Source organism: Homo sapiens, chromosome 7 (assembly GCF_000001405.40).
Source record: "Homo sapiens chromosome 7, GRCh38.p14 Primary Assembly".
Classification (NCBI taxonomy): Eukaryota; Metazoa; Chordata; class Mammalia; order Primates; family Hominidae; genus Homo; species Homo sapiens.
The window spans coordinates 58,382,954-58,455,042 of NC_000007.14; the positions used below are offsets into that span (position 1 = coordinate 58,382,954).

At 39.0% G+C, this 72,089-nt stretch overlaps 1 annotated feature.

Moving 5' to 3' along the window:
• Positions 1–72,089: part of a centromere (Linear centromere model derived predominantly from reads generated in PMID: 17803354. This region does not represent an actual centromere sequence, as long-range ordering of repeats and unmapped WGS contigs is not provided by the model. For details of model production, see http://arxiv.org/abs/1307.0035.) that runs on past both edges of the window.

Consider the following 72,089-nt stretch of genomic DNA (forward strand, 5'->3'; position numbering starts at 1 on the left):
CTCTTTTTGCGGAATTTGCAAGTGGAGATTTCTAGCCATTTGATGCCAACAGTAGAAAGGGAAATATCTTCAAATAAAAACCAGACAGAATCATTCTCAGAAAATTCTTTGTGATGTGTGCGTTCAACTCACATAGTTTAACCTTTCTTTTCATAGAGCAGTTTGGAAACACTCTGTTTGTAAAGTCTGCAAGTGGATATATGGACCGCATTGAGGCCTTCGTTGGAAACGGGATTTCTTCATTTCATGCTAGACAGAAGAATTCTCAGTAACTTCTTTGTGCTGTGTGTATTCAACTCACAGGAGTGGAACGTCCCTTTGCACAGAGCAGATTTGAAACACTCTTTGTGGAATTTGCAAGTGGAGATTTCAAGCGATTTGATGCCAACAGTAGAAAAGGAAATATCTTCAAATAAAAACTAGACAGAATCATTTAGAAACTACTTTGTGATGTGTGCCTTCAACTCACAGAGTTTAACCTTTCTTTTCTTAGAGCAGTTTAGAAACACTCTGCTTGTTATGTCTGCAAGTGGATATTTGGACCTCTTTGAGGCCTTCGTTGCAAACGGGGTTTCTTCCTTTAATGCTAGACTAAGAAGAGTTCTCAGTAACTTTTTTGTGTTGTGTGTATTCAACTCACAGAGTTGAACCTTGCTTTAGAGAGAGCAGATTTGAAACACTCTTGCTGTGGCATTTTCAGGTGGAGATTTCAAGCGATTTGAGGACAATTACAGAAAAGGAAATATCTTCGTATAACAACCAGACAGAATCATTCTCAGAAAGTGCTTTGTGATGTGTGCGTTCAACTCACAGAGTTTAACCTTTCTTTTCATAGAGGAGTTTGGAAACACACTGTTTGTAAAGTCTGCAATTGGATATATGGACCTGTTTGAGGCCTTCGTTGGAAACGGGATTTCTTCATTGAATGCTAGACGGAAGAATTCTCAGTAAATTCTTTGTGTTGTGTGCATTCAACTCACAGAGTGGAACATCCCTTTAGACAGAGCAGATTTGAAACACTCTTTTTGCGGAATTTGCAAGTGGAGATTTCTAGCCATTTGATGCCAACAGTAGAAAGGGAAATATCTTCCAATAAAAACCAGACAGAATCATTCTCAGAAAATTCTTTGTGATGTGTGCGTTCAACTCACATAGTTTAACCTTTCTTTTCATAGAGCAGTTTGGAAACACTCTGTTTGTAAAGTCTGCAAGTGGATATATGGACCGCATTGAGGCCTTCGTTGGAAACGGGATTTCTTCATTTCATGCTAGACAGAAGAATTCTCAGTAACTTATTTGTGCTGTGTGTATTCAACTCACAGAGTGGAACGTCCCTTTGCACAGAGCAGATTTGAAACACTCTTTTTGTGGAATTTGCAAGTGGAGATTTCAAGCGATTTGATGCCAACAGTAGAAAAGGAAATATCTTCAAATAAAAACTAGACAGAATCATTCTCAGAAACTACTTTGTGATGTGTGCCTTCAACTCACAGAGTTTAACCTTTCTTTTCTTAGAGCAGTTTAGAAACACTCTGCTTGTTATGTCTGCAAGTGGATACTTGGACCTCTTTGAGGCCTTCGTTGCAAACGGGGTTTCTTCCTTTAATGCTAGACTAAGAAGAGTTCTCAGTAACTTTTTTGTGTTGTGTGTATTCAACTCACAGAGCTGAACCTTGCTTTAGAGAGAGCAGATTTGAAACACTCTTGCTGTGGCATTTTCAGGTGGAGATTTCAAGCGATTTGAGGACAATTGCAGAAAAGGAAATATCTTCGTATAACAACCAGACAGAATCATTCTCAGAAAGTGCTTTGTGATGTGTGCGTTCCACTCACAGAGTTTAACCTTTCTTTTCATAGAGGAGTTTGGAAACACACTGTTTGTAAAGTCTGCAAGTGGATATATGGACCTCTTTGAGGCCTTCGTTGGAAACGGGATTTCTTCATTGAATGCTAGACGGAAGAATTCTCAGTAAATTCTTTGTGTTGTGTGCATTCAACTCACAGAGTGGAACGTCCCTTTAGACAGAGCAGATTTGAAACACTCTTTTTGCGGAATTTGCAAGTGGAGATTTCTAGCCATTTGATGCCAACAGTAGAAAGGGAAATATCTTCAAATAAAAACCAGACAGAATCATTCTCAGAAAATTCTTTGTGATGTGTGCGTTCAACTCACATAGTTTAACCTTTCTTTTCATAGAGCAGTTTGGAAACACTCTGTTTGTAAAGTCTGCAAGTGGATATATGGACCGCATTGAGGCCTTCGTTGGAAACGGGATTTCTTCATTTCATGCTAGACAGAAGAATTCTCAGTAACTTCTTTGTGCTGTGTGTATTCAACTCACAGAGTGGAACGTCCCTTTACACAGAGCAGATTTGAAACACTCTTTTTGTGGAGTTTGCAAGTGGAGATTTCAAGCGATTTGATGCCAACAGTAGAAAAGGAAATATCTTCAAATAAAAACTAGACAGAATCATTCTCAGAAACTACTTTGTGATGTGTGCCTTCAACTCACAGAGTTTAACCTTTCTTTTCTTAGAGCAGTTTAGAAACACTCTGCTTGTTATGTCTGCAAGTGGATATTTGGACCTCTTTGAGGCCTTCGTTGCAAACGGGGTTTCTTCCTTTCATGCTAGACTAAGAAGAGTTCTCAGTAACTTTTTTGTGTTGTGTGTATTCAACTCACAGAGTTGAACCTTGCTTTAGAGAGAGCAGATTTGAAACACTCTTGCTGTGGCATTTTCAGGTGGAGATTTCAAGCGATTTGAGGACAATTGCAGAAAAGGAAATATCTTCGTATAATAACCAGACAGAATCATTCTCAGAAAGTGCTTTGTGATGTGTGCGTTCAACTCACAGAGTTTAACCTTTCTTTTCAGAGAGGAGTTTGGAAACACACTGTTTGTAAAGTCTGCAAGTGGATATATGGACCTGTTTGAGGCCTTCGTTGGAAACGGGATTTCTTCATTGAATGCTAGACGGAAGAATTCTCAGTAAATTCTTTGTGTTGTGTGCATTCAACTCACAGAGTGGAACGTCCCTTTAGACAGAGCAGATTTGAAACACTCTTTTTGCGGAATTTGCAAGTGGAGATTTCTAGCCATTTGATGCCAACAGTAGAAAGGGAAATATCTTCAAATAAAAACCAGACAGAATCATTCTCAGAAAATTCTTTGTGATGTGTGCGTTCAACTCACATAGTTTAACATTTCTTTTCATAGAGCAGTTTGGAAACACTCTGTTTGTAAAGTCTGCAAGTGGATATATGGACCGCATTGAGGCCTTCGTTGGAAACGGGATTTCTTCATTTCATGCTAGACAGAAGAATTCTCAGTAACTTCTTTGTGCTGTGTGTATTCAACTCACAGAGTGGAACGTCCCTTTACACAGAGCAGATTTGAAACACTCTTTTTGTTGAATTTGCAAGTGGAGATTTCAAGCGATTTGATGCCAACAGTAGAAAAGGAAATATCTTCAAATAAAAACTAGACAGAATCATTCTCAGAAACTACTTTGTGATGTGTGCCTTCAACTCACAGAGTTTAACCTTTCTTTTCTTAGAGCAGTTTAGAAACACTCTGCTTGTTATGTCTGCAAGTGGATATTTGGACCTCTTTGAGGCCTTCGTTGCAAACGGGGTTTCTTCCTTTAATGCTAGACTAAGAAGAGTTCTCAGTAACTTTTTTGTGTTGTGTGTATTCAACTCACAGAGTTGAACCTTGCTTTAGAGAGAGCAGATTTGAAACACTCTTGCTGTGGCATTTTCAGGTGGAGATTTCAAGCGATTTGAGGACAATTACAGAAAAGGAAATATCTTCGTATAACAACCAGACAGAATCATTCTCAGAAAGTGCTTTGTGATGTGTGCGTTCAACTCACAGAGTTTAACCTTTCTTTTCATAGAGGAGTTTGGAAACACACTGTTTGTAAAGTCTGCAATTGGATATATGGACCTGTTTGAGGCCTTCGTTGGAAACGGGATTTCTTCATTGAATGCTAGACGGAAGAATTCTCAGTAAATTCTTTGTGTTGTGTGCATTCAACTCACAGAGTGGAACGTCCCTTTAGACAGAGCAGATTTGAAACACTCTTTTTGCGGAATTTGCAAGTGGAGATTTCTAGCCATTTGATGCCAACAGTAGAAAGGGAAATATCTTCAAATAAAAACCAGACAGAATCATTCTCAGAAAATTCTTTGTGATGTGTGCGTTCAACTCACATAGTTTAACCTTTCTTTTCATAGAGCAGTTTGGAAACACTCTGTTTGTAAAGTCTGCAAGTGGATATATGGACCGCATTGAGGCCTTCGTTGGAAACGGGATTTCTTCATTTCATGCTAGACAGAAGAATTCTCAGTAACTTCTTTGTGCTGTGTGTATTCAACTCACAGAGTGGAACGTCCCTTTGCACAGAGCAGATTTTAAACACTCTTTTTGTGGAGTTTGCAAGTGGAGATTTCAAGCGATTTGATGCCAACAGTAGAAAAGGAAATATCTTCAAATAAAAACTAGACAGAATCATTCTCAGAAACTACTTTGTGATGTGTGCCTTCAACTCACAGAGTTTAACCTTTCTTTTCATAGAGCAGTTTAGAAACACTCTGCTTGTTATGTCTGCAAGTGGATATTTGGACCTCTTTGAGGCCTTCGTTGCAAACGGGGTTTCTTCCTTTCATGCTAGACTAAGAAGAGTTCTCAGTAACTTTTTTGTGTTGTGTGTATTCAACTCACAGAGTTGAACCTTGCTTTAGAGAGAGCAGATTTGAAACACTCTTGCTGTGGCATTTTCAGGTGGAGATTTCAAGCGATTTGAGGACAATTGCAGAAAAGGAAATATCTTCGTATAATAACCAGACAGAATCATTCTCAGAAAGTGCTTTGTGATGTGTGCGTTCCACTCACAGAGTTTAACCTTTCTTTTCATAGAGGAGTTTGGAAACACACTGTTTGTAAAGTCTGCAAGTGGATATATGGACCTGTTTGAGGCCTTCGTTGGAAACGGGATTTCTTCATTGAATGCTAGACGGAAGAATTCTCAGTAAATTCTTTGTGTTGTGTGCATTCAACTCACAGAGTGGAACGTCCCTTTAGACAGAGCAGATTTGAAACACTCTTTTTGCGGAATTTGCAAGTGGAGATTTCTAGCCATTTGATGCCAACAGTAGAAAGGGAAATATCTTCAAATAAAAACCAGACAGAATCATTCTCAGAAAATTCTTTGTGATGTGTGCGTTCAACTCACATAGTTTAACCTTTCTTTTCATAGAGCAGTTTGGAAACACTCTGTTTGTAAAGTCTGCAAGTGGATATATGGACCGCATTGAGGCCTTCGTTGGAAACGGGATTTCTTCATTTCATGCTAGACAGAAGAATTCTCAGTAACTTCTTTGTGCTGTGTGTATTCAACTCACAGAGTGGAACGTCCCTTTACACAGAGCAGATTTGAAACACTCTTTTTGTGGAATTTGCAAGTGGAGATTTCAAGCGATTTGATGCCAACAGTAGAAAAAGAAATATCTTCAAATAAAAACTAGACAGAATCATTCTCAGAAACTACTTTGTGATGTGTGCCTTCAACTCACAGAGTTTAACCTTTCTTTTCTTAGAGCAGTTTAGAAACACTCTGCTTGTTATGTCTGCAAGTGGATATTTGGACCTCTTTGAGGCCTTCGTTGCAAACGGGGTTTCTTCCTTTCATGCTAGACTAAGAAGAGTTCTCAGTAACTTTTTTGTGTTGTGTGTATTCAACTCACAGAGTTGAACCTTGCTTTAGAGAGAGCAGATTTGAAACACTCTTGCTGTGGCATTTTCAGGTGGAGATTTCAAGCGATTTGAGGACAATTGCAGAAAAGGAAATATCTTCGTATAATAACCAGACAGAATCATTCTCAGAAAGTGCTTTGTGATGTGTGCGTTCAACTCACAGAGTTTAACCTTTCTTTTCATAGAGGAGTTTGGAAACACACTGTTTGTAAAGTCTGCAATTGGATATATGGACCTGTTTGAGGCCTTCGTTGGAAACGGGATTTCTTCATTGAATGCTAGACAGAAGAATTCTCAGTAAATTCTTTGTGTTGTGTGCATTCAACTCACAGAGTGGAACGTCCCTTTAGACAGAGCAGATTTGAAACACTCTTTTTGCGGAATTTGCAAGTGGAGATTTCTAGCCATTTGATGCCAACAGTAGAAAGGGAAATATCTTCAAATAAAAACCAGACAGAATCATTCTCAGAAAATTCTTTGTGATGTGTGCGTTCAACTCACATAGTTTAACCTTTCTTTTCATAGAGCAGTTTGGAAACACTCTGTTTGTAAAGTCTGCAAGTGGATATATGGACCGCATTGAGGCCTTCGTTGGAAACGGGATTTCTTCATTTCATGCTAGACAGAAGAATTCTCAGTAACTTCTTTGTGCTGTGTGTATTCAACTCACAGAGTGGAACGTCCCTTTGCACAGAGCAGATTAGAAACACTCTTTTTGTGGAATTTGCAAGTGGAGATTTCAAGCGATTTGATGCCAACAGTAGAAAAGGAAATATCTTCAAATAAAAACTAGACAGAATCATTCTCAGAAACTACTTTGTGATGTGTGCCTTCAACTCACAGAGTTTAACCTTTCTTTTCTTAGAGCAGTTTAGAAACACTCTGCTTGTTATGTCTGCAAGTGGATATTTGGACCTCTTTGAGGCCTTCGTTGCAAACGGGGTTTCTTCCTTTAATGCTAGACTAAGAAGAGTTCTCAGTAACTTTTTTGTGTTGTGTGTATTCAACTCACAGAGTTGAACCTTGCTTTAGAGAGAGCAGATTTGAAACACTCTTGCTGTGGCATTTTCAGGTGGAGATTTCAAGCGATTTGAGGACAATTGCAGAAAAGGAAATATCTTCGTATAACAACCAGACAGAATCATTCACAGAAAGTGCTTTGTGATGTGTGCGTTCAACTCACAGAGTTTAACCTTTCTTTTCATAGAGGAGTTTGGAAACACACTGTTTGTAAAGTCTGCAATTGGATATATGGACCTGTTTGAGGCCTTCGTTGGAAACGGGATTTCTTCATTGAATGCTAGACGGAAGAATTCTCAGTAAATTCTTTGTGTTGTGTGCATTCAACTCACAGAGTGGAACGTCCCTTTAGACAGAGCAGATTTGAAACACTCTTTTTGCGGAATTTGCAAGTGGAGATTTCTAGCCATTTGATGCCAACAGTAGAAAGGGAAATATCTTCAAATAAAAACCAGACAGAATCATTCTCAGAAAATTCTTTGTGATGTGTGCGTTCAACTCACATAGTTTAACCTTTCTTTTCATAGAGCAGTTTGGAAACACTCTGTTTGTAAAGTCTGCAAGTGGATATATGGACCGCATTGAGGCCTTCGTTGGAAACGGGATTTCTTCATTTCATGCTAGACAGAAGAATTCTCAGTAACTTCTTTGTGCTGTGTGTATTCAACTCACAGAGTGGAACGTCCCTTTGCACAGAGCAGATTTGAAACACTCTTTTTGTGGAGTTTGCAAGTGGAGATTTCAAGCGATTTGATGCCAACAGTAGAAAAGGAAGTATCTTCAAATAAAAACTAGCACAGAAATCATTCTCAGAAACTACTTTGTGATGTGTGCCTTCAACTCACAGAGTTTAACCTTTCTTTTCTTAGAGCACTTTAGAAACACTCTGCTTGTTATGTCTGCAAGTGGATATTTGGACCTCTTTGAGGCCTTCGTTGCAAACGGGGTTTCTTCCTTTCATGCTAGACTAAGAAGAGTTCTCAGTAACTTTTTTGTGTTGTGTGTATTCAACTCACAGAGTTGAACCTTGCTTTAGAGAGAGCAGATTTGAAACACTCTTGCTGTGGCATTTTCAGGTGGAGATTTCAAGCGATTTGAGGACAATTGCAGAAAAGGAAATATCTTCGTATAATAACCAGACGGAATCATTCTCAGAAAGTGCTTTGTGATGTGTGCGTTCAACTCACAGAGTTTAACCTTTCTTTTCATAGAGGAGTTTGGAAACACACTGTTTGTAAAGTCTGCAAGTGGATATATGGACCTGTTTGAGGCCTTCGTTGGAAACGGGATTTCTTCATTGAATGCTAGACGGAAGAATTCTCAGTAAATTCTTTGTGTTGTGTGCATTCAACTCACAGAGTGGAACGTCCCTTTAGACAGAGCAGATTTGAAACACTCTTTTTGCGGAATTTGCAAGTGGAGATTTCTAGCCATTTGATGCCAACAGTAGAAAGGGAAATATCTTCAAATAAAAACCAGACAGAATCATTCTCAGAAAATTCTTTGTGATGTGTGCGTTCAAATCACATAGTTTAACCTTTCTTTTCATAGACCAGTTTGGAAACACTCTGTTTGTAAAGTCTGCAAGTGGATATATGGACCGCATTGAGGCCTTCGTTGGAAACGGGATTTCTCCATTTCATGCTAGACAGAAGAATTCTCAGTAACTTCTTTGTGCTGTGTGTATTCAACTCACAGAGTGGAACGTCCCTTTGCACAGAGCAGATTTGAAACACTCTTTTTGTGGAGTTTGCAAGTGGAGATTTCAAGCGATTTGATGCCAACAGTAGAAAAGGAAATATCTTCAAATAAAAACTAGACAGAATCATTCTCAGAAACTACTTTGTGATGTGTGCCTTCAACTCACAGAGTTTAACCTTTCTTTTCTTAGAGCAGTTTAGAAACACTCTGCTTGTTATGTCTGCAAGTGGATATTTGGACCTCTTTGAGGCCTTCGTTGCAAACGGGGTTTCTTCCTTTAATGCTAGACTAAGAAGAGTTCTCAGTAACTTTTTTGTGTTGTGTGTATTCAACTCACAGAGTTGAACCTTGCTTTAGAGAGAGCAGATTTGAAACACTCTTGCTGTGGAATTTTCAGGTGGAGATTTCAAGCGATTTGAGGACAATGGCAGAAAAGGAAATATCTTCGTATAATAACCAGACAGAATCATTCTCAGAAAGTGCTTTGTGATGTGTGCGTTCCACTCACAGAGTTTAACCTTTCTTTTCATAGAGGAGTTTGGAAACACACTGTTTGTAAACTCTGCAAGTGGATATATGGACCTGTTTGAGGCCTTCGTTGGAAACGGGTTTTCTTCATTGAATGCTAGACGGAAGAATTCTCAGTAAATTCTTTGTGTTGTGTGCATTCAACTCACAGAGTGGAACGTCCCTTTAGACAGAGCAGATTTGAAACACTCTTTTTGCGGAATTTGCAAGTGGAGATTTCTAGCCATTTGATGCCAACAGTAGAAAGGGAAATATCTTCAAATAAAAACCAGACAGAATCATTCTCAGAAAATTCTTTGTGATGTGTGCGTTCAACTCACATAGTTTAACCTTTCTTTTCATAGAGCAGTTTGGAAACACTCTGTTTGTAAAGTCTGCAAGTGGATATATGGACCGCATTGAGGCCTTCGTTGGAAACGGGATTTCTTCCTTTCATGCTAGACAGAAGAATTCTCAGTAACTTCTTTGTGCTGTGTGTATTCAACTCACAGAGTGGAACGTCCCTTTACACAGAGCAGATTTGAAACACTCTATTTGTGGAGTTTGCAAGTGGAGATTTCAAGCGATTTGATGCCAACAGTAGAAAAGGAAATATCTTCAAATAAAAACTAGACAGAATCATTCTCAGAAACTACTTTGTGATGTGTGCCTTCAACTCACAGAGTTTAACCTTTCTTTTCTTAGAGCAGTTTAGAAACACTCTGCTTGTTATGTCTGCAAGTGGATATTTGGACCTCTTTGAGGCCTTCGTTGCAAACGGGGTTTCTTCCTTTCATGCTAGACTAAGAAGAGTTCTCAGTAACTTTTTTGTGTTGTGTGTATTCAACTCACAGAGCTGAACCTTGCTTTAGAGAGAGCAGATTTGAAACACTCTTGCTGTGGCATTTTCAGGTGGAGATTTCAAGCGATTTGAGGACAATTGCAGAAAAGGAAATATCTTCGTATAACAACCAGACAGAATCATTCTCAGAAAGTGCTTTGTGATGTGTGCGTTCCACTCACAGAGTTTAACCTTTCTTTTCATAGAGGAGTTTGGAAACACACTGTTTGTAAACTCTGCAAGTGGATATATGGACCTGTTTGAGGCCTTCGTTGGAAACGGGATTTCTTCATTGAATGCTAGACGGAAGAATTCTCAGTAAATTCTTTGTGTTGTGTGCATTCAACTCACAGAGTGGAACGTCCCTTTAGACAGAGCAGATTTGAAACACTCTTTTTGCGGAATTTGCAAGTGGAGATTTCTAGCCATTTGATGCCAACAGTAGAAAGGGAAATATCTTCAAATAAAAACCAGACAGAATCATTCTCAGAAAATTCTTTGTGATGTGTGCGTTCAACTCACATAGTTTAACCTTTCTTTTCATAGAGCAGTTTGGAAACACTCTGTTTGTAAAGTCTGCAAGTGGATATATGGACCGCATTGAGGCCTTCGTTGGAAACGGGATTTCTTCATTTCATGCTAGACAGAAGAATTCTCAGTAACTTCTTTGTGCTGTGTGTATTCAACTCACAGAGTGGAACGTCCCTTTACACAGAGAAGATTTGAAACACTCTTTTTGTGGAGTTTGCAAGTGGAGATTTCAAGCGATTTGATGCCAACAGTAGAAAAGGAAATATCTTCAAATAAAAACTAGACAGAATCATTCTCAGAAACTACTTTGTGATGTGTGCCTTCAACTCACAGAGTTTAACCTTTCTTTTCTTAGAGCAGTTTAGAAACACTCTGCTTGTTATGTCTGCAAGTGGATATTTGGACCTCTTTGAGGCCTTCGTTGCAAACGGGGTTTCTTCCTTTAATGCTAGACTAAGAAGAGTTCTCAGTAACTTTTTTGTGTTGTGTGTATTCAACTCACAGAGTTGAACCTTGCTTTAGAGAGAGCAGATTTGAAACACTCTTGCTGTGGAATTTTCAGGTGGAGATTTCAAGCGATTTGAGGACAATGGCAGAAAAGGAAATATCCTTCGTATAATAACCAGACAGAATCATTCTCAGAAAGTGCTTTGTGATGTGTGCGTTCCACTCACAGAGTTTAACCTTTCTTTTCATAGAGGAGTTTGGAAACACACTGTTTGTAAAGTCTGCAAGTGGATATATGGACCTGTTTGAGGCCTTCGTTGGAAACGGGATTTCTTCATTGAATGCTAGACGGAAGAATTCTCAGTAAATACTTTGTGTTGTGTGCATTCAACTGACAGAGTGGAACGTCCCTTTAGACAGAGCAGATTTGAAACACTCTTTTTGCGGAATTTGCAAGTGGAGATTTCTAGCCATTTGATGCCAACAGTAGAAAGGGAAATATCTTCAAATAAAAACCAGACAGAATCATTCTCAGAAAATTCTTTGTGATGTGTGCGTTCAACTCACATAGTTTAACCTTTCTTTTCATAGAGCAGTTTGGAAACACTCTGTTTGTAAAGTCTGCAAGTGGATATATGGACCGCATTGAGGCCTTCGTTGGAAACGGGATTTCTTCATTTCATGCTAGACAGAAGAATTCTCAGTAACTTCTTTGTGCTGTGTGTATTCAACTCACAGAGTGGAACGTCCCTTTACACAGAGCAGATTTGAAACACTCTTTTTGTGGAGTTTGCAAGTGGAGATTTCAAGCGATTTGATGCCAACAGTAGAAAAGGAAATATCTTCAAATAAAAACTAGACAGAATCATTCTCAGAAACTACTTTGTGATGTGTGCCTTCAACTCACAGAGTTTAACCTTTCTTTTCTTAGAGCAGTTTAGAAACACTCTGCTTGTTATGTCTGCAAGTGGATATTTGGACCTCTTTGAGGCCTTCGTTGCAAACGGGGTTTCTTCCTTTCATGCTAGACTAAGAAGAGTTCTCAGTAACTTTTTTGTGTTGTGTGTATTCAACTCACAGAGTTGAACCTTGCTTTAGAGAGAGCAGATTTGAAACACTCTTGCTGTGGCATTTTCAGGTGGAGATTTCAAGCGATTTGAGGACAATTGCAGAAAAGGAAATATCTTCGTATAACAACCAGACAGAATCATTCTCAGAAAGTGCTTTGTGATGTGTGCGTTCAACTCACAGAGTTTAACCTTTCTTTTCATAGAGGAGTTTGGAAACACACTGTTTGTAAAGTCTGCAATTGGATATATGGACCTGTTTGAGGCCTTCGTTGGAAACGGGATTTCTTCATTGCATGCTAGACGGAAGAATTCTCAGTAAATTCTTTGTGTGGTGTGCATTCAACTCACAGAGTGGAACGTCCCTTTAGACAGAGCAGATTTGAAACACTCTTTTTGCGGAATTTGCAAGTGGAGATTTCTAGCCATTTGATGCCAACAGTAGAAAGGGAAATATCTTCAAATAAAAACCAGACAGAATCATTCTCAGAAAATTCTTTGTGATGTGTGCGTTCAACTCACATAGTTTAACCTTTCTTTTCATAGAGCAGTTTGGAAACACTCTGTTTGTAAAGTCTGCAAGTGGATATATGGACCGCATTGAGGCCTTCGTTGGAAACGGGATTTCTTCATTTCATGCTAGACAGAAGAATTCTCAATAACTTCTTTGTGCTGTGTGTATTCAACTCACAGAGTGGAACGTCCCTTTACACAGAGCAGATTTGAAACACTCTTTTTGTGGAGTTTGCAAGTGGAGATTTCAAGCGATTTGATGCCAACAGTAGAAAAGGAAATATCTTCAAATAAAAACTAGACAGAATCATTCTCAGAAACTACTTTGTGATGTGTGCCTTCAACTCACAGAGTTTAACCTTTCTTTTCTTAGAGCAGTTTAGAAACACTCTGCTTGTTATGTCTGCAAGTGGATATTTGGACCTCTTTGAGGCCTTCGTTGCAAACGGGGTTTCTTCCTTTCATGCTAGACTAAGAAGAGTTCTCAGTAACTTTTTTGTGTTGTGTGTATTCAACTCACAGAGTTGAACGTTGCTTTAGAGAGAGCAGATTTGAAACACTCTTGCTGTGGCATTTTCAGGTGGAGATTTCAAGCGATTTGAGGACAATTGCAGAAAAGGAAATATCTTCGTATAACAACCAGACAGAATCATTCTCAGAAAGTGCTTTGTGATGTGTGCGTTCCACTCACAGAGTTTAACCTTTCTTTTCATAGAGGAGTTTGGAAACACACTGTTTGTAAAGTCTGCAAGTGGATATATGGACCTGTTTGAGGCCTTCGTTGGAAACGGGATTTCTTCATTGAATGCTAGACGGAAGAATTCTCAGTAAATTCTTTGTGTTGTGTGCATTCAACTCACAGAGTGGAACGTCCCTTTAGACAGAGCAGATTTGAAACACTCTTTTTGCGGAATTTGCAAGTGGAGATTTCTAGCCATTTGATGCCAACAGTAGAAAGGGAAATATCTTCAAATAAAAACCAGACAGAATCATTCTCAGAAAATTCTTTGTGATGTGTGCATTCAACTCACATAGTTTAACCTTTCTTTTCTTAGAGCAGTTTAGAAACACTCTGCTTGTTATGTCTGCAAGTGGATATTTGGACCTCTTTGAGGCCTTCGTTGCAAACGGGGTTTCTTCCTTTCATGCTAGACTAAGAAGAGTTCTCAGTAACTTTTTTGTGTTGTGTGTATTCAACTCACAGAGTTGAACCATGCTTTAGAGAGAGCAGATTTGAAACACTCTTGCTGTGGCATTTTCAGGTGGAGATTTCAAGCGATTTGAGGACAATTGCAGAAAAGGAAATATCTTCGTATAACAACCAGACAGAATCATTCTCAGAAAGTGCTTTGTGATGTGTGGGTTCAACTCACAGAGTTTAACCTTTCTTTTCATAGAGGAGTTTGGAAACACACTGTTTGTAAAGTCTGCAATTGGATATATGGACCTGTTTGAGGCCTTCGTTGGAAACGGGATTTCTTCATTGACTGCTAGACAGAAGAATTCTCAGTAAATTCTTTGTGTTGTGTGCATTCAACTCACAGAGTGGAACGTCCCTTTAGACAGAGCAGATTTGAAACACTATTTTTGCGGAATTTGCAAGTGGAGATTTCTAGCCATTTGATGCCAACAGTAGAAAGGGAAATATCTTCAAATAAAAACCAGACAGAATCATTCTCAGAAAATTCTTTGTGATGTGTGCGTTCAACTCACATAGTTTAACCTTTCTTTTCATAGAGCAGTTTGGAAACACTCTGTTTGTAAAGTCTGCAAGTGGATATATGGACCGCATTGAGGCCTTCGTTGGAAACGGGATTTCTTCATTTCATGCTAGACAGAAGAATTCTCAGTAACTTCTTTGTGCTGTGTGTATTCAACTCACAGAGTGGAACGTCCCTTTGCACAGAGCAGATTTGAAACACTCTTTTTGTGGAGTTTGCAAGTGGAGATTTCAAGCGATTTGATGCCAACAGTAGAAAAGGAAATATCTTCAAATAAAAACTAGACAGAATCATTCTCAGAAACTACTTTGTGATGTGTGCCTTCAACTCACAGAGTTTAACCTTTCTTTTCTTAGAGCAGTTTAGAAACACTCTGCTTGTTATGTCTGCAAGTGGATATTTGGACCTCTTTGAGGCCTTCGTTGCAAACGGGGTTTCTTCCTTTCATGCTAGACTAAGAAGAGTTCTCAGTAACTTTTTTGTGTTGTGTGTATTCAACTCACAGAGTTGAACCTTGCTTTAGAGAGAGCAGATTTGAAACACTCTTGCTGTGGCATTTTCAGGTGGAGATTTCAAGCGTTTTGAGGACAATTGCAGAAAAGGAAATATCTTCGTATAATAACCAGACAGAATCATTCTCAGAAAGTGCTTTGTGATGTGTGCGTTCAACTCACAGAGTTTAACCTTTCTTTTCATAGAGGAGTTTGGAAACACACTGTTTGTAAAGTCTGCAATTGGATATATGGACCTGTTTGAGGCCTTCGTTGGAAACGGGATTTCTTCATTGAATGCTAGACGGAAGAATTCTCAGTAAATTCTTTGTGTTGTGTGCATTCAACTCACAGAGTGGAACGTCCCTTTAGACAGAGCAGATTTGAAACACTCTTTTTGCGGAATTTGCAAGTGGAGATTTCTAGCCATTTGATGCCAACAGTAGAAAGGGAAATATCTTCAAATAAAAACCAGACAGAATCATTCTCAGAAAATTCTTTGTGATGTGTGCGTTCAACTCACATAGTTTAACCTTTCTTTTCATAGAGCAGTTTGGAAACACTCTGTTTGTAAAGTCTGCAAGTGGATATATGGACCGCATTGAGGCCTTCGTTGGAAACGGGATTTCTTCATTTCATGCTAGACAGAAGAATTCTCAGTAACTTCTTTGTGCTGTGTGTATTCAACTCACAGAGGGGAACGTCCCTTTGCACAGAGCAGATTTGAAACACTCTTTTTGTGGAATTTGCAAGTGGAGATTTCAAGCGATTTGATGCCAACAGTAGAAAAGGAAATATCTTCAAATAAAAACTAGACAGAATCATTCTCAGAAACTACTTTGTGATGTGTGCCTTCAACTCACAGAGTTTAACCTTTCTTTTCTTAGAGCAGTTTAGAAACACTCTGCTTGTTATGTCTGCAAGTGGATATTTGGACCTCTTTGAGGCCTTCGTTGCAAACGGGGTTTCTTCCTTTCATGCTAGACTAAGAAGAGTTCTCAGTAACTTTTCTGTGTTGTGTGTATTCAACTCACAGAGTTGAACCTTGCTTTAGAGAGAGCAGATTTGAAACACTCTTGCTGTGACATTTTCAGGTGGAGATTTCAAGCGATTTGAGGACAATTGCAGAAAAGGAAATATCTTCGTATAACAACCAGACAGAATCATTCTCAGAAAGTGCTTTGTGATGTGTGCGTTCCACTCACAGAGTTTAACCTTTCTTTTCATAGAGGAGTTTGGAAACACACTGTTTGTAAAGTCTGCAATTGGATATATGGACCTGTTTGAGGCCTTCGTTGGAAACGGGATTTCTTCATTGAATGCTAGACGGAAGAATTCTCAGTAAATTCTTTGTGTTGTGTGCATTCAACTCACAGAGTGGAACGTCCCTTTAGACAGAGCAGATTTGAAACACTCTTTTTGCGGAATTTGCAAGTGGAGATTTCTAGCCATTTGATGCCAACAGTAGAAAGGGAAATATCTTCAAATAAAAACCAGACAGAATCATTCTCAGAAAATTCTTTGTGATGTGTGCGTTCAACTCACATAGTTTAACCTTTCCTTTCATGGAGCAGTTTGGAAACACTCTGTTTGTAAAGTCTGCAAGTGGATATATGGACCGCATTGAGGCCTTCGTTGGAAACGGGATTTCTTCATTTCATGCTAGACAGAAGAATTCTCAGTAACTTCTTTGTGCTGTGTGTATTCAACTCACAGAGTGGAACGTCCCTTTGCACAGAGCGGATTTGAAACACTCTTTTTGTGGAGTTTGCAAGTGAAGATTTCAAGCGATTTGATGCCAACAGTAGAAAAGGAAATATCTTCAAATAAAAACTAGACAGAATCATTCTCAAAAACTACTTTGTGATGTGTGCCTTCAACTCACAGAGTTTAACCTTTCTTTTCTTAGAGCAGTTTAGAAACACTCTGCTTGTTATGTCTGCAAGTGGATATTTGGACCTCTTTGAGGCCTTCGTTGCAAACGGGGTTTCTTCCTTTCATGCTAGACTAAGAAGAGTTCTCAGTAACTTTTTTGTGTTGTGTGTATTCAACTCACAGAGTTGAACCTTGCTTTAGAGAGAGCAGATTTGAAACACTCTTGCTGTGGCATTTTCAGGTGGAGATTTCAAGCGATTTGAGGACAATTGCAGAAAAGGAAATATCTTCGTATAATAACCAGACAGAATCATTCTCAGAAAGTGCTTTGTGATGTGTGCGTTCAACTCACAGAGTTTAACCTTTCTTTTCATAGAGGAGTTTGGAAACACACTGTTTGTAAAGACTGCAAGTGGATATATGGACCTGTTTGAGGCCTTCGTTGGAAACGGGATTTCTTCATTGAATGCTAGACGGAAGAATTCTCAGTAAATTCTTTGTGTTGTGTGCATTCAACTGACAGAGTGGAACGTCCCTTTAGACAGAGCAGATTTGAAACACTCTTTTTGCGGAATTTGCAAGTGGAGATTTCTAGCCATTTGATGCCAACAGTAGAAAGGGAAATATCTTCAAATAAAAACCAGACAGAATCATTCTCAGAAAATTCTTTGTGATGTGTGCGTTCAACTCACATAGTTTAACCTTTCTTTTCATAGAGCAGTTTGGAAACACTCTGTTTGTGAAGTCTGCAAGTGGATATATGGACCGCATTGAGGCCTTCGTTGGAAACGGGATTTCTTCATTTCATGCTAGACAGAAGAATTCTCAGTAACTTCTTTGTGCTGTGTGTACTCAACTCACAGAGTGGAACGTCCCTTTGCACAGAGCAGATTTGAAACACTCTTTTTGTGGAGTTTGCAAGTGGAGATTTCAAGCGATTTGATGCCAACAGTAGAAAAGGAAATATCTTCAAATAAAAACTAGACAGAATCATTCTCAGAAACTACTTTGTGATGTGTGCCTTCAACTCACAGAGTTTAACCTTTCTTTTCTTAGAGCAGTTTAGAAACACTCTGCTTGTTATGTCTGCAAGTGGATATTTGGACCTCTTTGAGGCCTTCGTTGCAAACGGGGTTTCTTCCTTTAATGCTAGACTAAGAAGAGTTCTCAGTAACTTTTTTGTGTTGTGTGTATTCAACTCACAGAGTTGAACCTTGCTTTAGAGAGAGCAGATTTGAAACACTCTCGCTGTGGAATTTTCAGGTGGAGATTTCAAGCGATTTGAGGACAATTGCAGAAAAGGAAATATCTTCGTATAATAACCAGACAGAATCATTCTCAGAAAGTGCTTTGTGATGTGTGCGTTCAACTCACAGAGTTTAACCTTTCTTTTCATAGAGGAGTTTGGAAACACACTGTTTGTAAAGTCTGCAATTGGATATATGGACCTGTTTGAGGCCTTCGTTGGAAACGGGATTTCTTCATTGAATGCTAGGCGGAAGAATTCTCAGTAAATTCTTTGTGTTGTGTGCATTCAACTCACAGAGTGGAACGTCCCTTTAGACAGAGCAGATTTGAAACACTCTTTTTGCGGAATTTGCAAGTGGAGATTTCTAGCCATTTGATGCCAACAGTAGAAAGGGAAATATCTTCAAATAAAAACCAGACAGAATCATTCTCAGAAAATTCTTTGTGATGTGTGCGTTCAACTCACATAGTTTAACCTTTCTTTTCATAGAGCAGTTTGGGAACACTCTGTTGGTAATGTCTGCAAGTGGATATATGGACCGCTTTGAGGCCTTCGTTGGAAACGGGATTTCTTCATTTCATGCTAGACAGAAGAATTCTCAGTAACTTCTTTGTGTTGTGTGTATTCAACTCACAGATTGGAACGTCCCTTTACACAGAGCAGATTTGAAACACTCTTTTTGTGGAATTTGCAAGTGGAGATTTCAAGCGATTTGATGCCAACAGTAGAAAAGGAAATATCTGCAAACAAAAACTAGACAGAATCATTCTCAGAAAGTGCTCTGTGATGTGTGCGTTCAACTCACAGAGTTTAACCTTTCTTTTCATAGAGGAGTTTCGAAACACACTGTTTGTAAAGTCTGCAAGTGGATATATGGACCTGTTTGAGGCCTTCGGTGGAAACGGGATTTTATCATATAATGCTAGACGGAAGAATTCTCAGTAAATTCTTTGTGTGGTGTGCATTCAACTCACAGAGTGGAACGTCCCTTTAGACAGAGCAGATTTGAAACACTCTTTTTGCGGAATTTGCAAGTGGAGATTTACTAGCCATTTGATGCCAACAGTAGAAAGGGAAATATCTTCAAATAAAAACCAGACAGAATCATTCTCAGAAAATTCTTTGTGATGTGTGCGTTCAACTCACATAGTTTAACCTTTCTTTTCATAGAGCAGTTTGGAAACACTCTGTTTGTAAAGTCTGCAAGTGGATATATGGACCGCATTGAGGCCTTCGTTGGAAACGGGATTTCTTCATTTCATGCTAGACAGAAGAATTCTCAGTAACTTCTTTGTGCTGTGTGTATTCAACTCACAGAGTGGAACGTCCCTTTGCACAGAGCAGATTTGAAACACTCTTTTTGTGGAGTTTGCAAGTGGAGATTTCAAGCGATTTGATGCCAACAGTAGAAAAGGAAATATCTTCAAATAAAAACTAGACAGAATCATTCTCAGAAACTACTTTGTGATGTGTGCCTTCAACTCACAGAGTTTAACCTTTCTTTTCTTAGAGCAGGTTAGAAACACTCTGCTTGTTATGTCTGCAAGTGGATATTTGGACCTCTTTGAGGCCTTCGTTGCATACGGGGTTTCTTCCTTTCATGCTAGACTAAGAAGAGTTCTCAGTAACTTTTTTGTGTTGTGTGTATTCAACTCACAGAGTTGAACCTTGCTTTAGAGAGAGCAGATTTGAAACACTCTTGCTGTGGCATTTTCAGGTGGAGATTTCAAGCGATTTGAGGACAATTGCAGAAAAGGAAATATCTTCGTATAATAACCAGACAGAATCATTCTCAGAAAGTGCTTTGTGATGTGTGCGTTCCACTCACAGAGTTTAACCTTTCTTTTCATAGAGGAGTTTGGAAACACACTGTTTGTAAACTCTGCAAGTGGATATATGGACCTGTTTGAGGCCTTCGTTGGAAACGGGATTTCTTCATTGAATGCTAGACGGAAGAATTCTCAGTAAATTCTTTGTGTTGTGTGCATTCAACTCACAGAGTGGAACGTCCCTTTAGACAGAGCAGATTTGAAACACTCTTTTTGCGGAATTTGCAAGTGGAGATTTCTAGCCATTTGATGCCAACAGTAGAAAGGGAAATATCTTCAAATAAAAACCAGACAGAATCATTCTCAGAAAATTCTTTGTGATGTGTGCGTTCAACTCACATAGTTTAACCTTTCTTTTCATAGAGCAGTTTGGAAACACTCTGTTTGTAAAGTCTGCAAGTGGATATATGGACCGCATTGAGGCCTTCGTTGGAAACGGGATTTCTTCATTTCATGCTAGACAGAAGAATTCTCAGTAACTTCCTTTGTGCTGTGTGTATTCAACTCACAGAGTGGAACGTCCCTTTACACAGAGCAGATTTGAAACACTCTTTTTGTGGAGTTTGCAAGTGGAGATTTCAAGCGATTTGATGCCAACAGTAGAAAAGGAAATATCTTCAAATAAAAACTAGACAGAATCATTCTCAGAAACTACTTTGTGATGTGTGCCTTCAACTCACAGAGTTTAACCTTTCTTTTCTTAGAGCAGTTTAGAAACACTCTGCTTGTTATGTCTGCAAGTGGATATTTGGACCTCTTTGAGGCCTTCGTTGCAAACGGGGTTTCTTCCTTTAATGCTAGACTAAGAAGAGTTCTCAGTAACTTTTTTGTGTTGTGTGTATTCAACTCACAGAGTTGAACCTTGCTTTAGAGAGAGCAGATTTGAAACACTCTTGCTGTGGCATTTTCAGGTGGAGATTTCAAGCGTTTTGAGGACAATTGCAGAAAAGGAAATATCTTCGTATAATAACCAGACAGAATCATTCTCAGAAAGTGCTTTGTGATGTGTGCGTTCCACTCACAGAGTTTAACCTTTCTTTTCATAGAGGAGTTTGGAAACACACTGTTTGTAAACTCTGCAAGTGGATATATGGACCTGTTTGAGGCCTTCGTTGGAAACGGGATTTCTTCATTGAATGCTAGACGGAAGAATTCTCAGTAAATTCTTTGTGTTGTGTGCATTCAACTCACAGAGTGGAACGTCCCTTTAGACAGAGCAGATTTGAAACACTCTTTTTGCGGAATTTGCAAGTGGAGATTTCTAGCCATTTGATGCCAACAGTAGAAAGGGAAATATCTTCAAATAAAAACCAGACAGAATCATTCTCAGAAAATTCTTTGTGATGTGTGCGTTCAACTCACATAGTTTAACCTTTCTTTTCATAGAGCAGTTTGGAAACACTCTGTTTGTAAAGTCTGCAAGTGGATATATGGACCGCATTGAGGCCTTCGTTGGAAACGGGATTTCTTCATTTCATGCTAGACAGAAGAATTCTCAGTAACTTCTTTGTGCTGTGTGTATTCAACTCACAGAGTGGAACGTCCCTTTACACAGAGCAGATTTGAAACACTCTTTTTGTGGAGTTTGCAAGTGGAGATTTCAAGCGATTTGATGCCAACAGTAGAAAAGGAAATATCTTCAAATAAAAACTAGACAGAATCATTCTCAGAAACTACTTTGTGATGTGTGCCTTCAACTCACAGAGTTTAACCTTTCTTTTCTTAGAGCAGTTTAGAAACACTCTGCTTGTTATGTCTGCAAGTGGATATTTGGACCTCTTTGAGGCCTTCGTTGCAAACGGGGTTTCTTCCTTTAATGCTAGACTAAGAAGAGTTCTCAGTAACTTTTTTGTGTTGTGTGTATTCAACTCACAGAGTTGAACCTTGCTTTAGAGAGAGCAGATTTGAAACACTCTCGCTGTGGAATTTTCAGGTGGAGATTTCAAGCGATTTGAGGACAATTGCAGAAAAGGAAATATCTTCGTATAATAACCAGACAGAATCATTCTCAGAAAGTGCTTTGTGATGTGTGCGTTCAACTCACAGAGTTTAACCTTTCTTTTCATAGAGGAGTTTGGAAACACACTGTTTGTAAAGTCTGCAATTGGATATATGGACCTGTTTGAGGCCTTCGTTGGAAACGGGATTTCTTCATTGAATGCTAGACGGAAGGATTCTCAGTAAATTCTTTGTGTTGTGTGCATTCAACTCACAGAGTGGAACGTCCCTTTAGACAGAGCAGATTTGAAACACTCTTTTTGCGGAATTTGCAAGTGGAGATTTCTAGCCATTTGATGCCAACAGTAGAAAGGGAAATATCTTCAAATAAAAACCAGACAGAATCATTCTCAGAAAATTCTTTGTGATGTGTGCGTTCAACTCACATAGTTTAACCTTTCTTTTCATAGAGCAGTTTGGAAACACTCTGTTTGTAAAGTCTGCAAGTGGATCTATGGACCGCATTGAGGCCTTCGTTGGAAACGGGATTTCTTCATTTCATGCTAGACAGAAGAATTCTCAGTAACTTCTTTGTGCTGTGTGTATTCAACTCACAGAGTGGAACGTCCCTTTGCACAGAGCAGATTTGAAACACTCTTTTTGTGGAGTTTGCAAGTGGAGATTTCAAGCGATTTGATGCCAACAGTAGAAAAGGAAATATCTTCAAATAAAAACTAGACAGAATCATTCTCAGAAACTACTTTGTGATGTGTGCCTTCAACTCACAGAGTTTAACCTTTCTTTTCTTAGAGCAGTTTAGAAACACTCTGCTTGTTATGTCTGCAAGTGGATATTTGGACCTCTTTGAGGCCTTCGTTGCAAACGGGGTTTCTTCCTTTAATGCTAGACTAAGAACAGTTCTCAGTAACTTTTTTGTGTTGTGTGTATTCAACTCACAGAGTTGAACCTTGCTTTAGAGAGAGCAGATTTGAAACACTCTCGCTGTGGAATTTTCAGGTGGAGATTTCAAGCGATTTGAGGACAATTGCAGAAAAGGAAATATCTTCGTATAATAACCAGACAGAATCATTCTCAGAAAGTGCTTTGTGATGTGTGCGTTCAACTCACAGAGTTTAACCTTTCTTTTCATAGAGGAGTTTGGAAACACACTGTTTGTAAAGTCTGCAATTGGATATATGGACCTGTTTGAGGCCTTCGTTGGAAACGGGATTTCTTCATTGAATGCTAGACGGAAGAATTCTCAGTAAATTCTTTGTGTTGTGTGCATTCAACTCACAGAGTGGAACGTCCCTTTAGACAGAGCAGATTTGAAACACTCTTTTTGCGGAATTTGCAAGTGGAGATTTCTAGCCATTTGATGCCAACAGTAGAAAGGGAAATATCTTCAAATAAAAACCAGACAGAATCATTCTCAGAAAATTCTTTGTGATGTGTGCGTTCAACTCACATAGTTTAACCTTTCTTTTCATAGAGCAGTTTGGAAACACTCTGTTTGTAAAGTCTGCAAGTGGATATATGGACCGCATTGAGGCTTTCGTTGGAAACGGGATTTCTTCATTTCATGCTAGACAGAAGAATTCTCAGTAACTTCTTTGTGCTGTGTGTATTCAACTCACAGAGTGGAACGTCCCTTTACACAGAGCAGATTTGAAACACTCTTTTTGTGGAGTTTGCAAGTGGAGATTTCAAGCGATTTGATGCCAACAGTAGAAAAGGAAATATCTTCAAATAAAAACTGGACAGAATCATTCTCAGAAACTACTTTGTGATGTGTGCCTTCAACTCACAGAGTTTAACCTTTCTTTTCTTAGAGCAGTTTAGAAACACTCTGCCTGTTATGTCTGCAAGTGGATATTTGGACCTCTTTGAGGCCTTCGTTGCAAACGGGATTTCTTCCTTTCATGCTAGACTAAGAAGAGTTCTCAGTAACTTTTTTGTGTTGTGTGTATTCAACTCACAGAGTTGAACCTTGCTTTAGAGAGAGCAGATTTGAAACACTCTTGCTGTGGCATTTTCAGGTGGAGATTTCAAGCGATTTGAGGACAATTGCAGAAAAGGAAATATCTTCGTATAACAACCAGACAGAATCATTCTCAGAAAGTGCTTTGTGATGTGTGCGTTCAACTCACAGAGTTTAACCTTTCTTTTCATAGAGGAGTTTGGAAACACACTGTTTGTAAAGTCTGCAAGTGGATATATGGACCTCTTTGAGGCCTTCGTTGGAAACGGGATTTCTTCATTGAATGCTAGACCGAAGAATTCTCAGTAAATTCTTTGTGTTGTGTGCATTCAACTCACAGAGTGGAACGTCCCTTTAGACAGAGCAGATTTGAAACACTCTTTTTGCGGAATTTGCAAGTGGAGATTTCTAGCCATTTGATGCCAACAGTAGAAAGGGAAATATCTTCAAATAAAAACCAGACAGAATCATTCTCAGAAAATTCTTTGTGATGTGTGCGTTCAACTCACATAGTTTAACCTTTCTTTTCATAGAGCAGTTTGGAAACACTCTGTTTGTAAAGTCTGCAAGTGGATATATGGACCGCATTGAGGCCTTCGTTGGAAACGGGATTTCTTCATTTCATGCTAGACAGAAGAATTCTCAGTAACTTCTTTGTGCTGTGTGTATTCAACTCACAGAGTGGAACGTCCCTTTGCACAGAGCAGATTTGAAACACTCTTTTTGTGGAGTTTGCAAGTGGAGATTTCAAGCGATTTGATGCCAACAGTAGAAAAGGAAATATCTTCAAATAAAAACTAGACAGAATCATTCTCAGAAACTACTTTGTGATGTGTGCCTTCAACTCACAGAGTTTAACCTTTCTTTTCTTAGAGCAGTTTAGAAACACTCTGCTTGTTATGTCTGCAAGTGGATATTTGGACCTCTTTGAGGCCTTCGTTGCAAACGGGGTTTCTTCCTTTAATGCTAGACTAAGAAGAGTTCTCAGCAACTTTTTTGTGTTGTGTGTATTCAACTCACAGAGTTGAACCTTGCTTTAGAGAGAGCAGATTTGAAACACTCTTGCTGTGGCATTTTCAGGTGGAGATTTCAAGCGATTTGAGGACAATTGCAGAAAAGGAAATATCTTCGTATAATAACCAGACAGAATCATTCTCAGAAAGTGCTTTGTGATGTGTGCGTTCAACTCACAGAGTTTAACCTTTCTTTTCATAGAGGAGTTTGGAAACACACTGTTTGTAAAGTCTGCAATTGGATATATGGACCTGTTTGAGGCCTTCGTTGGAAACGGGATTTCTTCATTGAATGCTAGACGGAAGAATTCTCAGTAAATTCTTTGTGTTGTGTGCATTCAACTCACAGAGTGGAACGTCCCTTTAGACAGAGCAGATTTGAAACACTCTTTTTGCGGAATTTGCAAGTGGAGATTTCTAGCCATTTGATGCCAACAGTAGAAAGGGAAATATCTTCAAATAAAAACCAGACAGAATCATTCTCAGAAAATTCTTTGTGATGTGTGCGTTCAACTCACATAGTTTAACCTTTCTTTTCATAGAGCAGTTTGGAAACACTCTGTTTGTAAAGTCTGCAAGTGGATATATGGACCGCATTGAGGCCTTCGTTGGAAAAGGGATTTCTTCATTTCATGCTAGACAGAAGAATTCTCAGTAACTTCTTTGTGCTGTGTGTATTCAACTCACAGAGTTGAACCTTGCTTTAGAGAGAGCAGATTTGAAACACTCTTGCTGTGGCATTTTCAGGTGGAGATTTCAAGCGATTTGAGGAAAATTGCAGAAAAGGAAATATCTTCGTATAATAACCAGACAGAATCATTCTCAGAAAGTGCTTTGTGATGTGTGCGTTCAACTCACAGAGTTTAACCTTTCTTTTCATAGAGGAGTTTGGAAACACACTGTTTGTAAAGTCTGCAAGTGGATATATGGACCTGTTAGAGGCTTTCGTTGGAAACGGGATTTCTTCATTGAATGCTAGACGGAAGAATTCTCAGTAAATTCTTTGTGTTGTGTGCATTCAACTCACAGAGTGGAACGTCCCTTTAGACAGAGCAGATTTGAAACACTCTTTTTGCGGAATTTGCAAGTGGAGATTTCTAGCCATTTGATGCCAACAGTAGAAAGGGAAATATCTTCAAATAAAAACCAGACAGAATCATTCTCAGAAAATTCTTTGTGATGTGTGCGTTCAACTCACATAGTTTAACCTTTCTTTTCATAGAGCAGTTTGGAAACACTCTGTTTGTAAAGTCTGCAAGTGGATATATGGACCGCATTGAGGCCTTCGTTGGAAACGGGATTTCTTCATTTCATGCTAGACAGAAGAATTCTCAGTAACTTCTTTGTGCTGTGTGTATTCAACTCACAGAGTGGAACGTCCCTTTGCACAGAGCAGATTTGAAACACTCTTTTTGTGGAATTTGCAAGTGGAGATTTCAAGCGATTTGATGCCAACAGTAGAAAAGGAAATATCTTCAAATAAAAACTAGACAGAATCATTCTCAGAAACTACTTTGTGATGTGTGCCTTCAACTCACAGAGTTTAACCTTTCTTTTCTTAGAGCAGTTTAGAAACACTCTGCTTGTTATGTCTGCAAGTGGATATTTGGACCTCTTTGAGGCCTTCGTTGCAAACGGGGTTTCTTCCTTTCATGCTAGACTAAGAAGAGTTCTCAGTAACTTTTTTGTGTTGTGTGTATTCAACTCACAGAGTTGAACCTTGCTTTAGAGAGAGCAGATTTGAAACACTCTTGCTGTGGCATTTTCAGGTGGAGATTTCAAGCGATTTGAGGACAATTGCAGAAAAGGAAATATCTTCGTATAATAACCAGACAGAATCATTCTCAGAAAGTGCTTTGTGATGTGTGCGTTCAACTCACAGAGTTTAACCTTTCTTTTCATAGAGGAGTTTGGAAACACACTGTTTGTAAAGTCTGCAATTGGATATATGGACCTGTTTGAGGCCTTCGTTGGAAACGGGATTTCTTCATTGAATGCTAGACGGAAGAATTCTCAGTAAATTCTTTGTGTTGTGTGCATTCAACTCACAGAGTGGAACGTCCCTTTAGACAGAGCAGATTTGAAACACTCTTTTTGCGGAATTTGCAAGTGGAGATTTCTAGCCATTTGATGCCAACAGTAGAAAGGGAAATATCTTCAAATAAAAACCAGACAGAATCATTCTCAGAAAATTCTTTGTGATGTGTGCGTTCAACTCACATAGTTTAACCTTTCTTTTCATAGAGCAGTTTGGAAACACTCTGTTTGTAAAGTCTGCAAGTGGATATATGGACCGCATTGAGGCCTTCGTTGGAAACGGGATTTCTTCATTTCATGCTAGACAGAAGAATTCTCAGTAACTTCTTTGTGCTGTGTGTATTGAACTCACAGAGTGGAACGTCCCTTTACACAGAGCAGATTTGAAACACTCTTTTTGTGGAGTTTGCAAGTGGAGATTTCAAGCGATTTGATGCCAACAGTAGAAAATGAAATATCTTCAAATAAAAACTAGACAGAATCATTCTCAGAAACTACTTTGTGATGTGTGCCTTCAACTCACAGAGTTTAACCTTTCTTTTCTTAGAGCAGTTTAGAAACACTCTGCTTGTTATGTCTGCAAGTGGATATTTGGACCTCTTTGAGGCCTTCGTTGCAAACAGGGTTTCTTCCTTTAATGCTAGACTAAGAAGAGTTCTCAGTAACTTTTTTGTGTTGTGTGTATTCAACTCACAGAGTTGAACCTTGCTTTAGAGAGAGCAGATTTGAAACACTCTTGCTGTGGCATTTTCAGGTGGAGATTTCAAGCGATTTGAGGACAATTGCAGAAAAGGAAATATCTTCGTATAATAACCAGACAGAATCATTCTCAGAAAGTGCTTTGTGATGTGTGCGTTCCACTCACAGAGTTTAACCTTTCTTTTCATAGAGGAGTTTGGAAACACACTGTTTGTAAAGTCTGCAAGTGGATATATGGACCTGTTTGAGGCCTTCGTTGGAAACGGGATTTCTTCATTGAATGCTAGACGGAAGAATTCTCAGTAAATTCTTTGTGTTGTGTGCATTCAACTCACAGAGTAGAACGTCCCTTTAGGCAGAGCAGATTTGAAACACTCTTTTTGCGGAATTTGCAAGTGGAGATTTCTAGCCATTTGATGCCAACAGTAGAAAGGGAAATATCTTCAAATAAAAACCAGACAGAATCATTCTCAGAAAATTCTTTGTGATGTGTGCGTTCAACTCACATAGTTTAACCTTTCTTTTCATAGAGCAGTTTGGAAACACTCTGTTTGTAAAGTCTGCAAGTGGATATATGGACCGCATTGAGGCCTTCGTTGGAAACGGGATTTCTTCATTTCATGCTAGACAGAAGAATTCTCAGTAACTTCTTTGTGCTGTGTGTATTCAACTCACAGAGTGGAACGTCCCTTTGCACAGAGCAGATTTGAAACACTCTTTTTGTGGAATTTGCAAGTGGAGATTTCAAGCGATTTGATGCCAACAGTAGAAAAGGAAATATCTTCAAATAAAAACTAGACAGAACCATTCTCAGAAACTACTTTGTGATGTGTGCCTTCAACTCACAGAGTTTAACCTTTCTTTTCTTAGAGCAGTTTAGAAACACTCTGCTTGTTATGTCTGCAACTGGATATTTGGACCTCTTTGAGGCCTTCGTTGCAAACGGGGTTTCTTCCTTTCATGCTAGACTAAGAAGAGTTCTCAGTAACTTTTTTGTGTTGTGTGTATTCAACTCACAGAGTTGAACCTTGCTTTAGAGAGAGCAGATTTGAAACACTCTTGCTGTGGCATTTTCAGGTGGAGATTTCAAGCGATTTGAGGACAATTGCAGAAAAGGAAATATCTTCGTATAACAACCAGACAGAATCATTCTCAGAAAGTGCTTTGTGATGTGTGCGTTCAACTCACAGAGTTTAACCTTTCTTTTCATAGAGGAGTTTGGAAACACACTGTTTGTAAAGTCTGCAATTGGATATATGGACCTGTTTGAGGCCTTCGTTGGAAACGGGATTTCTTCATTGAATGCTAGACGGAAGAATTCTCAGTAAATTCTTTGTGTGGTGTGCATTCAACTCACAGAGTGGAACGTCCCTTTAGACAGAGCAGATTTGAAACACTCTTTTTGCGGAATTTGCAAGTGGAGATTTCTAGCCATTTGATGCCAACAGTAGAAAGGGAAATATCTTCAAATAAAAACCAGACAGAATCATTCTCAGAAAATTCTTTGTGATGTGTGCGTTCAACTCACATAGTTTAACCTTTCTTTTCATAGAGCAGTTTGGAAACACTCTGTTTGTAAAGTCTGCAAGTGGATCTATGGACCGCATTGAGGCCTTCGTTGGAAACGGGATTTCTTCATTTCATGCTAGACAGAAGAATTCTCAGTAACTTCTTTGTGCTGTGTGTATTCAACTCACAGAGTGGAACGTCCCTTTGCACAGAGCAGATTTGAAACACTCTTTTTGTGGAATTTGCAAGTGGAGATTTCAAGCGATTTGATGCCAACAGTAGAAAAGGAAATATCTTCAAATAAAAACTAGACAGAATCATTCTCAGAAACTACTTTGTGATGTGTGCCTTCAACTCACAGAGTTTAACCTTTCTTTTCTTAGAGCAGTTTAGAAACACTCTGCTTGTTATGTCTGCAAGTGGATATTTGGACCTCTTTGAGGCCTTCGTTGCAAACGGGGTTTCTTCCTTTCATGCTAGACTAAGAAGAGTTCTCAGTAACTTTTTTGTGTTGTGTGTATTCAACTCACAGAGTTGAACCTTGCTTTAGAGAGAGCAGATTTGAAACACTCTTGCTGTGGCATTTTCAGGTGGAGATTTCAAGCGATTTGAGGACAATTGCAGAAAAGGAAATATCTTCGTATAATAACCAGACAGAATCATTCTCAGAAAGTGCTTTGTGATGTGTGCGTTCCACTCACAGAGTTTAACCTTTCTTTTCATAGAGGAGTTTGGAAACACACTGTTTGTAAAGTCTGCAAGTGGATATATGGACCTGTTTGAGGCCTTCGTTGGAAACGGGATTTCTTCATTGAATGCTAGACGGAAGAATTCTCAGTAAATTCTTTGTGTTGTGTGCATTCAACTCACAGAGTGGAACGTCCCTTTAGACAGAGCAGATTTGAAACACTCTTTTTGCGGAATTTGCAAGTGGAGATTTCTAGCCATTTGATGCCAACAGTAGAAAGGGAAATATCTTCAAATAAAAACCAGACAGAATCATTCTCAGAAAATTCTTTGTGATGTGTGCGTTCAACTCACATAGTATAACCTTTCTTTTCATAGAGCAGTTTGGAAACACTCTGTTTGTAAAGTCTGCAAGTGGATATATGGACCGCATTGAGGCCTTCGTTGGAAACGGGATTTCTTCATTTCATGCTAGACAGAAGAATTCTCAGTAACTTCTTTGTGCTGTGTGTATTCAACTCACAGAGTGGAACGTCCCTTTGCACAGAGCAGATTTGAAACACTCTTTTTGTGGAATTTGCAAGTGGAGATTTCAAGCGATTTGATGCCAACAGTAGAAAAGGAAATATCTTCAAATAAAAACTAGACAGAATCATTCTCAGAAACTACTTTGTGATGTGTGCCTTCAACTCACAGAGTTTAACCTTTCTTTTCTTAGAGCAGTTTAGAAACACTCTGCTTGTTATGTCTGCAAGTGGATATTTGGACCTCTTTGAGGCCTTCGTTGCAAACGGGGTTTCTTCCTTTCATGCTAGACTAAGAAGAGTTCTCAGTAACTTTTTTGTGTTGTGTGTATTCAACTCACAGAGTTGAACCTTGCTTTAGAGAGAGCAGATTTGAAACACTCTTGCTGTGGCATTTTCAGGTGGAGATTTCAAGCGATTTGAGGACAATTACAGAAAAGGAAATATCTTCGTATAACAACCAGACAGAATCATTCTCAGAAAGTGCTTTGTGATGTGTGCGTTCAACTCACAGAGTTTAACCTTTCTTTTCATAGAGGAGTTTGGAAACATACTGTTTGTAAAGTCTGCAATTGGATATATGGACCTGTTTGAGGCCTTCGTTGGAAACGGGATTTCTTCATTGAATGCTAGACGGAAGAATTCTCAGTAAATTCTTTGTGTTGTGTGCATTCAACTCACAGAGTGGAACATCCCTTTAGACAGAGCAGATTTGAAACACTCTTTTTGCGGAATTTGCAAGTGGAGATTTCTAGCCATTTGATGCCAACAGTAGAAAGGGAAATATCTTCAAATAAAAACCAGACAGAATCATTCTCAGAAAATTCTTTGTGATGTGTGCGTTCAACTCACATAGTTTAACCTTTCTTTTCATAGAGCAGTTTGGAAACACTCTGTTTGTAAAGTCTGCAAGTGGATATATGGACCGCATTGAGGCCTTCGTTGGAAACGGGATTTCTTCATTTCATGCTAGACAGAAGAATTCTCAGTAACTTCTTTGTGCTGTGTGTATTCAACTCACAGAGTGGAACGTCCCTTTGCACAGAGCAGATTTGAAACACTCTTTTTGTGGAGTTTGCAAGTGGAGATTTCAAGCGATTTGATGCCAACAGTAGAAAAGGAAATATCTTCAAATAAAAACTAGACAGAATCATTCTCAGAAACTACTTTGTGATGTGTGCCTTCAACTCACAGAGTTTAACCTTTCTTTTCTTAGAGCAGTTTAGAAACACTCTGCTTGTTATGTCTGCAAGTGGATATTTGGACCTCTTTGAGGCCTTCGTTGCAAACGGGGTTTCTTCCTTTCATGCTAGACTAAGAAGAGTTCTCAGTAACTTTTTTGTGTTGTGTGTATTCAACTCACAGAGCTGAACCTTGCTTTAGAGAGAGCAGATTTGAAACACTCTTGCTGTGGCATTTTCAGGTGGAGATTTCAAGCGATTTGAGGACAATTGCAGAAAAGGAAATATCTTCGTATAACAACCAGACAGAATCATTCTCAGAAAGTGCTTTGTGATGTGTGCGTTCAACTCACAGAGTTTAACCTTTCTTTTCATAGAGGAGTTTGGAAACACACTGTTTGTAAAGTCTGCAATTGGATATATGGACCTGTTTGAGGCCTTCGTTGGAAACGGGATTTCTTCATTGAATGCTAGACGGAAGAATTCTCAGTAAATACTTTGTGTTGTGTGCATTCAACTGACAGAGTGGAACGTCCCTTTAGACAGAGCAGATTTGAAACACTCTTTTTGCGGAATTTGCAAGTGGAGATTTCTAGCCATTTGATGCCAACAGTAGAAAGGGAAATATCTTCAAATAAAAACCAGACAGAATCATTCTCAGAAAATTCTTTGTGATGTGTGCGTTCAACTCACATAGTTTAACCTTTCTTTTCATAGAGCAGTTTGGAAACACTCTGTTTGTAAAGTCTGCAAGTGGATATATGGACCGCATTGAGGCCTTCGTTGGAAACGGGATTTCTTCATTTCATGCTAGACAGAAGAATTCTCAGTAACTTCTTTGTGCTGTGTGTATTCAACTCACAGAGTGGAACGTCCCTTTACACAGAGCAGATTTGAAACACTCTTTTTGTGGAGTTTGCAAGTGGAGATTTCAAGCGATTTGATGCCAACAGTAGAAAAGGAAATATCTTCAAATAAAAACTAGACAGAATCATTCTCAGAAACTACTTTGTGATGTGTGCCTTCAACTCACAGAGTTTAACCTTTCTTTTCTTAGAGCAGTTTAGAAACACTCTGCTTGTTATGTCTGCAAGTGGATATTTGGACCTCTTTGAGGCCTTCGTTGCAAACGGGGTTTCTTCCTTTCATGCTAGACTAAGAAGAGTTCTCAGTAACTTTTTTGTGTTGTGTGTATTCAACTCACAGAGTTGAACCTTGCTTTAGAGAGAGCAGATTTGAAACACTCTTGATGTGGCATTTTCAGGTGGAGATTTCAAGCGATTTGAGGACAATTGCAGAAAAGGAAATATCTTCGTATAATAACCAGACAGAATCATTCTCAGAAAGTGCTTTGTGATGTGTGCGTTCAACTCACAGAGTTTAACCTTTCTTTTCATAGAGGAGTTTGGAAACACACTGTTTGTAAAGTCTGCAATTGGATATATGGACCTGTTTGAGGCCTTCGTTGGAAACGGGATTTCTTTATTGAATGCTAGGCGGAAGAATTCTCAGTAAATTCTTTGTGTTGTGTGCATTCAACTCACAGAGTGGAACGTCCCTTTAGACAGAGCAGATTTGAAACACTCTTTTTGCGGAATTTGCAAGTGGAGATTTCTAGCCATTTGATGCCAACAGTAGAAAGGGAAATATCTTCAAATAAAAACCAGACAGAATCATTCTCAGAAAATTCTTTGTGATGTGTGCGTTCAACTCACATAGTTTAACCTTTCTTTTCATAGAGCAGTTTGGAAACACTCTGTTTGTAAAGTCTGCAAGTGGATCTATGGACCGCATTGAGGCCTTCGTTGGAAACGGGATTTCTTCATTTCATGCTAGACAGAAGAATTCTCAGTAACTTCTTTGTGCTGTGTGTATTCAACTCACAGAGTGGAACGTCCCTTTGCACAGAGCAGATTTGAAACACTCTTTTTGTGGAGTTTGCAAGTGGAGATTTCAAGCGATTTGATGCCAACAGTAGAAAACGAAGTATCTTCAAATAAAAACTAGACAGAATCATTCTCAGAAACTACTTTGTGATGTGTGCCTTCAACTCACAGAGTTTAACCTTTCTTTTCTTAGAGCAGCTTAGAAACACTCTGCTTGTTATGTCTGCAAGTTGATATTTGGACCTCTTTGAGGCCTTCGTTGCAAACGGGGTTTCTTCCTTTAATGCTAGACTAAGAAGAGTTCTCAGTAACTTTTTTGTGTTGTGTGTATTCAACTCACAGAGTTGAACCTTGCTTTAGAGAGAGCAGATTTGAAACACTCTTGCTGTGGCATTTTCAGGTGGAGATTTCAAGCGATTTGAGGACAATTGCAGAAAAGGAAATATCTTCGTATAATAACCAGACAGAATCATTCTCAGAAAGTGCTTTGTGATGTGTGCGTTCAACTCACAGAGTTTAACCTTTCTTTTCATAGAGGAGTTTGGAAACACACTGTTTGTAAAGTCTGCAATTGGATATATGGACCTGTTTGAGGCCTTCGTTGGAAACGGGATTTCTTCATTGAATGCTAGACGGAAGAATTCTCAGTAAATTCTTTGTGTTGTGTGCATTCAACTCACAGAGTGGAACGTCCCTTTAGACAGAGCAGATTTGAAACACTCTTTTTGCGGAATTTGCAAGTGGAGATTTCTAGCCATTTGATGTCAACAGTAGAAAGGGAAATATCTTCAAATAAAAACCAGACAGAATCATTCTCAGAAAATTCTTTGTGATGTGTGCGTTCAACTCACATAGTTTAACCTTTCTTTTCATAGAGCAGTTTGGAAACACTCTGTTTGTAAAGTCTGCAAGTGGATATATGGACCGCATTGAGGCCTTCGTTGGAAACGGGATTTCTTCATTTCATGCTAGACAGAAGAATTCTCAGTAACTTCTTTGTGCTGTGTGTATTCAACTCACAGAGTGGAACGTCCCTTTGCACAGAGCAGATTTGAAACACTCTTTTTGTGGAGTTTGCAAGTGGAGATTTCAAGCGATTTGATGCCAACAGTAGAAAAGGAAATATCTTCAAATAAAAACTAGACAGAATCATTCTCAGAAACTACTTTGTGATGTGTGCCTTCAACTCACAGAGTTTAACCTTTCTTTTCTTAGAGCAGTTTAGAAACACTCTGCTTGTTATGTCTGCAAGTGGATATTTGGACCTCTTTGAGGCCTTCGTTGCAAACGGGGTTTCTTCCTTTCATGCTAGACTAAGAAGAGTTCTCAGTAACTTTTTTGTGTTGTGTGTATTCAACTCACAGAGTTGAACCTTGCTTTAGAGAGAGCAGATTTGAAACACTCTTGCTGTGGCATTTTCAGGTGGAGATTTCAAGCGATTTGAGGACAATTGCAGAAAAGGAAATATCTTCGTATAATAACCAGACAGAATCATTCTCAGAAAGTGCTTTGTGATGTGTGCGTTCAACTCACAGAGTTTAACCTTTCTTTTCATAGAGGAGTTTGGAAACACACTGTTTGTAAAGTCTGCAATTGGATATATGGACCTGTTTGAGGCCTTCTTTGGAAACGGGATTTCTTCATTGAATGCTAGACGGAAGAATTCTCAGTAAATTCTTTGTGTTGTGTGCATTCAACTGACAGAGTGGAACGTCCCTTTAGACAGAGCAGATTTGAAACACTCTTTTTGCGGAATTTGCAAGTGGAGATTTCTAGCCATTTGATGCCAACAGTAGAAAGTGAAATATCTTCAAATAAAAACCAGACAGAATCATTCTCAGAAAATTCTTTGTGATGTGTGCGTTCAACTCACATAGTTTAACCTTTCTTTTCATAGAGCAGTTTGGAAACACTCTGTTTGTAAAGTCTGCAAGTGGATATATGGACCGCATTGAGGCCTTCGTTGGAAACGGGATTTCTTCATTTCATGCTAGACAGAAGAATTCTCAGTAACTTCTTTGTGCTGTGTGTATTCAACTCACAGAGTGGAACGTCCCTTTACACAGAGCAGATTTGAAACACTCTTTTTGTGGAGTTTGCAAGTGGAGATTTCAAGCGATTTGATGCCAACAGTAGAAAAGGAAATATCTTCAAATAAAAACTAGACAGAATCATTCTCAGAAACTATTTTGTGATGTGTGCCTTCAACTCACAGAGTTTAACCTTTCTTTTCATAGAGCAGTTTAGAAACACTCTGCTTGTTATGTCTGCAAGTGGATATTTGGACCTCTTTGAGGCCTTCGTTGCAAACGGGGTTTCTTCATTTCATTCTAGACTAAGAAGAGTTCTCAGTAACTTTTTTGTGTTGTGTGTATTCAACTCACAGAGTTGAACCTTGCTTTAGAGAGAGCAGATTTGAAACACTCTTGCTGTGGCATTTTCAGGTGGAGATTTCAAGCGATTTGAGGACAATTGCAGAAAAGGAAATATCTTCGTATAACAACCAGACAGAATCATTCTCAGAAAGTGCTTTGTGATGTGTGCGTTCAACTCACAGAGTTTAACCTTTCTTTTCATAGAGGAGTTTGGAAACACACTGTTTGTAAAGTCTGCAATTGGATATATGGACCTGTTTAAGGCCTTCGTTGGAAACGGGATTTCTTCATTGAATGCTAGACGGAAGAATTCTCAGTAAATTCTTTGTGTGGTGTGCATTCAACTCACAGAGTGGAACGTCCCTTTAGACAGAGCAGATTTGAAACACTCTTTTTGCGGAATTTGCAAGTGGAGATTTCTAGCCATTTGATGCCAACAGTAGAAAGGGAAATATCTTCAAATAAAAACCAGACAGAATCATTCTCAGAAAATTCTTTGTGATGTGTGCGTTCAACTCACATAGTTTAACCTTTCTTTTCATAGAGCAGTTTGGAAACACTCTGTTTGTAAAGTCTGCAAGTGGATATATGGACCGCATTGAGGCCTTCGTTGGAAACGGGATTTCTTCATTTCATGCTAGACAGAAGAATTCTCAGTAACTTCTTTGTGCTGTGTGTATTCAACTCACAGAGTGGAACGTCCCTTTGCACAGAGCAGATTTTAAACACTCTTTTTGTGGAGTTTGCAAGTGGAGATTTCAAGCGATTTGATGCCAACAGTAGAAAAGGAAATATCTTCAAATAAAAACTAGACAGAATCATTCTCAGAAACTACTTTGTGATGTGTGCCTTCAACTCACAGAGTTTAACCTTTCTTTTCTTAGAGCACTTTAGAAACACTCTGCTTGTTATGTCTGCAAGTGGATATTTGGACCTCTTTGAGGCCTTCGTTGCAAACGGGGTTTCTTCCTTTCATGCTAGACTAAGAAGAGTTCTCAGTAACTTTTTTGTGTTGTGTGTATTCAACTCACAGAGTTGAACCTTGCTTTAGAGAGAGCAGATTTGAAACACTCTTGCTGTGGCATTTTCAGGTGGAGATTTCAAGCGATTTGAGGACAATTGCAGAAAAGGAAATATCTTCGTATAATAACCAGACAGAATCATTCTCAGAAAGTGCTTTGTGATGTGTGCGTTCCACTCACAGAGTTTAACCTTTCTTTTCATAGAGGAGTTTGGAAACACACTGTTTGTAAAGTCTGCAAGTGGATATATGGACCTGTTTGAGGCCTTCGTTGGAAACGGGATTTCTTCATTGAATGCTAGACGGAAGAATTCTCAGTAAATTCTTTGTGTTGTGTGCATTCAACTCACAGAGTGGAACGTCCCTTTAGACAGAGCAGATTTGAAACACTCTTTTTGCGGAATTTGCAAGTGGAGATTTCTAGCCATTTGATGCCAACAGTAGAAAGGGAAATATCTTCAAATAAAAACCAGACAGAATCATTCTCAGAAAATTCTTTGTGATGTGTGCGTTCAACTCACATAGTTTAACCTTTCTTTTCATAGAGCAGTTTGGAAACACTCTGTTTGTAAAGTCTGCAAGTGGATATATGGACCGCATTGAGGCCTTCGTTGGAAACGGGATTTCTTCATTTCATGCTAGACAGAAGAATTCTCAGTAACTTCTTTGTGCTGTGTGTATTCAACTCACAGAGTGGAACGTCCCTTTGCACAGAGCAGATTTGAAACACTCTTTTTGTGGAGTTTGCAAGTGGAGATTTCAAGCGATTTGATGCCAACAGTAGAAAAGGAAATATCTTCAAATAAAAACTAGACAGAATCATTCTCAGAAACTACTTTGTGATGTGTGCCTTCAACTCACAGAGTTTAACCTTTCTTTTCTTAGAGCAGTTTAGAAACACTCTGCTTGTTATGTCTGCAAGTGGATATTTGGACCTCTTTGAGGCCTTCGTTGCAAACGGGGTTTCTTCCTTTCATGCTAGACTAAGAAGAGTTCTCAGTAACTTTTTTGTGTTGTGTGTATTCAACTCACAGAGTTGAACCTTGCTTTAGAGAGAGCAGATTTGAAACACTCTTGCTGTGGCATTTTCAGGTGGAGATTTCAAGCGATTTGAGGACAATTGCAGAAAAGGAAATATCTTCGTATAATAACCAGACAGAATCATTCTCAGAAAGTGCTTTGTGATGTGTGCGTTCCACTCACAGAGTTTAACCTTTCTTTTCATAGAGGAGTTTGGAAACACACTGTTTGTAAAGTCTGCAAGTGGATATATGGACCTGTTTGAGGCCTTCGTTGGAAACGGGATTTCTTCATTGAATGCTAGACGGAAGAATTCTCAGTAAATTCTTTGTGTTGTGTGCATTCAACTCACAGAGTGGAACGTCCCTTTAGACAGAGCAGATTTGAAACACTCTTTTTGCGGAATTTGCAAGTGGAGATTTCTAGCCATTTGATGCCAACAGTAGAAAGGGAAATATCTTCAAATAAAAACCAGACAGAATCATTCTCAGAAAATTCTTTGTGATGTGTGCGTTCAACTCACATAGTTTAACCTTTCTTTTCATAGAGCAGTTTGGAAACACTCTGTTTGTAAAGTCTGCAAGTGGATATATGGACCGCATTGAGGCCTTCGTTGGAAACGGGATTTCTTCATTTCATGCTAGACAGAAGAATTCTCAGTAACTTCTTTGTGCTGTGTGTATTCAACTCACAGAGTGGAACGTCCCTTTGCACAGAGCAGATTTGAAACACTCTTTTTGTGGAGTTTGCAAGTGGAGATTTCAAGCGATTTGATGCCAACAGTAGAAAAGGAAATATCTTCAAATAAAAACTAGACAGAATCATTCTCAGAAACTACTTTGTGATGTGTGCCTTCAACTCACAGAGTTTAACCTTTCTTTTCTTAGAGCAGTTTAGAAACACTCTGCTTGTTATGTCTGCAAGTGGATATTTGGACCTCTTTGAGGCCTTCGTTGCAAACGGGGTTTCTTCCTTTCATGCTAGACTAAGAAGAGTTCTCAGTAACTTTTTTGTGTTGTGTGTATTCAACTCACAGAGTTGAACCTTGCTTTAGAGAGAGCAGATTTGAAACACTCTTGCTGTGGCATTTTCAGGTGGAGATTTCAAGCGATTTGAGGACAATTGCAGAAAAGGAAATATCTTCGTATAACAACCAGACAGAATCATTCTCAGAAAGTGCTTTGTGATGTGTGCGTTCAACTCACAGAGTTTAACCTTTCTTTTCATAGAGGAGTTTGGAAACACACTGTTTGTAAAGTCTGCAATTGGATATATGGACCTGTTTGAGGCCTTCGTTGGAAACGGGATTTCTTCATTGAATGCTAGACGGAAGAATTCTCAGTAAATTCTTTGTGTTGTGTGCATTCAACTCACAGAGTGGAACGTCCCTTTAGACAGAGCAGATTTGAAACACTCTTTTTGCGGAATTTGCAAGTGGAGATTTCTAGCCATTTGATGCCAACAGTAGAAAGGGAAATATCTTCAAATAAAAACCAGACAGAAATCATTCTCAGAAAATTCTTTGTGATGTGTGCGTTCAACTCACATAGTTTAACCTTTCTTTTCATAGAGCAGTTTGGAAACACTCTGTTTGTAAAGTCTGCAAGTGGATATATGGACCGCATTGAGGCCTTCGTTGGAAACGGGATTTCTTCATTTCATACTAGACAGAAGAATTCTCAGTAACTTCTTTGTGCTGTGTGTATTCAACTCACAGAGTGGAACATCCCTTTGCACAGAGCAGATTTGAAACACTCTTTTTGTGGAGTTTGCAAGTGGAGATTTCAAGCGATTTGATGCCAACAGTAGAAAAGGAAATATCTTCAAATAAAAACTAGACAGAATCATTCTCAGAAACTACTTTGTGATGTGTGCCTTCAACTCACAGAGTTTAACCTTTCTTTTCTTAGAGCAGTTTAGAAACACTCTCCTTGTTATGTCTGCAAGTGGATATTTGGACCTCTTTGAGGCCTTCGTTGCAAACGGGGTTTCTTCCTTTCACGCTAGACTAAGAAGAGTTCTCAGTAACTTTTTTGTGTTGTGTGTATTCAACTCACAGAGTTGAACCTTGCTTTAGAGAGAGCAGATTTGAAACACTCTTGCTGTGGCATTTTCAGGTGGAGATTTCAAGCGTTTTGAGGACAATTGCAGAAAAGGAAATATCTTCGTATAATAACCAGACAGAATCATTCTCAGAAAGTGCTTTGTGATGTGTGCGTTCAACTCACAGAGTTTAACCTTTCTTTTCATAGAGGAGTTTGGAAACACACTGTTTGTAAAGTCTGCAAGTGGATATATGGACCTGTTTGAGGCCTTCGTTGGAAACGGGATTTCTTCATTGAATGCTAGACGGAAGAATTCTCAGTAAATTCTTTGTGTTGTGTGCATTCAACTCACAGAGTGGAACGTCCCTTTAGACAGAGCAGATTTGAAACACTCTTTTTGCGGAATTTGCAAGTGGAGATTTCTAGCCATTTGATGCCAACAGTAGAAAGGGAAATATCTTCAAATAAAAACCAGACAGAATCATTCTCAGAAAATTCTTTGTGATGTGTGCGTTCAACTCACATAGTTTAACCTTTCTTTTCATAGAGCAGTTTGGAAACACTCTGTTTGTAAAGTCTGCAAGTGGATATATGGACCGCATTGAGGCCTTCGTTGGAAACGGGATTTCTTCATTTCATGCTAGACAGAAGAATTCTCAGTAACTTCTTTGTGCTGTGTGTATTCAACTCACAGAGTGGAACGTCCCTTTGCACAGAGCAGATTTTAAACACTCTTTTTGTGGAGTTTGCAAGTGGAGATTTCAAGCGATTTGATGCCAACAGTAGAAAAGGAAATATCTTCAAATAAAAACTAGACAGAATCATTCTCAGAAACTACTTTGTGATGTGTGCCTTCAACTCACAGAGTTTAACCTTTCTTTTCTTAGAGCACTTTAGAAACACTCTGCTTGTTATGTCTGCAAGTGGATATTTGGACCTCTTTGAGGCCTTCGTTGCAAACGGGGTTTCTTCCTTTACATGCTAGACTAAGAACAGTTCTCAGTAACTTTTTTGTGTTGTGTGTATTCAACTCACAGAGTTGAACGTTGCTTTAGAGAGAGCAGATTTGAAACACTCTTGCTGTGGCATTTTCAGGTGGAGATTTCAAGCGTTTTGAGGACAATTGCAGAAAAGGAAATATCTTCGTATAATAACCAGACAGAATCATTCTCAGAAAGTGCTTTGTGATGTGTGCGTTCCACTCACAGAGTTTAACCTTTCTTTTCATAGAGGAGTTTGGAAACACACTGTTTGTAAACTCTGCAAGTGGATATATGGACCTGTTTGAGGCCTTGGTTGGAAACGGGATTTCTTCATTGAATGCTAGACGGAAGAATTCTCAGTAAATTCTTTGTGTTGTGTGCATTCAACTCACAGAGTGGAACGTCCCTTTAGACAGAGCAGATTTGAAACACTCTTTTTGCGGAATTTGCAAGTGGAGATTTCTAGCCATTTGATGCCAACAGTAGAAAGGGAAATATCTTCAAATAAAAACCAGACAGAATCATTCTCAGAAAATTCTTTGTGATGTGTGCGTTCAACTCACATAGTTTAACCTTTCTTTTCGTAGAGCAGTTTGGAAACACTCTGTTTGTAAAGTCTGCAAGTGGATATATGGACCGCATTGAGGCCTTCGTTGGAAACGGGATTTCTTCATTTCATACTAGACAGAAGAATTCTCAGTAACTTCTTTGTGCTGTGTGTATTCAACTCACAGAGTGGAACGTCCCTTTGCACAGAGCAGATTTGAAACACTCTTTTTGTGGAGTTTGCAAGTGGAGATTTCAAGCGATTTGATGCCAACAGTAGAAAAGGAAATATCTTCAAATAAAAACTAGACAGAATCATTCTCAGAAACTACTTTGTGATGTGTGCCTTCAACTCACAGAGTTTAACCTTTCTTTTCTTAGAGCAGTTTAGAAACACTCTGCTTGTTATGTCTGCAAGTGGATATTTGGACCTCTTTGAGGCCTTCGTTGCAAACGGGATTTCTTCCTTTCATGCTAGACTAAGAAGAGTTCTCAGTAACTTTTTTGTGTTGTGTGTATTCAACTCACAGAGTTGAACCTTGCTTTAGAGAGAGCAGATTTGAAACACTCTTGCTGTGGCATTTTCAGGTGGAGATTTCAAGCGATTTGAGGACAATTGCAGAAAAGGAAATATCTTCGTATAATAACCAGACAGAAATCATTCTCAGAAGTGCTTTGTGATGTGTGCGTTCCACTCACAGAGTTTAACCTTTCCTTTCATAGAGGAGTTTGGAAACACACTGTTTGTAAACTCTGCAAGTGGATATATGGACCTGTTTGAGGCCTTCGTTGGAAACGGGATTTCTTCATTGAATGCTAGACGGAGAATTCTCAGTAAATTCTTTGTGTTGTGTGCATTCAACTGACAGAGTGGAACGTCGCTTTAGACAGAGCAGATTTGAAACACTCTTTTTGCGGAATTTGCAAGTGGAGATTTCTAGACATTTGATGCCAACAGTAGAAAGGGAAATATCTTCAAATAAAAACCAGACAGAATCATTCTCAGAAAATTCTTTGTGATGTGTGCGTTCAACTCACATAGTTTAACCTTTCTTTTCATAGAGCAGTTTGGAAACACTCTGTTTGTAAAGTCTGCAAGTGGATATATGGACCGCATTGAGGCCTTCGTTGGAAACGGGATTTCTTGATTTCATGCTAGACAGAAGAATTCTCAGTAACTTCTTTGTGCTGTGTGTATTCAACTCACAGAGTGGAACGTCCCTTTGCACAGAGCAGATTTGAAACACTCTTTTTGTGGAGTTTGCAAGTGGAGATTTCAAGCGATTTGATGCCAACAGTAGAAAAGGAAATATCTTCAAATAAAAACTAGACAGAATCATTCTCAGAAACTGCTTTGTGATGTGTGCCTTCAACTCACAGAGTTTAACCTTTCTTTTCTTAGAGCAGTTTAGAAACACTCTGCTTGTTATGTCTGCAAGTGGATATTTGGACCTCTTTGAGGCCTTCGTTGCAAACGGGGTTTCTTCCTTTCATGCTAGACTAAGAAGAGTTCTCAGTAACTTTTTTGTGTTGTGTGTATTCAACTCACAGAGTTGAACCTTGCTTTAGAGAGAGCAGATTTGAAACACTCTTGCTGTGGCATTTTCAGGTGGAGATTTCAAGCGATTTGAGGACAATTGCAGAAAAGGAAATATCTTCGTATAATAACCAGACAGAATCATTCTCAGAAAGTGCTTTGTGATGTGTGCGTTCCACTCACAGAGTTTAACCTTTCTTTTCATAGAGGAGTTTGGAAACACACTGTTTGTAAAGTCTGCAAGTGGATATATGGACCTGTTTGAGGCCTTCGTTGGAAACGGGATTTCTTCATTGAATGCTAGACGGAAGAATTCTCAGTAAATTCTTTGTGTTGTGTGCATTCAACTCACAGAGTGGAACGTCCCTTTAGACAGAGCAGATTTGAAACACTCTTTTTGCGGAATTTGCAAGTGGAGATTTCTAGCCATTTGATGCCAACAGTAGAAAGGGAAATATCTTCAAATAAAAACCAGACAGAATCATTCTCAGAAAATTCTTTGTGATGTGTGCGTTCAACTCACATAGTTTAACCTTTCTTTTCTTAGAGCAGTTTAGAAACACTCTGCTTGTTATGTCTGCATGTGGATATTTGGACCTCTTTGAGGCCTTCGTTGCAAACGGGGTTTCTTCCTTTCATGCTAGACTAAGAAGAGTTCTCAGTAACTTTTCTGTGTTGTGTGTATTCAACTCACACAGTTGAACCTTGCTTTAGAGAGAGCAGATTTGAAACACTCTTGCTGTGGCATTTTCAGGTGGAGATTTCAAGCGTTTTGAGGACAATTGCAGAAAAGGAAATATCTTCGTATAATAACCAGACAGAATCATTCTCAGAAAGTGCTTTGTGATGTGTGCGTTCAACTCACAGAGTTTAACCTTTCTTTTCATAGAGGAGTTTGGAAACACACTGTTTGTAAAGTCTGCAAGTGGATATATGGACCTGTTTGAGGCCTTCGTTGGAAACGGGATTTCTTCATTGAATGCTAGACGGAAGAATTCTCAGTAAATTCTTTGTGTTGTGTGCATTCAACTCACAGAGTGGAACGTCCCTTTAGGCAGAGCAGATTTGAAACACTCTTTTTGCGGAATTTGCAAGTGGAGATTTCTAGCCATTTGATGCCAACAGTAGAAAGGGAAATATCTTCAAATAAAAACCAGACAGAATCATTCTCAGAAAATTCTTTGTGATGTGTGCGTTCAACTCACATAGTTTAACCTTTCTTTTCATAGAGCAGTTTGGAAACACTCTGTTTGTAAAGTCTGCAAGTGGATATATGGACCGCATTGAGGCCTTCGTTGGAAACGGGATTTCTTCATTTCATGCTAGACAGAAGAATTCTCAGTAACTTCTTTGTGCTGTGTGTATTCAACTCACAGAGTGGAACGTCCCTTTGCACAGAGCAGATTTGAAACACTCTTTTTGTGGAGTTTGCAAGTGGAGATTTCAAGCGATTTGATGCCAACAGTAGAAAAGGAAATATCTTCAAATAAAAACTAGACAGAATCATTCTCAGTAAACTACTTTGTGATGTGTGCCTTCAACTCACAGAGTTTAACCTTTCTTTTCTTAGAGCAGTTTAGAAACACTCTCCTTGTTATGTCTGCAAGTGGATATTTGGACCTCTTTGAGGCCTTCGTTGCAAACGGGGTTTCTTCCTTTCACGCTAGACTAAGAAGAGTTCTCAGTAACTTTTTTGTGTTGTGTGTATTCAACTCACAGAGTTGAACCTTGCTTTAGAGAGAGCAGATTTGAAACACTCTTGCTGTGGCATTTTCAGGTGGAGATATCAAGCGATTTGAGGACAATTGGAGAAAAGGAAATATCTTCGTATAATAACCAGACAGAATCATTCACAGAAAGTGCTTTGTGATGTGTGCGTTCAACTCACAGACTTTAACCTTTCTTTTCATAGAGGAGTTTGGAAACACACTGTTTGTAACGTCTGCAAGTGGATATATGGACCTGTTTGAGGCCTTCGTTGGAAACGGGATTTCTTCATTGAATGCTAGACGGAAGAATTCTCAGTAAATTCTTTGTGTTGTGTGCATTCAACTCACACAGTGGAACGTCCCTTTAGACAGAGCAAATTTGAAACACTCTTTTTGCGGAAGTTGCAAGTGGAGATTTCTAGCCATTTGATGCCAACAGTGGAAAGGGAAATATCTTCAAATAAAAACTAGACAGAATCATTCTCCGAAAGTGCTTTGTGATGTGTGCGTTCAACTCACAGAGTTTAACCTTTCTTTTCATAGAGGAGTTTGGAAACACACTGTTTGTAAAGTCTGCAATTGGATATATGGACCTGTTTGAGGCCTTCGTTGGAAACGGGATTTCTTCATTGAATGCTAGACGGAAGAATTCTCAGTAAATTCTTTGTGTTGTGTGCATTCAACTCACAGAGTGGAACGTCCCTTAAGACAGAGCAGATTTGAAACACTCTTTTTGCGGAATTTGCAAGTGGAGATTTCTAGCCATTTGATGCCAACAGTAGAAAGGGAAATATCTTCAAATAAAAACCAGACAGAATCATTCTCAGAAAATTCTTTGTGATGTGTGCGTTCAACTCACATAGTTTAACCTTTCTTTTCATAGAGCAGTTTGGAAACACTCTGTTTGTAAAGTCTGCAAGTGGATATATGGACCGCATTGAGGCCTTCGTTGGAAACGGGATTTCTTCATTTCATGCTAGACAGAAGAATTCTCAGTAACTTCTTTGTGCTGTGTGTATTCAACTCACAGAGTGGAACGTTCCTTTACACAGAACAGATTTGAAACACTCTTTTTGTGGAATTTGCAAGTGGAGATTTCAAGCGATTTGATGCCAACAGTAGAAAAGGAAATATCTTCAAATAAAAACTAGACAGAATCATTCTCAGAAACTACTTTGTGATGTGTGCCTTCAACTCACAGAGTTTAACCTTTCTTTTCTTAGAGCAGTTTAGAAACACTCTGCTTGTTATGTCTGCAAGTGGATATTTGGACCTCTTTGAGGCCTTCGTTGCAAACGGGGTTTCTTCCTTTCATGCTAGACTAAGAAGAGTTCTCAGTAACTTTTTTGTGTTGTGTGTATTCAACTCACAGAGTTGAACCTTGCTTTAGAGAGAGCAGATTTGAAACACTCTTGCTGTGGCATTTTCAGGTGGAGATTTCAAGCGATTTGAGGACAATTGCAGAAAAGGAAATATCTTCGTATAATAACCAGACAGAATCATTCTCAGGAAGTGCTTTGTGATGTGTGCGTTCAACTCACAGAGTTTAACCTTTCTTTTCATAGAGGAGTTTGGAAACACACTGTTTGTAAAGTCTGCAAGTGGATATATGGACCTGTTTGAGCCCTTCGTTGGAAACGGGATTTCTTCATTGAATGCTAGACGGAAGAATTCTCAGTAAATTCTTTGTGTTGTGTGCATTCAACTGACAGAGTGGAACGTCCCTTTAGACAGAGCAGATTTGAAACACTCTTTTTGCGGAATTTGCAAGTGGAGATTTCTAGCCATTTGATGCCAACAGTAGAAAGGGAAATATCTTCAAATAAAAACCAGACAGAATCATTCTCAGAAAATTCTTTGTGATGTGTGCGTTCAACTCACATAGTTTAACCTTTCTTTTCATAGAGCAGTTTGGAAACACTCTGTTTGTAAATTCTGCAAGTGGATATATGGACCGCATTGAGGCCTTCGTTGGAAACGGGATTTCTTCATTTCATGCTAGATAGAAGAATTCTCAGTAACTTCTTTGTGCTGTGTGTATTCAACTCACAGAGTGGAACGTCCCTTTACACAGAGCAGATTTGAAACACTCTTTTTGTGGAGTTTGCAAGTGGAGATTTCAAGCGATTTGATGCCAACAGTAGAAAAGGAAATATCTTCAAATAAAAACTAGACAGAATCATTCTCAGAAACTACTTTGTGATGTGTGCCTTCAACTCACAGAGTTTAACCTTTCTTTTCTTAGAGCAGTTTAGAAACACTCTGCTTGTTATGTCTGCAAGTGGATATTTGGACCTCTTTGAGGCCTTCGTTGCAAACGGGGTTTCTTCCTTTCATGCTAGACTAAGAAGAGTTCTCAGTAACTTTTTTGTGTTGTGTGTATTCAACTCACAGAGTTGAACCTTGCTTTAGAGAGAGCAGATTTGAAACACTCTTGCTGTGGCATTTTCAGGTGGAGATTTCAAGCGATTTGAGGACAATTGCAGAAAAGGAAATATCTTCGTATAATAACCAGACAGAATCATTCTCAGAAAGTGCTTTGTGATGTGTGCGTTCCACTCACAGAGTTTAACCTTTCTTTTCATAGAGGAGTTTGGAAACACACTGTTTGTAAACTCTGCAAGTGGATATATGGACCTGTTTGAGGCCTTCGTTGGAAACGGGATTTCTTCATTGAATGCTAGACGGAAGAATTCTCAGTAAATTCTTTGTGTTGTGTGCATTCAACTCACAGAGTGGAACGTCCCTTTAGACAGAGCAGATTTGAAACACTCTTTTTGCGGAATTTGCAAGTGGAGATTTCTAGCCATTTGATGCCAACAGTAGAAAGGGAAATATCTTCAAATAAAAACCAGACAGAATCATTCTCAGAAAATTCTTTGTGATGTGTGCGTTCAACTCACATAGTTTAACCTTTCTTTTCATAGAGCAGTTTGGAAACACTCTGTTTGTAAAGTCTGCAAGTGGATATATGGACCGCATTGAGGCCTTCGTTGGAAACGGGATTTCTTCATTTCATGCTAGACAGAAGAATTCTCAGTAACTTCTCTGTGCTGTGTGTATTCAACTCACAGAGTGGAACGTCCCTTTGCACAGAGCAGATTTGAAACACTCTTTTTGTGGAGTTTGTAATTGGAGATTTCAAGCGATTTGATGCCAACAGTAGAAAAGGAAATATCTGCAAACAAAAACTAGACAGAATCATTCTCAGAAACTACTTTGTGATGTCTGCCTTCAACTCACAGAGTTTAACCTTTCTTTTCTTTGAGCAGTTTAGAAACACTCTGCTTGTTATGTCTGCAAGTGGATATTTGGACCTCTTTGAGGCCTTCGTTGCAAACGGGGTTTCTTCCTTTCATGCTAGACTAAGAAGAGTTCTCAGTAACTTTTTTGTGTTGTGTGTATTCAACTCACAGAGTTGAACCATGCTTTAGAGAGAGCAGATTTGAAACACTCTTGCTGTGGCATTTTCAGGTGGAGATTTCAAGCGATTTGAGGACAATTGCAGAAAAGGAAATATCTTCGTATAATAACCAGACAGAATCATTCTCAGAAAGTGCTTTGTGATGTGTGCGTTCAACTCACAGAGTTTAACCTTTCTTTTCATAGAGGAGTTTGGAAACACACTGTTTGTAAAGTCTGCAAGTGGATATATGGACCTGTTTGAGGCCTTCGTTGGAAACGGGATTTCTTCATTGAATGCTAGACGGAAGAATTCTCAGTAAATTCTTTGTGTTGTGTGCATTCAACTCACAGAGTGGAACGTCCCTTTAGACAGAGCAGATTTGAAACACTCTTTTTGCGGAATTTGCAAGTGGAGATTTCTAGCCATTTGATGCCAACAGTAGAAAGGGAAATATCTTCAAATAAAAACCAGACAGAATCATTCTCAGAAAATTCTTTGTGATGTGTGCGTTCAACTCACATAGTTTAACCTTTCTTTTCATAGAGCAGTTTGGAAACACTCTGTTTGTAAAGTCTGCAAGTGGATATATGGACCGCATTGAGGCCTTCGTTGGAAACGGGATTTCTTCATTTCATGCTAGACAGAAGAATTCTCAGTAACTTCTTTGTGCTGTGTGTATTCAACTCACAGAGTGGAACGTCCCTTTACACAGAGCAGATTTGAAACACTCTATTTGTGGAGTTTGCAAGTGGAGATTTCAAGCGATTTGATGCCAACAGTAGAAAAGGAAATATCTTCAAATAAAAACTAGACAGAATCATTCTCAGAAACTACTTTGTGATGTGTGCCTTCAACTCACAGAGTTTAACCTTTCTTTTCTTAGAGCAGTTTAGAAACACTCTGCTTGTTATGTCTGCAAGTGGATATTTGGACCTCTTTGAGGCCTTCGTTGCAAACGGGGTTTCTTCCTTTCATGCTAGACTAAGAAGAGTTCTCAGTAACTTTTTTGTGTTGTGTGTATTCAACTCACAGAGTTGAACCTTGCTTTAGAGAGAGCAGATTTGAAACACTCTTGCTGTGGCATTTTCAGGTGGAGATTTCAAGCGATTTGAGGACAATTGCAGAAAAGGAAATATCTTCGTATAATAACCAGACAGAATCATTCTCAGAAAGTGCTTTGTGATGTGTGCATTCCACTCACAGAGTTTAACCTTTCTTTTCATAGAGGAGTTTGGAAACACACTGTTTGTAAAGTCTGCAAGTGGATATATGGACCTCTTTGAGGCCCTTCGTTGGAAACGGGATTTCTTCATTGAATGCTAGACGGAAGAATTCTCAGTAAATTCTTTGTGTTGTGTGCATTCAACTCACAGAGTGGAACGTCCCTTTAGACAGAGCAGATTTGAAACACTCTTTTTGCGGAATTTGCAAGTGGAGATTTCTAGCCATTTGATGCCAACAGTAGAAAGGGAAATATCTTCAAATAAAAACCAGACAGAATCATTCTCAGAAAATTCTTTGTGATGTGTGCGTTCAACTCACATAGTTTAACCTTTCTTTTCATAGAGCAGTTTGGAAACACTCTGTTTGTAAAGTCTGCAAGTGGATATATGGACCGCATTGAGGCCTTCGTTGGAAACGGGATTTCTTCATTTCATGCTAGACAGAAGAATTCTCAGTAACTTCTTTGTGCTGTGTGTATTCAACTCACAGAGTGGAACGTCCCTTTACACAGAGCAGATTTGAAACACTCTTTTTGTGGAATTTGCAAGTGGAGATTTCAAGCGATTTGATGCCAACAGTAGAAAAAGAAATATATTCAAATAAAAACTAGACAGAATCATTCTCAGAAACTACTTTGTGATGTGTGCCTTCAACTCACAGAGTTTAACCTTTCTTTTCTTAGAGCAGTTTAGAAACACTCTGCTTGTTATGTCTGCAAGTGGATATTTGGACCTCTTTGAGGCCTTCGTTGCAAACGGGGTTTCTTCCTTTCATGCTAGACTAAGAAGAGTTCTCAGTAACTTTTTTGTGTTGTGTGTATTCAACTCACAGAGTTGAACCTTGCTTTAGAGAGAGCAGATTTGAAACACTCTTGCTGTGGCATTTTCAGGTGGAGATTTCAAGCGATTTGAGGACAATTGCAGAAAAGGAAATATCTTCGTATAATAACCAGACAGAATCATTCTCAGAAAGTGCTTTGTGATGTGTGCGTTCAACTCACAGAGTTTAATCTTTCTTTTCATAGAGGAGTTTGGAAACACACTGTTTGTAAAGTCTGCAATTGGATATATGGACCTGTTTGAGGCCCTTCGTTGGAAACGGGATTTCTTCATTGAATGCTAGACGGAAGAATTCTCAGTAAATTCTTTGTGTTGTGTGCATTCAACTCACAGAGTGGAACGTCCCTTTAGACAGAGCAGATTTGAAACACTCTTTTTGCGGAATTTGCAAGTGGAGATTTCTAGCCATTTGATGTCAACAGTAGAAAGGGAAATATCTTCAAATAAAAACCAGACAGAATCATTCTCAGAAAATTTTTGTGATGTGTGCGTTCAACTCACATAGTTTAACCTTTCTTTTCATAGAGCAGTTTGGAAACACTCTGTTTGTAAAGTCTGCAAGTGGATATATGGACCGCATTGAGGCCTTCGTTGGAAACGGGATTTCTTCATTTCATGCTAGACAGAAGAATTCTCAGTAACTTCTTTGTGCTGTGTGTATTCAACTCACAGAGTGGAACGTCCCTTTACACAGAGCAGATTTGAAACACTCTTTTTGTGGAGTTTGCAAGTGGAGATTTCAAGCGATTTGATGCCAGCAGTAGAAAAGGAAATATCTTCAAATAAAAACTAGACAGAATCATTCTCAGAAACTACTTTGTGATGTGTGCCTTCAACTCACAGAGTTTAACCTTTCTTTTCTTAGAGCAGTTTAGAAACACTCTGCTTGTTATGTCTGCAAGTGGATATTTGGACCTCTTTGAGGCCTTCGTTGCAAACGGGGTTTCTTCCTTTCATGCTAGACTAAGAAGAGTTCTCAGTAACTTTTTTGTGTTGTGTGTATTCAACTCACAGAGTTGAACCTTGCTTTAGAGAGAGCAGATTTGAAACACTCTTGCTGTGGCATTTTCAGGTGGAGATTTCAAGCGATTTGAGGACAATTGCAGAAAAGGAAATATCTTCGTATAATAACCAGACAGAATCATTCTCAGAAAGTGCTTTGTGATGTGTGCGTTCAACTCACAGAGTTTAACCTTTCTTTTCATAGAGGAGTTTGGAAACACACTGTTTGTAAAGTCTGCAATTGGATATATGGACCTGTTTGAGGCCTTCGTTGGAAACGGGATTTTATCATATAATGATAGACGGAAGAATTCTCAGTAAATTCTTTGTGTTGTATGCATTCAACTCACAGAGTGGAACGTCCCTTTAGACAGAGCAGATTTGAAACACTCTTTTTGCGGAATTTGCAAGTGGAGATTTCTAGCCATTTGATGCCAACAGTAGAAAGGGAAATATCTTCAAATAAAAACCAGACAGAATCATTCTCAGAAAATTCTTTGTGATGTGTGCGTTCAACTCACATAGTTTAACCTTTCTTTTCATAGAGCAGTTTGGAAACACTCTGTTTGTAAAGTCTGCAAGTGGATATATGGACCGCATTGAGGCCTTCGTTGGAAACGGGATTTCTTCATTTCATGCTAGACAGAAGAATTCTCAGTAACTTCTTTGTGCTGTGTGTATTCAACTCACAGAGTGGAACGTCCCTTTACACAGAGCAGATTTGAAACACTCTTTTTGTGGAGTTTGCAAGTGGAGATTTCAAGCGATTTGATGCCAACAGTAGAAAAGGAAATATCTTCTAATAAAAACTAGACAGAATCATTCTCAGAAACTACTTTGTGATGTGTGCCTTCAACTCACAGAGTTTAACCTTTCTTTTCTTAGAGCAGTTTAGAAACACTCTGCTTGTTACGTCTGCAAGTGGATATTTGGACCTCTTTGAGGCCTTCGTTGCAAACGGGGTTTCTTCCTTTAATGCTAGACTAAGAAGAGTTCTCAGTAACTTTTTTGTGTTGTGTGTATTCAACTCACAGAGTTGAACCTTGCTTTAGAGAGAGCAGATTTGAAACACTCTTGCTGTGGCATTTTCAGGTGGAGATTTCAAGCGATTTGAGGACAATTGCAGAAAAGGAAATATCTTCGTATAATAACCAGACAGAATCATTCTCAGAAAGTGCTTTGTGATGTGTGCGTTCCACTCACAGAGTTTAACCTTTCCTTTCATAGAGGAGTTTGGAAACACACTGTTTGTAAAGTCTGCAAGTGGATATATGGACCTGTTTGAGGCCTTCGTTGGAAACGGGATTTCTTCATTGAATGCTAGACGGAAGAATTCTCAGTAAATTCTTTGTGTTGTGTGCATTCAACTCACAGAGTGGAACGTCCCTTTAGACAGAGCAGATTTGAAACACTCTTTTTGCGGAATTTGCAAGTGGAGATTTCTAGCCATTTGATGCCAACAGTAGAAAGGGAAATATCTTCAAATAAAAACCAGACAGAATCATTCTCAGAAAATTCTTTGTGATGTGTGCGTTCAACTCACATAGTTTAACCTTTCTTTTCATAGAGCAGTTTGGAAACACTCTGTTTGTAAAGTCTGCAAGTGGATATATGGACCGCATTGAGGCCTTCGTTGGAAACGGGATTTCTTCATTTCATGCTAGACAGAAGAATTCTCAGTAACTTCTTTGTGCTGTGTGTATTCAACTCACAGAGTGGAACGTCCCTTTGCACAGAGCAGATTTGAAACACTCTTTTTGTGGAGTTTGCAAGTGGAGATTTCAAGCGATTTGATGCCAACAGTAGAAAAGGAAATATCTTCAAATAAAAACTAGACAGAATCATTCTCAGAAACTACTTTGTGATGTGTGCCTTCAACTCACAGAGTTTAACCTTTCTTTTCTTAGAGCAGTTTAGAAACACTCTGCTTGTTATGTCTGCAAGTGGATATTTGGACCTCTTTGAGGCCTTCGTTGCAAACGGGGTTTCTTCCTTTCATGCTAGACTAAGAAGAGTTCTCAGTAACTTTTTTGTGTTGTGTGTATTCAACTCACAGAGTTGAACCTTGCTTTAGAGAGAGCAGATTTGAAACACTCTTGCTGTGGCATTTTCAGGTGGAGATTTCAAGCGATTTGAGGACAATTGCAGAAAAGGAAATATCTTCGTATAATAACCAGACAGAATCATTCTCAGAAAGTGCTTTGTGATGTGTGCGTTCAACTCACAGAGTTTAACCTTTCTTTCCATAGAGGAGTTTGGAAACACACTGTTTGTAAAGTCTGCAATTGGATATATGGACCTGTTTGAGGCCTTCGTTGGAAACGGGATTTCTTCATTGAATGCTAGACGGAAGAATTCTCAGTAAATTCTTTGTGTTGTGTGCATTCAACTGACAGAGTGGAACGTCCCTTTAGACAGAGCAGATTTGAAACACTCTTTTTGCGGAATTTGCAAGTGGAGATTTCTAGCCATTTGATGCCAACAGTAGAAAGGGAAACATCTTCAAATAAAAACCAGACAGAATCATTCTCAGAAAATTCTTTGTGATGTGTGCGTTCAACTCACATAGTTTAACCTTTCTTTTCATAGAGCAGTTTGGAAACACTCTGTTTGTAAAGTCTGCAAGTGGATATATGGACCACATTGAGGCCTTCGTTGGAAACGGGATTTCTGCATTTCATGCTAGACAGAAGAATTCTCAGCAACTTCTTTGTGCTGTGTGTATTCAACTCACAGAGTGGAACGTCCCTTTACACAGAGCAGATTTGAAACACTCTTCTTGTGGAGTTTGCAAGTGAAGATTTCAAGCGATTTGATGCCAACAGTAGAAAAGGAAATATCTTCAAATAAAAACTAGACAGAATCATTCTCAGAAACTACTTTGTGATGTGTGCCTTCAACTCACAGAGTTTAACCTTTCTTTTCTTAGAGCACTTTAGAAACACTCTGCTTGTTATGTCTGCAAGTGGATATTTGGACCTCTTTGAGGCCTTCGTTGCAAACGGTGTTTCTTCCTTTCATACTAGACTAAGAAGAGTTCTCAGTAACTTTTTTGTGTTGTGTGTATTCAACTCACAGAGTTGAACCTTGCTTTAGAGAGAGCAGATTTGAAACACTCTTGCTGTGGCATTTTCAGGTGGAGATTTCAAGCGATTTGAGGACAATTGCAGAAAAGGAAATATCTTCGTATAATAACCAGACAGAATCATTCTCAGAAAGTGCTTTGTGATGTGTGCGTTCAACTCACAGAGTTTAACCTTTCTTTCCATAGAGGAGTTTGGAAACACACTGTTTGTAAAGTCTGCAATTGGATATATGGACCTGTTTGAGGCCTTCGTTGGAAACGGGATTTCTTCATTGAATGCTAGACGGAAGAATTCTCAGTAAATTCTTTGTGTTGTGTGCATTCAACTGACAGAGTGGAACGTCCCTTTAGAGAGAGCAGATTTGAAACACTCTTTTTGCGGAATTTGCAAGTGTAGATTTCTAGCCATTTGATGCCAACAGTAGAAAGGGAAATATCTTCAAATAAAAACCAGACAGAATCATTCTCAGAAAATTCTTTGTGATGTGTGCGTTCAACTCACATAGTTTAACCTTTCTTTTCATAGAGCAGTTTGGAAACACTCTGTTTGTAAAGTCTGCAAGTGGATATATGGACCGCATTGAGGCCTTCGTTGGAAACGGGATTTCTTCATTTCATGCTAGACAGAAGAATTCTCAGTAACTTCTTTGTGCTGTGTGTATTCAACTCACAGAGTGGAACGTCCCTTTAGACAGAGCAGATTTGAAACACTCTTTTTGCGGAATTTGCAAGTGGAGATTTCTAGCCATTTGATGCCAACAGTAGAAAGGGAAATATCTTCAAATAAAAACCAGACAGAATCATTCTCAGAAAATTCTTTGTGATGTGTGCGTTCAACTCACATAGTTTAACCTTTCTTTTCATAGAGCAGTTTGGAAACACTCTGTTTGTAAAGTCTGCAAGTGGATATATGGACCGCATTGAGGCCTTCGTTGGAAACGGGATTTCTTCATTTCATGCTAGACAGAAGAATTCTCAGTAACTTCTTTGTGCTGTGTGTATTCAACTCACAGAGTGGAACGTCCCTTTACACAGAGCAGATTTGAAACACTCTTTTTGTGGAGTTTGCAAGTGGAGATTTCAAGCGATTTGATGCCAACAGTAGAAAAGGAAATATCTTCAAATAAAAACTAGACAGAATCATTCTCAGAAACTACTTTGTGATGTGTGCCTTCAACTCACAGAGTTTAACCTTTCTTTTCTTAGAGCAGTTTAGAAACACTCTGCTTGTTATGTCTGCAAGTGGATATTTGGACCTCTTTGAGGCCTTCGTTGCAAACGGGGTTTCTTCCTTTCATGCTAGACTAAGAAGAGTTCTCAGTAACTTTTTTGTGTTGTGTGTATTCAACTCACAGAGTTGAACCTTGCTTTAGAGAGAGCAGATTTGAAACACTCTTGCTGTGGCATTTTCAGGTGGAGATTTCAAGCGATTTGAGGACAATTGCAGAAAAGGAAATATCTTCGTATAACAACCAGACAGAATCATTCTCAGAAAGTGCTTTGTGATGTGTGCGTTCCACTCACAGAGTTTAACCTTTCTTTTCATAGAGGAGTTTGGAAACACACTGTTTGTAAAGTCTGCAATTGGATATATGGACCTGTTTGAGGCCTTCGTTGGAAACGGGATTTCTTCATTGAATGCTAGACGGAAGAATTCTCAGTAAATTCTTTGTGTTGTGTGCATTCAACTCACAGAGTGGAACGTCCCTTTAGACAGAGCAGATTTGAAACACTCTTTTTGCGGAATTTGCAAGTGGAGATTTCTAGCCATTTGATGCCAACAGTAGAAAGGGAAATATCTTCAAATAAAAACCAGACAGAATCATTCTCAGAAAATTCTTTGTGATGTGTGCGTTCAACTCACATAGTTTAACCTTTCTTTTCATAGAGCAGTTTGGAAACACTCTGTTTGTAAAGTCTGCAAGTGGATCTATGGACCGCATTGAGGCCTTCGTTGGAAACGGGATTTCTTCATTTCATGCTAGACAGAAGAATTCTCAGTAACTTCTTTGTGCTGTGTGTATTCAACTCACAGAGTGGAACGTCCCTTTGCACAGAGCAGATTTGAAACACTCTTTTTGTGGAATTTGCAGGTGGAGATTTCAAGCGATTTGATGCCAACAGTAGAAAAGGAAATATCTTCAAATAAAAACTAGACAGAATCATTCTCTGAAACTACTTTGTGATGTGTGCCTTCAACTCACAGAATTTAACCTTTCTTTTCTTAGAGCAGTTTAGAAACACTCTGCTTGTTATGTCTGCAAGTGGATATTTGGACCTCTTTGAGGCCTTCGTTGCAAACGGGGTTTCTTCCTTTAATGCTAGACTAAGAAGAGTTCTCAGTAACTTTTTTGTGTTGTGTGTATTCAACTCACAGAGTTGAACCTTGCTTTAGAGAGAGCAGATTTGAAACACTCTTGCTGTGGCATTTTCAGGTGGAGATTTCAAGCGATTTGAGGACAATTGCAGAAAAGGAAATATCTTCGTATAATAACCAGAGAGAATCATTCTCAGAAAGTGCTTTGTGATGTGTGCGTTCCACTCACAGAGTTTAACCTTTCTTTTCATAGAGGAGTTTGGAAACACACTGTTTGTAAAGTCTGCAAGTGGATATATGGACCTGTTTGAGGCCTTCGTTGGAAACGGGATTTCTTCATTGAATGCTAGACGGAAGAATTCTCAGTAAATTCTTTGTGTTGTGTGCATTCAACTCACAGAGTGGAACGTCCCTTTAGACACAGCAGATTTGAAACACTCTTTTTGCGGAATTTGCAAGTGGAGATTTCTAGCCATTTGATGCCAACAGTAGAAAGGGAAATATCTTCAAATAAAAACCAGACAGAATCATTCTCAGAAAATTCTTTGTGATGTGTGCGTTCAACTCACATAGTTTAACCTTTCTTTTCATAGAGCAGTTTGGAAACACTCTGTTTGTGATGTCTGCAAGTGGATATATAGACCGCATTGAGGCCTTCGTTGGAAACGGGATTTCTTCATTTCATGCTAGACAAGAATTCTCAGTAACTTCTTTGTGCTGTGTGTATTCAACTCACAGAGTGGAACGTCCCTTTGCACAGAGCAGATTTGAAACACTCTTTTTGTGGAGTTTGCAAGTGGAGATTTCAAGCGATTTGATGCCAACAGTAGAAAAGGAAATATCTTCAAATAAAAACTAGACAGAATCACTCTCAGAAACTACTTTGTGATGTGTGCCTTCAACTCACAGAGTTTAACCTTTCTTTTCTTAGAGCAGTTTAGAAACACTCTGCTTGTTATGTCTGCAAGTGGATATTTGGACCTCTTTGAGGCCTTCGTTGCAAACGGGGTTTCTTCCTTTCATGCTGGACTAAGAAGAGTTCTCAGTAACTTTTTTGTGTTGTGTGTATTCAACTCACAGAGTTGAACCTTGCTTTAGAGAGAGCAGATTTGAAACACTCTTGCTGTGGCATTTTCAGGTGGAGATTTCAAGCGATTTGAGGACAATTGCAGAAAAGGAAATATCTTCGTATAATAACCAGACAGAATCATTCTCAGAAAGTGCTTTGTGATGTGTGCGTTCAACTCACAGAGTTTAACCTTTCTTTTCATAGAGGAGTTTGGAAACACACTGTTTGTAAAGTCTGCAATTGGATATATGGACGTGTTTGAGGCCTTCGTTGGAAACGGGATTTCTTCATTGAATGCTAGACGGAAGAATTCTCAGTAAATTCTTTGTGTTGTGTGCATTCAACTCACAGAGTGGAACGTCCCTTTAGACAGAGCAGATTTGAAACACTCTTTTTGCGGAATTTGCAAGTGGAGATTTCTAGCCATTTGATGCCAACAGTAGAAAGGGAAATATCTTCAAATAAAAACCAGACAGAATCATTCTCAGAAAATTCTTTGTGATGTGTGCGTTCAACTCACATAGTTTAACCTTTCTTTTCATAGAGCAGTTTGGAAACACTCTGTTTGTAAAGTCTGCAAGTGGATATATGGACCGCATTGAGGCCTTCGTTGGAAACGGGATTTCTTCATTTCATACTAGACAGAAGAATTCTCAGTAACTTCTTTGTGCTGTGTGTATTCAACTCACAGAGTGGAACGTCCCTTTGCACAGAGCAGATTTGAAACACTCTTTTTGTGGAGTTTGCTAGTGGAGATTTCAAGCGATTTGATGCCAACAGTAGAAAAGGAAATATCTTCAAATAAAAACTAGACAGAATCATTCTCAGAAACTACTTTGTGATGTGTGCCTTTAACTCACAGAGTTTAACCTTTCTTTTCTTAGAGCAGTTTAGAAACACTCTGCTTGTTATGTCTGCAAGTGGATATTTGGACCTCTTTGAGGCCTTCGTTGCAAACGGGGTTTCTTCCTTTCATGCTAGACTAAGAAGAGTTCTCAGTAACTTTTTTGTGTTGTGTGTATTCAACTCACAGAGTTGAACCTTGCTTTAGAGAGAGCAGATTTGAAACACTCTTGCTGTGGCATTTTCAGGTGGAGATTTCAAGCGATTTGAGGACAATTGCAGAAAAGGAAATATCTTCGTATAATAACCAGACAGAATCATTCTCAGAAAGTGCTTTGTGATGTGTGCGTTCAACTCACAGAGTTTAACCTTTCTTTTCATAGAGGAGATTGGAAACACACTGTTTGTAAAGTCTGCAATTGGATATATGGACCTGTTTGAGGCCTTCGTTGGAAACGGGATTTCTTCATTGAATGCTAGACGGAAGAATTCTCATTAAATTCTTTGTGTTTTGTGCATTCAACTCACAGAGTGGAACGTCCGTTTAGACAGAGCAGATTTGAAACACTCTTTTTGCGGAATTTGCAAGTGGAGATTTCTAGCCATTTGATGCCAACAGTAGAAAGGGAAATATCTTCAAATAAAAACCAGACAGAATCATTCTCAGAAAATTCTTTGTGATGTGTGCGTTCAACTCACATAGTTTAACCTTTCTTTTCATAGAGCAGTTTGGAAACACTCTGTTTGTAAAGTCTGCAAGTGGATATATGGACCGCATTGAGGCCTTCGTTGGAAACGGGATTTCTTCATTTCATGCTAGACAGAAGAATTCTCAGTAACTTCTTTGTGCTGTGTGTATTCAACTCACAGAGTGGAACGTCCCTTTACACAGAGCAGATTTGAAACACTCTTTTTGTGGAGTTTGCAAGTGGAGATTTCAAGCGATTTGATGCCAACAGTAGAAAAGGAAATATCTTCAAATAAAAACTAGACAGAATCATTCTCAGAAACTACTTTGTGATGTGTGCCTTCAACTCACAGAGTTTAACCTTTCTTTTCTTAGAGCAGTTTAGAAACACTCTGCTTGTTATGTCTGCAAGTGGATATTTGGACCTCTTTGAGGCCTTCGTTGCAAACGGGGTTTCTTCCTTTCATGCTAGACTAAGAAGAGTTCTCAGTAACTTTTTTGTGTTGTGTGTATTCAACTCACAGAGTTGAACCTTGCTTTAGAGAGAGCAGATTTGAAACACTCTTGCTGTGACATTTTCAGGTGGAGATTTCAAGCGATTTGAGGACAATTGCAGAAAAGGAAATATCTTCGTATAATAACCAGACAGAATCATTCTCAGAAAGTGCTTTGTGATGTGTGCGTTCCACTCACAGAGTTTAACCTTTCTTTTCATAGAGGAGTTTGGAAACACACTGTTTGTAAAGTCTGCAAGTGGATATATGGACCTGTTTGAGGCCTTCGTTGGAAACGGGATTTCTTCATTGACTGCTAGACGGAAGAATTCTCAGTAAATTCTTTGTGTTGTGTGCATTCAACTCACAGAGTGGAACGTCCCTTTAGACAGAGCAGATTTGAAACACTCTTTTTGCGGAATTTGCAAGTGGAGATTTCTAGCCATTTGATGCCAACAGTAGAAAGGGAAATATCTTCAAATAAAAACCAGACAGAATCATTCTCAGAAAATTCTTTGTGATGTGTGCGTTCAACTCACATAGTTTAACCTTTCTTTTCATAGAGCAGTTTGGAAACACTCTGTAAAGTCTGCAAGTGGATATATGGACCGCATTGAGGCCTTCGTTGGAAACGGGATTTCTTCATTTCATGCTAGACAGAAGAATTCTCAGTAACTTCTTTGTGCTGTGTGTATTCAACTCACAGAGTGGAACGTCCCTTTACACAGAGCAGATTTGAAACACTCTTTTTGTGGAGTTTGCAAGTGGAGATTTCAAGCGATTTGATGCCAACAGTAGAAAAGGAAATATCTTCAAATAAAAACTAGACAGAATCATTCTCAGAAACTACTTTGTGATGTGTGCCTTCAACTCACAGAGTTTAACCTTTCTTTTCTTAGAGCAGTTTAGAAACACTCTGCTTGTTATGTCTGCAAGTGGATATTTGGACCTCTTTGAGGCCTTCGTTGCAAACGGGGTTTCTTCCTTTCATGCTAGACTAAGAAGAGTTCTCAGTAACTTTTTTGTGTTGTGTGTATTCAACTCACAGAGTTGAACCTTGCTTTAGAGAGAGCAGATTTGAAACACTCTTGCTGTGGCATTTTCAGGTGGAGATTTCAAGCGATTTGAGGACAATTGCAGAAAAGGAAATATCGTCGTATAATAACCAGACAGAATCATTCTCAGAAAGTGCTTTGTGATGTGTGCGTTCAACTCACAGAGTTTAACCTTTCTTTTCATAGAGGAGTTTGGAAACACACTGTTTGTAAAGTCTGCAATTGGATATATGGACATGTATGAGGCCTTCGTTGGAAACGGGATTTCTTCATTGAATGCTAGACGGAAGAATTCTCAGTAAATTCTTTGTGTTGTGTGCATTCAACTCACAGAGTGGAACGTCCCTTTAGACAGAGCAGATTTGAAACACTCTTTTTGCGGAATTTGCAAGTGGAGATTTCTAGCCATTTGATGCCAACAGTAGAAAGGGAAATATCTTCAAATAAAAACCAGACAGAATCATTCTCAGAAAATTCTTTGTGATGTGTGCGTTCAACTCACATAGTTTAACCTTTCTTTTCATAGAGCAGTTTGGAAACACTCTGTTTGTAAAGTCTGCAAGTGGATATATGGACCACATTGAGACCTTCGTTGGAAACGGGATTTCTTCATTTCATGCTAGACAGAAGAATTCTCAGTAACTTCTTTGTGCTGTGTGTATTCAACTCACAGAGTGGAACGTCCCTTTGCACAGAGCAGATTTGAAACACTCTTTTTGTGGAGTTTGCAAGTGGAGATTTCAAGCGATTTGATGCCAACAGTAGAAAAGGAAATATCTTCAAATAAAAACTAGACAGAATCATTCTCAGAAACTACTTTGTGATGTGTGCCTTCAACTCACAGAGTTTAACCTTTCTTTTCTTAGAGCAGTTTAGAAACACTCTGCTTGTTATGTCTGCAAGTGGATATTTGGACCTCTTTGAGGCCTTCGTTGCAAACGGGGTTTCTTCCTTTCATGCTAGACTAAGAAGAGTTCTCAGTAACTTTTTTGTGTTGTGTGTATTCAACTCACAGAGTTGAACCTTGCTTTAGAGAGAGCAGATTTGAAACACTCTTGCTGTGGCATTTTCAGGTGGAGATTTCAAGCGATTTGAGGACAATTGCAGAAAAGGAAATATCTTCGTATAATAACCAGACAGAATCATTCTCAGAAAGTGCTTTGTGATGTGTGCGTTCAACTCACAGAGTTCAACCTTTCTTTCCATAGAGGAGTTTGGAAACACACTGTTTGTAAAGTCTGCAATTGGATATATGGACCTGTTTGAGGCCTTCGTTGGAAACGGGATTTCTTCATTGAATGCTAGACGGAAGAATTCTCAGTAAATTCTTTGTGTTGTGTGCATTCAACTGACAGAGTGGAACGTCCCTTTAGACAGAGCAGATTTGAAACACTCTTTTTGCGGAATTTGCAAGTGGAGATTTCTAGCCATTTGATGCCAACAGTAGAAAGGGAAACATCTTCAAATAAAAACCAGACAGAATCATTCTCAGAAAATTCTTTGTGATGTGTGCGTTCAACTCACATAGTTTAACCTTTCTTTTCATAGAGCAGTTTGGAAACACTCTGTTTGTAAAGTCTGCAAGTGGATATATGGACCGCATTGAGGCCTTCGTTGGAAACGGGATTTCTTCATTTCATGCTAGACAGAAGAATTCTCAGTAACTTCTTTGTGCTGTGTGTATTCAACTCACAGAGTGGAACGTCCCTTTGCACAGAGCAGATTTGAAACACTCTTTTTGTGGAATTTGCAAGTGGAGATTTCAAGCGATTTGATGCCAACAGTAGAAAAGGAAATATCTTCAAATAAAAACTAGACAGAATCATTCTCAGAAACTACTTTGTGATGTGTGCCTTCAACTCACGGAGTTTAACCTTTCTTTTCTTAGAGCAGTTTAGAAACACTCTGTTTGTTATGTCTGCAAGTGGATATTTGGACCTCTTTGAGGCCTTCGTTGCAAACGGGGTTTCTTCCTTTAATGCTAGACTAAGAAGAGTTCTCAGTAACTTTTTTGTGTTGTGTGTATTCAACTCACAGAGTTGAACCTTGTTTTAGAGAGAGCAGATTTGAAACACTCTTGCTGTGGCATTTTCAGGTGGAGATTTCAAGCGATTTGAGGACAATTGCAGAAAAGGAAATATCTTCGTATAATAACCAGACAGAATCATTCTCAGAAAGTGCTTTGTGATGTGTGCGTTCAACTCACAGAGTTTAACCTTTCTTTTCATAGAGGAGTTTGGAAACACACTGTTTGTAAAGTCTGCAATTGGATATATGGACCTGTTTGAGGCCTTCGTTGGAAACGGGATTTCTTCATTGAATGCTAGACGGAAGAATTCTCAGTAAATTCTTTGTGTTGTGTGCATTCAACTCACAGAGTGGAACGTCCCTTTAGACAGAGCAGATTTGAAACACTCTTTTTGCGGAATTTGCAAGTGGAGATTTCTAGCCATTTGATGCCAACAGTAGAAAGGGAAATATCTTCAAATAAAAACCAGACAGAGATCATTCTCAGAAAATTCTTTGTGATGTGTGCGTTCAACTCACATAGTTTGACCTTTCTTTTCATAGAGCAGTTTGGAAACACTCTGTTTGTAAAGTCTGCAAGTGGATATATGGACCGCATTGAGGCCTTCGTTGGAAACGGGATTTCTTCATTTCATGCTAGACAGAAGAATTCTCAGTAACTTCTTTGTGCTGTGTGTATTCAACTCACAGAGTGGAACGTCCCTTTGCACAGAGCAGATTTGAAACACTCTTTTTGTGGAATTTGCAAGTGGAGATTTCAAGCGATTTGATGCCAACAGTAGAAAAGGAAATATCTTCAAATAAAAACTAGACAGAATCATTCTCAGAAACTACTTTGTGATGTGTGCCTTCAACTCACAGAGTTTAACCTTTCTTTTCTTAGAGCAGTTTAGAAACACTCTGCTTGTTATGTCTGCAAGTGGATATTTGGACCTCTTTGAGGCCTTCGTTGCAAACGGGGTTTCTTCCTTTAATGCTAGACTAAGAAGAGTTCTCAGTAACTTTTTTGTGTTGTGTGTATTCAACTCACAGAGTTGAACCTTGCTTTAGAGAGAGCAGATTTGAAACACTCTTGCTGTGGCATTTTCAGGTGGAGATTTCAAGCGATTTGAGGACAATTGCAGAAAAGGAAATATCTTCGTATAATAACCAGACAGAATCATTCTCAGAAAGTGCTTTGTGATGTGTGCGTTCAACTCACAGAGTTTAACCTTTCTTTTCATAGAGGAGTTTGGAAACACACTGTTTGTAAAGTCTGCAATTGGATATATGGACCTGTTTGAGGCCTTCGTTGGAAACGGGATTTCTTCATTGAATGCTAGACGGAAGAATTCTCAGTAAATTCTTTGTGTTGTGTGCATTCAACTCACAGAGTGGAACGTCCCTTTAGACAGAGCAGATTTGAAACACTCTTTTTGTGGAATTTGCAAGTGGAGATTTCTAGCCATTTGATGCCAACAGTAGAAAGGGAAATATCTTCAAATAAAAACCAGACAGAATCATTCTCAGAAAATTCTTTGTGATGTGTGCGTTCAACTCACATAGTTTAACCTTTCTTTTCATAGAGCAGTTTGGAAACACTCTGTTTGTAAAGTCTGCAAGTGGATATATGGACCGCATTGAGGCCTTCGTTGGAAACGGGATTTCTTCATTTCATGCTAGACAGAAGAATTCTCAGTAACTTCTTTGTGCTGTGTGTATTCAACTCACAGAGTGGAACGTCCCTTTGCACAGAGCAGATTTGAAACACTCTTTTTGTGGAATTTGCAAGTGGAGATTTCAAGCGATTTGATGCCAACAGTAGAAAAGGAAATATCTTCAAATAAAAACTAGACAGAATCATTCTCAGAAACTACTTTGTGATGTGTGCCTTCAACTCACAGAGTTTAACCTTTCTTTTCTTAGAGCAGTTTAGAAACACTCTGCTTGTTATGTCTGCAAGTGGATATTTGGACCTCTTTGAGGCCTTCGTTGCAAACGGGGTTTCTTCCTTTCATGCTAGACTAAGAAGAGTTCTCAGTAACTTTTTTGTGTTGTGTGTATTCAACTCACAGAGTTGAACCTTGCTTTAGAGAGAGCAGATTTGAAACACTCTTGCTGTGGCATTTTCAGGTGGAGATTTCAAGCGTTTTGAGGACAATTGCAGAAAAGGAAATATCTTCGTATAATAACCAGACAGAATCATTCTCAGAAAGTGCTTTGTGATGTGTGCGTTCCACTCACAGAGTTTAACCTTTCTTTTCATAGAGGAGTTTGGAAACACACTGTTTGTAAAGTCTGCAAGTGGATATATGGACCTGTTTGAGGCCTTCGTTGGAAACGGGATTTCTTCATTGAATGCTAGACGGAAGAATTCTCAGTAAATTCTTTGTGTTGTGTGCATTCAACTCACAGAGTGGAACGTCCCTTTAGACAGAGCAGATTTGAAACACTCTTTTTGCGGAATTTGCAAGTGGAGATTTCTAGCCATTTGATGCCAACAGTAGAAAGGGAAATATCTTCAAATAAAAACCAGACAGAATCATTCTCAGAAAATTCTTTGTGATGTGTGCGTTCAACTCACATAGTTTAACCTTTCTTTTCATAGAGCAGTTTGGAAACACTCTGTTTGTAAAGTCTGCAAGTGGATATATGGACCGCATTGAGGCCTTCGTTGGAAACGGGATTTCTTCATTTCATGCTAGACAGAAGAATTCTCAGTAACTTCTTTGTGCTGTGTGTATTCAACTCACAGAGTGGAACGTCCCTTTACACAGAGCAGATTTGAAACACTCTTTTTGTGGAGTTTGCAAGTGGAGATTTCAAGCGATTTGATGCCAACAGTAGAAAAGGAAATATCTTCAAATAAAAACTAGACAGAATCATTCTCAGAAACTACTTTGTGATGTGTGCCTTCAACTCACAGAGTTTAACCTTTCTTTTCTTAGAGCACTTTAGAAACACTCTGCTTGTTATGTCTGCAAGTGGATATTTGGACCTCTTTGAGGCCTTCGTTGCAAACGGGGTTTCTTCCTTTAATGCTAGACTAAGAAGAGTTCTCAGTAACTTTTTTGTGTTGTGTGTATTCAACTCACAGAGTTGAACCTTGCTTTAGAGAGAGCAGATTTGAAACACTCTTGCTGTGGCATTTTCAGGTGGAGATTTCAAGCGATTTGAGGACAATTGCAGAAAAGGAAATATCTTCGTATAATAACCAGACAGAATCATTCTCAGAAAGTGCTTTGTGATGTGTGCGTTCAACTCACAGAGTTTAACCTTTCTTTCCATAGAGGAGTTTGGAAACACACTGTTTGTAAAGTCTGCAAGTGGATATATGGACCTGTTTGAGGCCTTCGTTGGAAACGGGATTTCTTCATTGAATGCTAGACGGAAGAATTCTCAGTAAATTCTTTGTGTTGTGTGCATTCAACTGACAGAGTGGAACGTCCCTTTGGACAGAGCAGATTTGAAACACTCTTTTTGCGGAATTTGCAAGTGGAGATTTCTAGCCATTTGATGCCAACAGTAGAAAGGGAAACATCTTCAAATAAAAACCAGACAGAATCATTCTCAGAAAATTCTTTGTGATGTGTGCGTTCAACTCACATAGTTTAACCTTTCTTTTCATAGAGCAGTTTGGAAACACTCTGTTTGTAAAGTCTGCAAGTGGATATATGGACCGCATTGAGGCCTTCGTTGGAAACGGGATTTCTTCATTTCATGCTAGACAGAAGAATTCTCAGTAACTTCTTTGTGCTGTGTGTATTCAACTCACAGAGTGGAACGTCCCTTTGCACAGAGCAGATTTGAAACACTCTTTTTGTGGAATTTGCAAGTGGAGATTTCAAGCGATTTGATGCCAACAGTAGAAAAGGAAATATCTTCAAATAAAAACTAGACAGAATCATTCTCAGAAACTACTTTGTGATGTGTGCCTTCAACTCACAGAGTTTAACCTTTCTTTTCTTAGAGCAGGTTAGAAACACTCTGCTTGTTATGTCTGCAAGTGGATATTTGGACCTCTTTGAGGCCTTCGTTGCAAACGGGGTTTCTTCCTTTCATGCTAGACTAAGAAGAGTTCTCAGTAACTTTTTTGTGTTGTGTGTATTCAACTCACAGAGTTGAACCTTGCTTTAGAGAGAGCAGATTTGAAACACTCTTGCTGTGGCATTTTCAGGTGGAGATTTCAAGCGATTTGAGGACAATTGCAGAAAAGGAAATATCTTCGTATAATAACCAGACAGAATCATTCTCAGAAAGTGCTTTGTGATGTGTGCGTTCCACTCACAGAGTTTAACCTTTCTTTTCATAGAGGAGTTTGGAAACACACTGTTTGTAAAGTCTGCAAGTGGATATATGGACCTGTTTGAGGCCTTCGTTGGAAACGGGATTTCTTCATTGAATGCTAGACGGAAGAATTCTCAGTAAATTCTTTGTGTTGTGTGCATTCAACTGACAGAGTGGAACGTCCCTTTAGACAGAGCAGATTTGAAACACTCTTTTTGCGGAATTTGCAAGTGGAGATTTCTAGCCATTTGATGCCAACAGTAGAAAGGGAAATATCTTCAAATAAAAACCAGACAGAATCATTCTCAGAAAATTCTTTGTGATGTGTGCGTTCAACTCACATAGTTTAACCTTTCTTTTCATAGAGCAGTTTGGAAACACTCTGTTTGTAAAGTCTGCAAGTGGATCTATGGACCGCATTGAGGCCTTCGTTGGAAACGGGATTTCTTCATTTCATGCTAGACAGAAGAATTCTCAGTAACTTCTTTGTGCTGTGTGTATTCAACTCACAGAGTGGAACGTCCCTTTTCACAGAGCAGATTTGAAACACTCTTTTTGTGGAAATTGCAAGTGGAGATTTCAAGCGATTTGATGCCAACAGTAGAAAAGGAAATATCTGCAAATAAAAACTAGACAGAATCATTCTCAGAAACTACTTTGTGATGTGTGCCTTCAACTCACAGAGTTTAACCTTTCTTTTCTTAGAGCACTTTAGAAACACTCTGCTTGTTATGTCTGCAAGTGGATATTTGGACCTCTTTGAGGCCTTCGTTGCAAACGGGGTTTCTTCCTTTCATGCTAGACTAAGAAGAGTTCTCAGTAACTTTTTTGTGTTGTGTGTATTCAACTCACAGAGTTGAACCTTGCTTTAGAGAGAGCAGATTTGAAACACTCTTGCTGTGGCATTTTCAGGTGGAGATTTCAAGCGATTTGAGGACAATTGCAGAAAAGGAAATATCTTCGTATAATAACCAGACAGAATCATTCTCAGAAAGTGCTTTGTGATGTGTGCGTTCAACTCACAGAGTTTAACCTTTCTTTTCATAGAGGAGTTTGGAAACACACTGTTTGTGAAGTCTGCAATTGGATATAGGGACCTGTTTGAGGCCTTCTTTGGAAAAGGGATTTCTTCATTGAATGCTAGACGGAAGAATTCTCAGTAAATTCTTTGTGTTGTGTGCATTCAACTGACAGAGTGGAACGTCCCTTTAGACAGAGCAGATTTGAAACACTCTTTTTGCGGAATTTGCAAGTGGAGATTTCTAGCCATTTGATGCCAACAGTAGAAAGGGAAATATCTTCAAATAAAAACCAGACAGAATCATTCTCAGAAAATTCTTTGTGATGTGTGCGTTCAACTCACATAGTTTAACCTTTCTTTTCATAGAGCAGTTTGGAAACACTCTGTTTGTAAAGTCTGCAAGTGGATATATGGACCGCATTGAGGCCTTCGTTGGAAACGGGATTTCTTCATTTCATGCTAGACAGAAGAATTCTCAGTAACTTCTTTGTGCTGTGTGTATTCAACTCACAGAGTGGAACGTCCCTTTACACAGAGCAGATTTGAAACACTCTTTTTGTGGAGTTTGCAAGTGGAGATTTCAAGCGATTTGATGCCAACAGTAGAAAAGGAAATATCTTCAAATAAAAACTAGACAGAATCATTCTCAGAAACTACTTTGTGATGTGTGCCTTCAACTCACAGAGTTTAACCTTTCTTTTCTTAGAGCAGTTTAGAAACACTCTGCTTGTTATGTCTGCAAGTGGATATTTGGACCTACTTTGAGGCCTTCGTTGCAAACGGGGTTTCTTCCTTTCATGCTAGACTAAGAAGAGTTCTCAGTAACTTTTTTGTGTTGCGTGTATTCAACTCACAGAGTTGAACCTTGCTTTAGAGAGAGCAGATTTGAAACACTCTTGCTGTGGCATTTTCAGGTGGAGATTTCAAGCGATTTGAGGACAATTGCAGAAAAGGAAATATCTTCGTATAATAACCAGACAGAATCATTCTCAGAAAGTGCTTTGTGATGTGTGCGTTCAACTCACAGAGTTTAACCTTTCTTTTCATAGAGGAGTTTGGAAACACACTGTTTGTAAAGTCTGCAAGTGGATATATGGACCTGTTTGAGGCCTTCGTTGGAAACGGGATTTCTTCATTGAATGCTAGACGGAAGAATTCTCAGTAAATTCTTTGTGTTGTGTGCATTCAACTCACAGAGTGGAACGTCCCTTTAGACAGAGCAGATTTGAAACACTCTTTTTGCGGAATTTGCAAGTGGAGATTTCTAGCCATTTGATGCCAACAGTAGAAAGGGAAATATCTTCAAATAAAAACCAGACAGAATCATTCTCAGAAAATTCTTTGTGATGTGTGCGTTCAACTCACATAGTTTAACCTTTCTTTTCATAGAGCAGTTTGGAAACACTCTGTTTGTAAAGTCTGCAAGTGGATATATGGACCGCATTGAGGCCTTCGTTGGAAACGGGATTTCTTCATTTCATGCTAGACAGAAGAATTCTCAGTAACTTCTTTGTGCTGTGTGTATTCAACTCACAGAGTGGAACGTCCCTTTACACAGAGCAGATTTGAAACACTCTTTTTGTGGAGTTTGCAAGTGGAGATTTCAAGCGATTTGATGCCAACAGTAGAAAAGGAAATATCTTCAAATAAAAACTAGACAGAATCATTCTCAGAAACTACTTTGTGATGTGTGCCTTCAACTCACAGAGTTTAACCTTTCTTTTCTTAGAGCAGTTTAGAAACACTCTGCTTGTTATGTCTGCAAGTGGATATTTGGACCTCTTTGAGGCCTTCGTTGCAAACGGGGTTTCTTCCTTTCATGCTAGACTAAGAAGAGTTCTCAGTAACTTTTTTGTGTTGTGTGTATTCAACTCACAGAGTTGAACCTTGCTTTAGAGAGAGCAGATTTGAAACACTCTCGCTGTGGCATTTTCAGGTGGAGATTTCAAGCGATTTGAGGACAATTGCAGAAAAGGAAATATCTTCGTATAATAACCAGACAGAATCATTCTCAGAAAGTGCTTTGTGATGTGTGCGTTCAACTCACAGAGTTTAACCTTTCTTTTCATAGAGGAGTTTGGAAACACACTGTTTGTAAAGTCTGCAAGTGGATATATGGACCTGTTTGAGGCCTTCGTTGGAAACGGAATTTCTTCATTGAATGCTAGACGGAAGAATTCTCAGTAAATTCTTTGTGTTGTGTGCATTCAACTCACAGAGTGGAACGTCCCTTTAGACAGAGCAGATTTGAAACACTCTTTTTGCGGAATTTGCAAGTGGAGATTTCTACCCATTTGATGCCAACAGTAGAAAGGGAAATATCTTCAAATAAAAACCAGACAGAATCATTCTCAGAAAATTCTTTGTGATGTGTGCGTTCAACTCACATAGTTTAACCTTTCTTTTCATAGAGCAGTTTGGAAACACTCTGTTTGTAAAGTCTGCAAGTGGATATATGGACCGCATTGAGGCCTTCGTTGGAAACGGGATTTCTTCATTTCATGCTAGACAGAAGAATTCTCAGTAACTTCTTTGTGCTGTGTGTATTCAACTCACAGAGTGGAACGTCCCTTTGCACAGAGCAGATTTGAAACACTCTTTTTGTGGAATTTGCAAGTGGAGATTTCAAGCGATTTGATGCCAACAGTAGAAAAGGAAATATCTTCAAATAAAAACTAGACAGAATCATTCTCAGAAACTACTTTGTGATGTGTGCCTTCAACTCACAGAGTTTAACCTTTCTTTTCTTAGAGCAGTTTAGAAACACTCTGCTTGTTATGTCTGCAAGTGGATATTTGGACCTCTTTGAGGCCTTCGTTGCAAACGGGGTTTCTTCCTTTAATGCTAGACTAAGAAGAGTTCTCAGTAACTTTTTTGTGTTGTGTGTATTCAACTCACAGAGCTGAACCTTGCTTTAGAGAGAGCAGATTTGAAACACTCTTGCTGTGGCATTTTCAGGTGGAGATTTCAAGCGATTTGAGGACAATTGCAGAAAAGGAAATATCTTCGTATAACAACCAGACAGAATCATTCTCAGAAAGTGCTTTGTGATGTGTGCGTTCAACTCACAGAGTTTAACCTTTCTTTTCATAGAGGAGTTTGGAAACACACTGTTTGTAAAGTCTGCAATTGGATATATGGACCTGTTTGAGGCCTTCGTTGGAAACGGGATTTCTTCATTGAATGCTAGACGGAAGAATTCTCAGTAAATTCTTTGTGTGGTGTGCATTCAACTCACAGAGTGGAACGTCCCTTTAGACAGAGCAGATTTGAAACACTATTTTTGCGGAATTTGCAAGTGGAGATTTCTAGCCATTTGATGCCAACAGTAGAAAGGGAAATATCTTCAAATAAAAACCAGACAGAATCATTCTCAGAAAATTCTTTGTGATGTGTGCGTTCAACTCACATAGTTTAACCTTTCTTTTCATAGAGCAGTTTGGAAACACTCTGTTTGTAAAGTCTGCAAGTGGATATATGGACCGCATTGAGGCCTTCGTTGGAAACGGGATTTCTTCATTTCATGCTAGACAGAAGAATTCTCAGTAACTTCTTTGTGCTGTGTGTATTCAACTCACAGAGTGGAACGTCCCTTTGCACAGAGCAGATTTGAAACACTCTTTTTGTGGAGTTTGCAAGTGGAGATTTCAAGCGATTTGATGCCAACAGTAGAAAAGGAAATATCTTCAAATAAAAACTAGACAGAATCATTCTCAGTAAACTACTTTGTGATGTGTGCCTTCAACTCACAGAGTTTAACCTTTCTTTTCTTAGAGCAGTTTAGAAACACTCTGCTTGTTATGTCTGCAAGTGGATATTTGGACCTCTTTGAGGCCTTCGTTGCAAACGGGGTTTCTTCCTTTAATGCTAGACTAAGAAGAGTTCTCAGTAACTTTTTTGTGTTGTGTGTATTCAACTCACAGAGTTGAACCTTGCTTTAGAGAGAGCAGATTTGAAACACTCTTGCTGTGGCATTTTCAGGTGGAGATTTCAAGCGATTTGAGGACAATTGCAGAAAAGGAAATATCTTCGTATAATAACCAGACAGAATCATTCTCAGAAAGTGCTTTGTGATGTGTGCGTTCCACTCACAGAGTTTAACCTTTCTTTTCATAGAGGAGTTTGGAAACACACTGTTTGTAAAGTCTGCAAGTGGATATATGGACCTGTTTGAGGCCTTCGTTGGAAACGGGATTTCTTCATTGAATGCTAGACGGAAGAATTCTCAGTAAATTCTTTGTGTTGTGTGCATTCAACTCACAGAGTGGAACGTCCCTTTAGACAGAGCAGATTTGAAACACTCTTTTTGCGGAATTTGCAAGTGGAGATTTCTAGCCATTTGATGCCAACAGTAGAAAGGGAAATATCTTCAAATAAAAACCAGACAGAATCATTCTCAGAAAATTCTTTGTGATGTGTGCGTTCAACTCACATAGTTTAACCTTTCTTTTCATAGAGCAGTTTGGAAACACTCTGTTTGTAAAGTCTGCAAGTGGATATATGGACCGC